This window comes from Vicia villosa, linkage group LG3 (assembly GCF_029867415.1).
Source record: "Vicia villosa cultivar HV-30 ecotype Madison, WI linkage group LG3, Vvil1.0, whole genome shotgun sequence".
Taxonomy (NCBI): domain Eukaryota; kingdom Viridiplantae; phylum Streptophyta; class Magnoliopsida; order Fabales; family Fabaceae; genus Vicia; species Vicia villosa.
The window spans coordinates 42,819,836-42,889,721 of record NC_081182.1 but is presented as its reverse complement, the minus strand read 5'-3'; the positions used below and the strand labels follow the sequence as shown (position 1 = coordinate 42,889,721).

At 33.5% G+C, this 69,886-nt stretch overlaps 5 protein-coding genes across 5 annotated transcripts; 2 read left to right on the top strand and 3 right to left on the bottom strand.

Annotated features, from left to right (window-relative positions):
- Positions 1-4,157: 4,157 nt before the first annotated feature.
- Positions 4,158-6,392, bottom strand: LOC131661161 (uncharacterized). The gene is made up of 3 exons (XM_058930593.1): positions 6,236-6,392; positions 5,574-5,810; positions 4,158-4,387 (listed from the first exon to the last, which is right to left on the bottom strand). Exons 1-3 carry the CDS (start codon positions 6,251-6,253, stop codon positions 4,340-4,342), a joined length of 303 nt encoding a protein of 100 aa, XP_058786576.1. The 5' UTR covers positions 6,254-6,392; the 3' UTR covers positions 4,158-4,339.
- Positions 6,393-30,780: 24,388 nt separating this feature from the next.
- LOC131661160 (ABC transporter F family member 5) lies at positions 30,781-36,794 on the top strand. The gene is made up of 9 exons (XM_058930592.1): positions 30,781-31,764; positions 32,267-32,608; positions 34,153-34,293; positions 34,385-34,564; positions 34,677-34,832; positions 35,407-35,508; positions 35,598-35,726; positions 36,188-36,292; positions 36,382-36,794. Exons 1-9 carry the CDS (start codon positions 30,907-30,909, stop codon positions 36,475-36,477), a joined length of 2,109 nt encoding a protein of 702 aa, XP_058786575.1. The 5' UTR covers positions 30,781-30,906; the 3' UTR covers positions 36,478-36,794.
- Positions 36,795-49,653: 12,859 nt separating this feature from the next.
- On the top strand, positions 49,654-51,954 carry LOC131655542 (uncharacterized). The gene is made up of 5 exons (XM_058925392.1): positions 49,654-49,972; positions 50,073-50,523; positions 50,606-50,843; positions 51,224-51,428; positions 51,650-51,954. Exons 1-5 carry the CDS (start codon positions 49,880-49,882, stop codon positions 51,767-51,769), a joined length of 1,107 nt encoding a protein of 368 aa, XP_058781375.1. The 5' UTR covers positions 49,654-49,879; the 3' UTR covers positions 51,770-51,954.
- A 7,536-nt stretch (positions 51,955-59,490) lies between these two features.
- On the bottom strand, positions 59,491-61,422 carry LOC131655541 (probable WRKY transcription factor 51). The gene is made up of 3 exons (XM_058925391.1): positions 61,021-61,422; positions 60,776-60,928; positions 59,491-60,262 (listed from the first exon to the last, which is right to left on the bottom strand). The coding sequence occupies exons 1-3, from the start codon at positions 61,290-61,292 to the stop codon at positions 60,046-60,048; spliced, it is 642 nt and encodes a 213-aa protein (XP_058781374.1). The 5' UTR covers positions 61,293-61,422; the 3' UTR covers positions 59,491-60,045.
- Positions 61,423-65,555: 4,133 nt separating this feature from the next.
- On the bottom strand, positions 65,556-67,216 carry LOC131657950 (glucan endo-1,3-beta-glucosidase 8). Its single transcript, XM_058927294.1, has 2 exons — positions 66,852-67,216; positions 65,556-66,657 (listed from the first exon to the last, which is right to left on the bottom strand). The coding sequence occupies exons 1-2, from the start codon at positions 67,214-67,216 to the stop codon at positions 65,556-65,558; spliced, it is 1,467 nt and encodes a 488-aa protein (XP_058783277.1).
- Positions 67,217-69,886: the final 2,670 nt, after the last annotated feature.

Below are 69,886 nucleotides of genomic sequence, written 5' to 3'. Positions count from 1 at the left end.
AGTTTTGGACATTCATTCTTGAAGTGTCCAGGCTCATTGCATTCATAGCACATGACCTTCTTCTTGTCAAATCTTCTGTCATCAGAAGATTCTCCACGTTCAAATTTCTTTGAACTTCTGACGCCTCTGAACTTCCTTTGTTTGTTCTTCCAGAGTTGATTTAGTCTTCTGGAGATCAAGGACAGTTCATCTTCTTCTTCAGATTCTGATTCTTCAGGATCTTCTTCTCTAGCCTGAAAAGCGTTAGTGCATTTCTTGATATTGGATTTTAATGCAATAGACTTACCTTTCTTTTGAGGCTCATTTGCGTCCAGCTCTATTTCATGGCTTCTCAAGGCACTGATAAGCTCTTCCAGAGAAACTTCATTCAGATTCTTTGCAATCTTGAATGCAGTCACCATAGGACCCCATCTTCTGGGTAAGCTTCTGATGATCTTCTTTACGTGATCAGCCTTGGTGTATCCCTTGTCAAGAACTCTCAATCCAGCAGTAAGAGTTTGAAATCTTGAAAACATCTTTTCAATGTCTTCATCATCCTCCATCTTGAAGGCTTCATACTTCTGGATTAAAGCGAGAGCTTTAGTCTCCTTGACTTGAGCATTTCCTTCATGAGTCATTTTCAAAGACTCATATATGTCATAGGCCGTTTCCCTGTTAGATATCTTCTCATACTCAGCATGAGAGATAGCATTCAGCAAAACAGTTCTGCATTTATGATGATTCCTGAAAAGCTTCTTCTGATCATCATTCATTTCTTGCCTTGTCAGCTTTACGCCACTGGCATTTACTGGATGTTTGTAACCATCCATCAGAAGATCCCATAGATCCCCATCTAGACCAAGAAAGTAACTTTCCAGTTTATCTTTCCAGTATTCAAAGTTTTCACCATCAAATACCGGCGGTCTAGTATAACCATTGTTACCGTTGTGTTGCTCAGCAGAGCCAGATGTAGATGCAGGTGTAGACTTTGCAGTTTCATCAACCATCTTTTACTGAAGCGTTTTTCTCTTCCTGAATCTTTTCTAAACACGGTTAAGTGCTTGCACCTTAGAACCGGCGCTCTGATGCCAATTGAAGGATAGAAAAACACTTAGAAAGGGGGGGTTTGAATAAGTGTAGCTTTAAAAACTTGACAGATAAAAATAAATTGCACAGTTATTTTTATCCTGGTTCGTTGTTAACTAAACTACTCCAGTCCACCCCCGCAGAGATGATTTACCTCAACTGAGGATTTAATCCACTAATCGCACGGATTACAATGGTTCTCCACTTAGTCAGCAACTAAGTCTTCCAGAGTCTTCTGATCACACACTGATCACTCCAGGAACAACTGCTTAGATACCCTCTAAGACTTTCTAGAGTATTCTGATCCACACGATCACTCTAGTTACAACCTGCTTAGATAACCTCTAAGACTTCCTAGAGTATACTGATCCACACGATCACTCTAGTTCCTTACAACTTAATGTAATCAATTCTAAGAGTATTACAATTGCTTCTTAAAAGCTATAATCACAAACTGTGATATTTCTCTTAACGTTTAAGCTTAATCTCACTAATATATTACAACAGCAATGTAGTGAGCTTTGATGAAGATGAAGATTCTGAGCTTTGAGTAGAACAGAGTTTCAGCAAGTTAATAGGAGTTGTTTTTGTTCAGAATCGTTAACCTTGCTTCTCATCAGAACTTCATATTTATAGGCGTTGGAGAAGATGACCGTTGAGTGCATTTAATGCTTTGCGTGTTCCGTACAGCATCGCATTTAATGTTATACGCTTTTGTCAACTACCTCGAGCCTTGTTCACGCTGTGTCTACTGACGTAGCCTTTAATAGCTTTTAACGTTCCTTTTGTCAGTCAGCGTAGCCTGCCACTTGTACTTCCTTCTGATCTGATGTTTGTGAATACAACGTTTGAATATCATCAGAGTCAAACAGCTTGGTGCAAAGCATCTTCTGATCTTCTGACCTTGAAGTGCTTCTGTGCGTGATACCATCAGAACTTCAGTGCTTCTGATCTCATGTTCTTCTGATGCTTCCATAGACCCATGTTCTGATTCTGCTTCGACCATCTTCTGATGTCTTGCCAGACCATGTTCTGATGTTGCATGCTGAACCCTTTGAGACAAAGCTTCTGAGCGCTGAATTATGCATACTCTTTATATATTTCCTGAAAAGGAAATTGCATTGGATTAGAGTACCATATTATCTTAAGCAAAATTCATATTATTGTTATCATCAAAACTAAGATAATTGATCAGAACAAATCTTGTTCTAACAATTTTAAGTAATTTTATAGGGACTAAAAACATATTTAACCCAAAATAAAAATATAGTGTATTAAAATACAATGATCACTGTCAACCATTTACATAATGTAAATGAGTTGAAGACCAAGTTGGGTAAGGAGTTTGATATGAAGGATCTTGTGTTGCAAAAAAGATTTTTGGGATAGAAATTCACAGGGACAGGGGTTAATTAATTATGGTTGTCTCAAAAACTATTTGGAAGGTGTTTTTATCATATTTGATGTGAGAAAAGCAAAACCTGTGAGTACTGCATTGACGAATCATTTTAAGCTCTCTTTGGAACAATTTTCAAAGACAGACTCAAAGATTAAAGGTATGTCTAAGACTCCTTATGCCAGTTCAGTTGGTTGTTTGATGTATGCTTTGGTTTTCACTAGACCGAATTTGACACAAGCCGTTAGTCAAGTGTGCATATTCATGCCCAAGCAAGGGAAACAACATTGAGAAGCAGTCAAGTGGATTCCAAGGTACTTGAAGGGTAGAACGAATCATGGTATCATATTCAACATAGAGCAGGGTGTTTCATCAGTTGTGCAATATATGGATTCTAAATATGCAGTGATCTGGATAATAGGAGATCTACAACACGACATGTATTTACTCTTGCGGACGAACCTATATGTTAGAAATCACCAGTTCAATTTGTAGTAGCTATGTCTACCACTGAGGCAGAATACATGACACTTCCTGAAGGTGCCAATGAAGCATTATGGCTTACAAGGTTAGTGAAAAAGTTTGGTGTTGGGTAAGGTGGAGTTCAGTTGCATTATGATAGTTAGAGTGTTATCTATTTGGGAAACAATCAGGTGAATCATGGTAGGACCAAGCATGTTGATGTGAGATTTCACAAGATCAGAGAGTTGTGGGGGTCCAAACAAATATTACTTCAGAAGGTTCACACTTCAGAGAATACAATTGATATGTTGACTAAGTCAATCACCAGTGACAAGTTCAAACATTGTTTGGACTTGTTACATGTTTCTCAATGTTAAACATGAGGTACCTGCCTAATTTCCAGGATGAGTCGTTATGCATGAAATCTTCATAAGGATTTGATATTCGCTAAGGTGGAGGTTGTTGAGTATGACTCATATTGTTGAGATAATTATGTTATGGATAGAGATAATTGTTTGTTAAGTGAAACTAGAGATTATGATTTTAGATAAAACTAAACTCATATATATATATATATATATATATATATATATATATATATTGTAAACAAAGAGAACTATTGTTAATCTATAGTCACAGAGATATAAACACCATTAACCGAACTGCGTAAACAAATTTTTTGTGTGTTTCTCTCTATAATGATATGTATCCCCGTTCCTATTGATATTTTTTTTAATTTGTAACAGAAAAATGTGAATCTTTTTCTTATAAATCATTAATATGAAAGTATATATTTTTTTGGTAAACAACTATTGTTGTCCAAATAGAAGATTGCCGTATTAATTAAGGGAAATTAATAGTCAATTATTACAAATTAAAAATTCCTATTAATTTAAATTATTTATTCCTTATCCTATTATACATGGCCCCAAACTTAAAACAAAAAATATGGTTAAATTTTATCAAGTAGTCAATTTTTTTATCTTGTCACTAACACCCCGTTTCTGTTGAGTGAAAGATCTGTGTCATCATGTACTAAACACGCAATCAGTTAAATCCATTCCAATAATTTTCCCATAAATAAAATAAAATATCCTGAAATAGACACTCAGTCAATTTGATTCATCCTCACAATTTCAAAATACCAGAATATATGACACCTCCAAAATGGCAAGTGGAGAGTTGGGTCAAAGGAATATTTTTTCTAAAAAACAAAGGTAAATAAATACTCAAGTCAAACGCAAAAGCATATAGTAATTGTTATGATCAATCATCTTTAGAAGACACAAGAAAGGCTGTAATAGTTTTTCTAAAAAAAACTAGGCAAAAATAATATGACCAAGAAAGAAAAGAAAAAAGCATAATTCTAATAATAAACAATATTTAGAAGACTAAATAAATGTGGAACCCTTAATCTCAGGCTTTTATGCAACAGTTGAAGTAGCTCAAGAAGCTCCTCCTTGTCTGTAAAGAAGAGAAAAAAAACAATATTTTAGGCATCACAAATATCCAATAGAATAAGTTATATGTCATATATGTATCAGAACTAAATTCCAATAAAAATTCTAAAATATTATAATCCAATCTATTGTCTGATTTATGGCTCTTTCTCACCAATGAAATAAAGTGATCACCCCAATATTCCAATATCCAATGCATGTGCAGCAACTAAAATATTTATGAACTCCAACCAAACCACCGCCCTTTCTTATAAAAGAGAGAATGAATCTAATACTATAATGCAGAGTATAAGCTTTTACTTTTCTTTGAAAATTTATTTTAGGGATATTCTTAAAAAAGAAAAACACTAGTTTCAAATGCCAGCTATGGCCAAAGAGGTGTATGACAGCTGATAACTTATTTGACAAAAGCAAATGACAACTACCTGAACAAATCATGTTATTCTCACTACTTTCTCCTCCTCAAACCATGATCTAAAGAATATCCCAAAAAAACATTATTTTACTAGAAGTATGGTAGCGGAACGGTTGGCTGGAGATATTTAAAAAAACGACATATTTAAGTGTTTTACTTGAAGAAAATGGAGTAATACTAGCACTACTTAATTTAGACAACTCCCAATAACTAGACCGCAGAAGAATTTGGCGACAAAGTCATTGGTTTTCTGAATGCAAACATTGGAAGAACCACAAATAACATTCAAACTAGTCATTCTCAAGGGAAGGACTAATTTCTACTACCAAGGTTGAACATGTTTGACATTAACAATTCTCAAGGAGTATAGGAGGAAATATTTGCATGTTCAAGGTCTTGTATCATTGGCCAAAACAGTTACAGAATAATACTAATACACATACAAAACTCATTGGTTTAAGAAAGAATGACTTCAATTTAAAAAAGGAACACAAGAAGTGAAAAAAAAAAAAGATTGATTTGAATTTGAATAATTTCTTAAGAAAGAGTTTGAAGAATTCTCACAGTGGAAATCACACCACAGTTTAACTATACTAGCTAGTATTGAGTAAGAGATTCATGTTATCATGTTTCATGAGATACTTTCCTATAAAAAAAATCTACTATAAAAATCATTCATCAACAACAGCTAATAAACATAAACAATTTTGACCACCATTGATTGATTTTAACTAACAAAATAACAAAGAATAACAAAGATGAGTAAAAATCTTACAGCTGAAGAGTTAGTTTTGTGATAGTGAGGATGCTGAATCTCACTGTCATCTGTTTTTACATCTTTCTGAGCAGAAGTCGCAAACTCCTCCTCATTCCCAAGACTCGCTCTCGACGCATTGGTCTTGTTCTGTTTACGCATTTCTCGGATTTTAGAAAAATCCATGGAGTAATCTGGCAATGGACCCTTCTGATCCCATTCTCCAAACTGTGGTACTGATAGCCAAGGGGTATTTTTCTGCATTCAATTTCAAAACATTTATAATAAGTTACAAATCCTCATAACAAAACTTACTACTACTACTATTCCCCACTATAAAACCAAATCAAAATATGTTATTAATTGCAATAATTGTGTTCTTCAAAATAAATCAATTTCAACTTAAAAAATATTATTTTCTAATACATAATTAATATTTTCAGCTTCGATTCACTATTCATACCAGAAAAGAAAAAATTGACAGGAACAAGAAATCGTAACTAAGATTTTAACAGAAATTCAACTTATTAATTTTAGGTTAAAAATCAATAAGAAAGCTCTGTTCTATGTAATTTCTCTGAATTCATAGAAATTGAAACATGAATTCGAAGAAAAGAAAAGTAAAATCATGCAATTCAGTAGGAAAAAAGCAAAGGAAGTGAGATAGAGTGAGAGAAAGTTACCTCCTTATTTTGCTCCATGATAGCTTTTTCAGATTTTTTGAGAAGAAAGAAAGGTTGATGGTTAGTATAGAATTATGTAGACACAGGTGTTTCAGCGTGTTTCAGCGTGTATGAATCTTCTTCTTTATATATAAGGGGAAAATAATTTCCCTTAAAATTAATTTCATTGATTAATTAAAAAATATCGCTTTTTAACGCGTAAAAGCAGATATTATTCCTATTTGCCAAACCCAATACATGCAATTATTATTTTTAGAAGATTTTAATAATAAATAAATAAATTTTATTTATTTATTCATGAAAAGGAAATATTGTTATTGGCTTAATTTAATGCGTGTGTTGTGGTACCCGTCTCTATTCTTGGGTTTGGGTTTTGTAGCTGTCACCATATTTCCATATTTGCCCCTCACATGCCAGCTAGTAGTGCTCAAATTTATTTCTAAACAGTCAATTACGGCAATAAATTCTAGTAAAAAAAACAAAAAATAATAATTAATAGTTTTTTTAAGAAAGTAGAATAGTATATTTAATATTAAGGTCTTGCTAACCAGTGTCCTTAGGGCAATGGTTAAGCATTCTAAAAAAATATATATTTTATTAAAAATTTTAATATTTTAATTTTCAAAGCATTAAATACATATATTATCGAAATAAATTTATTATTTTTAAAGCCTTAATCATTACTCTGAAGACACTTATTAGCATTTTTCTTAATATAAATAAATAAAGAGCAAAGTAACGATAAACTCGTGACTAGACAATGACAGATAAAAAGGATTGTACTAGTACTACTAGTCATGAAAAGGGCAATTCTTTTTGTAAAGGGAAGGACAACCTGTAAGTAACATTATATGGAAAAAGATATCTTATAGAAAATAAACAAATAGTTTTGTTATTTTGATCATTTGCAATTTATTCTACTATATATTTATGATAAATATGAATATAATAATATTAAATAAGGATTATTTTGTAAAAATATTATATATTATTTTTCTTAAGCTCAAACATGTAAATTGTCTTTGTAAATATCAAGAATTTAGATGTTAATTTCTATAAAGTTATTCTTTTATCCTTTACAAATATATTACATTTTGTTTTGGTCTTTATATACTTTGGATTTGGAACTTATTAGGATTTAGAAACTTTTGATTTTAACTACTTATTGCAAGCGGATCAAAGTATTCTAAATTCTGGAAAGCTTTCTTTTATGATGAATTACATATTTGTTGGCTTTTTTTCTTTCCAACTGTTTAGTGACTGAGATTTTAACTTTAAGATAGTCTGGTGTCTTTTATGTTACTAACTGAAATTTTACTATTTGTTGGTTTCTTTAATTATAATTGATAATTTAGAGTTGTTCATGGATTATCCGATCATAATCGAAAATTTAGAGTTGACTCACGAATCCGACCATTTAAATCTAATTGATAAATTAATTATTTAAATTTTTCATTTAAAATTATATTTGATTCAAACCACAATTCGCATAATTTTAAGTTGGATATTAGCTTTTGATTTTTTAACCGTTGGATTCATTTATATGAAATTAATTATTTATTGACTTTTTTAAGTTATTTTAAATGAAAAGCATAAGGTTGATATGTGAATACAATCCACTTTTTTCTCCTAATTTTTCATCTAACAACAATAATATTACTAGATTAACATTTAAAAAATAATTTTATGTAATTTATATCATTTTTAATCTATTGATTTAGAGAAATTTTCACCCGCCTCTTAGATCTTTCACGCACCACTAATTTGTCAAAATTATTTCTCTAGATGTATCTTTGAAAGTACATTTTTTTTTAAAAAAATTGGTTTTTTCGTAGGTGCATTTACGTAAGCGTTCATGAAATCTTCCGTAACTACATCTACAAAAAAGTTTGAAAATAGAGTGTTTCGTGGATATACCTACGGAACATTCTGTTATATTTTCAAATCAACCATATTTCACTCCTAACCTCCAATTTTTTTTAAACAAAAATGAAACATCAAATTATAGTAAATCAAAGTAATTGGAAAACCTCAATTGCACTACTTTGATTTAGTATAATGTGATGTTCCATTTTTGTTATAAAAATTGAGTTTTTGAGTGAAATGTAATCTGTAACACCCTTCTAAATACCCCGAATAACATAGCGCATAATCAGAGTTAAACATGAATTCAAGGGCGTCACAATTTAAAACAATTACATTCCAGGTGTAATCATGCTCTACTGAGAAAACAACATATAATTAATTCAAACTCATGTTTTATCACAGCAGAAAAATCAATAATATTTGGATACTCTATGAAACATCATTCATAAGGATCTAAGCCTTTTTATTCCAACAAAAGAGAATTATCCAAACCAAATAATAAAGGAATAAAAGAGTATGATAACTCCAAAAACATGTGTTCCCAATGTTACAAGTATTCAGAGCATGACACCAACACCTAATTATTAGACTAAAACGATAACTTCCTTAAAAGCCATCCTCACCAAACATCTAAGCCACTTAGCTTCAATCTGAAAAATAAGAGTAAGGGTGAGACTATATCATAAATTAAATAGCATTATAAATCGTCAGATATAGAATTCATAAGCAATTATCCACCCTACTTAGCATACTCAGATTAATCAATTCATGTCAATCAAAAGCACAAGTCAAGAGTATGCACCAATAACACAACACAATCATAACACCAAATTTCATCATGACATGTCACAATTTATACAAAGACTATGCAGACTCTTATGCATGTGGTACCATACATGGGCTAAACCCATCTGACTGATCTATTCATCACCGAGATACAGCCCAACCGGCACAAATTCCACACAATAGGAATTATGCCCACCATTTGATCCTCAACATCACCGGGATCCATCATCAAAATGCGTATGAATGAATGCACACATATGACATACTTACCGCATCACCGATTCGATGAACAACATCGTCTCACATAACTCAACATAGTTATCACCAACGAGTATGTACATGTATCATGCATCATTCAAAACAAATCAATCATCATCATACGATTAAAACAATCACCACATGATCACGTTATACACGCATTATCAACATTATAATCATGTTGTCACAACATCACCACTGGATCAAAATGAACAATGTCAATCACCAATAACTCACCAAAAGTATCATCGAATGATATATTCGGTTTCAACACCATCTACAATTATACCATATATAATTCACACCACATATAACGTCAAAATCACAGTTATATCATTACAACATCACCACATTGTCACATTAACCAATTCATGCACACAATGTACAAAACACGCCATAAACGAAATAAATCGAGATTTTCAAAATAAAATCAAGTTATTGTTTTATTTATTTATTTTATATGGTAGAATATTTAATTTAAGAAACAACGTCCAAAACGGCGTCTAAAACGGACTTACGGTTTGAAAATTAGAAGTTTTTAAAGTTAAGTAAAATTTAAGAAAATCTGTGGAACCAGGTTCCTCCCTGTGTGGGAACGGGTTCCTGAAACCCAGAATTTCCTTGCTTCGGATTTTTACTATGGGAACCCGGTTCCTCCCACCTGGGAACCGGTTCCTGACGCTGGTGTAGCAGAAAACTCCAATTTTATGACTTTTCTTCATTCCTACCTTCACTATCAACACCAAATACGAACCCACACATTATAGTGACCAATTTTCATCAGTTTTCATGATTCTAACACAACAACAATGCAATATAACTATCATCCATCAATCATAACAAACCAATCGCATCATATTCATCAAATTGGGCATGTCAGTGTCAGAATCTCATAAACCCTAACATCCTAAATAGAGGTTCAAATTCTTAATCTATTCTACCATCACCAAAACTATATTAATAGTTAATAAAGAATAGTCACCCCTTACCTTGATGGAGATTCTTGAATTGATCCTTGAACTTTGGGGTTTTTTCCTCCTTTCTTTGCTCTTCTCACTTTTACGATCAAAATCTTTTCTCTCAACTCTTCTCTTGTTCCTTTCTTTTCTATTTTCCCAATAATAAAATAATAATAGAATTAGGACTAAGTGTAGAGCTTTTTACTCCATACACCCCCTAATTACCCTTCACACCCCAAAAGTCCAATATTCTCTTATTTCCTTGTTTTATGAAAACATAACATAATTTAGTAATGGGCTCAACAACTTAACACCCCCTCAATACTAAATACCACACTTGGCCCAAAGACCAATATTCCATAATTCCTCCAATTAGTTCAACGAAAATACTAAATAATTCTAAATAATAATTTAATTTCCGATTAAATTGAAATTAGAAAATATGGGGCGTTACAACTCCCCCCCACTAAAAGAGTTTTCTTCCTCGAAAACATACTTCAAGTGAAAAGTTTCGGATAGGAGTCCTTCGTCTTACTATCTTTACTCATTCGCTTGAAATCCTCCCTTACCATTCATGGTACTAATTTATCACTTAGCAATACTTACACGCACTAAAAAAGAAACAAATTCCTGAGCTACTACATCTATTAAAACATTCCAGCCATCAGAACGAGTACACACAAGTAGTTATAATCACACTCATCAGCCTCAATATACCATTTCTTACAAAATAGCTTAAACTGAGTCCCACTCTTCTCTAAGAATTAAATCAACTTCTTCCTTCATAGAGTATAATTCCTCGTTATATCTGGAAATCTACAATAACACTTTACAACAGCACAAAATTATTATAGCATCATATAGTATCATCTCATCGTCCTAACTTTGACGAATACATACTCGTTAACTACGTACAACCATAATAACATATTCATCATCTCCGCAATTATTCAAAAGGGTTCTAATTCTCCGGTACAACATCCTTACATCCACTAGATCCTAAATCTAACATATAAATCAACACATGTTCTCTACGTAGGCTCCCGACATATTAATTCTTGCCCATGAGTAGTACTCATAACACCACTCCACATCACACTTTCGCTGTGCGACTCCGATTACCCGTCTTAAGTCACCGTCCAATACGTTGCACTCTTTCATATTCACTTCTTCATAAGTTCACACAACATGGTGAGTGATTATTCTCACGGCTTAGTATTCATCACATTTTATACCATTAAGGTAACAAACAATCTCATCCCATCTATATGATTCCGTCTACTATCAACAAGAGATTAAGGGTGATCAAGTCCTCAATTTGTCAATAGATAGCCGACAACCATATTTAAGCATAAACTGTCGTCACTACATAATAGTGTCCTTTCTGAGTTTGCACTCAACTCATTAACATCGTCATAGTCCAATAATTCACTATGATGTCCTTCTTCTAGAATATTCTTTCGAAGCTCAAAAACATCAGGAACACAAACCCGATCACCAAACCTCATCATACCATTCTCGTCAATTCTGAATTCACTGCCATTACCTTGGTAATTCAAAGTCAACTTATTGATCAACTCAACATCAGCTTTCTGACCTTCTCAAATCTCGTCAAGAATACCACTAGTCAGCCTTAGCATACCCAATCTAACACTATTAGGAGTACCTTCACATACCAAACTCAAATCTCTAAATTGTTCAATTAAATCCAACTCTTTCACCATTAACATCGACATATTTAAAGACTTCCTACTCAACGCATTAGCACTACATTTTTCTTACCAGGATGGTAATTCAAACCAAAATCATAATCTTTAAAAAAAACTCTAACCATCTCCGTTGCCTCATATTAAGTCCTTTCTGATCAAAGAGGTACTTCAGACTCTTATGATCACTAAACACTTCGAATCTCGAACCATACAAATAATGTCGCCATAACTTCAATACAAAGACCACCGCTGCCAACTCCAAATCATGAGTCGGATAACTCCTTTCATGCACTTTGAGTTGTCTCGACGCATAAGCTACTACTTCCTGATTTTGCATCAATACACCACCCAAACCCATCAATGACTCAACACAATATACCACAAACGGTTCTGCCGGATTTGGAAAAATCGAGATATGAGCACTATTCAACCTCTTCTTCAACTCTTGGGATCCTTCCTCACATCAATAGGTGTCAAAAATCCTCTACAATTCTTCTTTTATACATGTCGTTGCTTTGGCATATCAAATACGACTTCAACCATTCTAAAGTTTATTTCACCTTTACTACTAATTCACTCCTCACTAAAATCCATTGGCACTCAAATCATCTTTACTACCGAACATCTCATCAACTTATTCATCAACAACATGTTCTACTCAACTTCGTTTCAAACGATCGCGGTAGTAGGCATTCCTATTAAACAAGTTTCACATTTCCTTGACCGACTTCAGAACCTCTCCTCATAGGATCACTCTACTGTATTTATAAATCTCCCATAAGGTAGAACATAATCTCTCCTCTTCTTAGGTTCAAACGGCACATTAATCCGACACTCGGAACTCAAAATATGAATTTTCCAACATCATCCGAAATGCAACATCGACATCATGCAGCGACACTCTATACGATATCTCCAAAACTCCTCAAATGGTACATTTAATTCCTAAAATTTCTTCTCAACAAACCTTTTAATTATTCCTTCAATCCGTTCAACTCTGACACAAACATCCCGTGCAATACCAACAAACAAGTCTAGTTCTAAGAACAAGTGTAACCACAACTTCACCTCTTTCCAATATCATCTTGTCACAATTAAATATGTTACAGCTGCTACAACCATTTTTATAACAAAGTTCATCTCGTTAGATTTCCGATGTTTCAAACGGAACTCAAATTGGATGTTCAGAACTCCAGTTATGAATTTTCAAAGTTTCATAACGATTCAGCAATTTTCTTGCGTTTTGCTTACGGAAATTCCGCTCCAAAACTCATACTCTTCAAATCAATCACATACTTAACATCTCCTTATCATATCTCTTCGCTTCCAAACTTATGATAATTTGAACAACACATTCCGTCGTCGAAGTTCGATTTCTGAAACATCACGACAGCATTCCTCTTTGCAAACTTGCAACTGAATCTCTTCCGAGAAGCAAGGCTTCTCCCCCACTTGGCTCAACCGACTCCTGCAACAAAACAGAAAAGTACCAACAGTGATTCACTCAGATGTCGCGTACCAAGGGATAATACGTCAATAGTATTCAACTGCCGCGCAGCTCAACTGACTCGACAATTGGCCGGACGGACCGACCTGCTCTGATACCACTATTGTAACACCCTTCTAAATACTCCGAATAACATAGAGCATAATCAGAGTTAAACATGAATTCAAGGGTGTCACAATTTAAAACAATTATACATTCCAAGTGTAGTCATGCTCTACTGAGAAAATAACATATAATTATTCAAACTCATGTTTTATCACAGCGGAAAAATCAATAATATTTGGATACTCCATGAAACATCATTCATAAGGATCTAAGCCTTTTTATTCCAACAAAAGAGAATTGTCTAAACCAAATAATAAAGGAATAAAAGAGTATGATAACTCCAAAAACATGTGTTCCCAGTGTTACAAGTATTCAGAGCATGACACCAACACCTAATTATTAGACTAAAACGATAACTTCCTTAAAAGCCATCCTCACCAAACATCTAAGCCACTTAGCTTCAATCTGAAAAATAAGAGTAAGGGTGAGACTACATCATAAATTAAATACCATTATAAATCGTCAGATATAGAATTCATAAGCAATTATCCAACCTACTTAGCATACTCAGATTAATCAATTCATGCCAATCATAAGCACAAGTCAAGAATGTGCACCAATAACACAACACAATCATAACACCGGATTTCATCCTGACATGTAAAAATTTATACAAAGACTATGCAGACTCTTATGCATGTGGTACCATACATGGGCTAAACTCATCTGACTGATATATTCATCACCGAGATACAGCCCAACCGGCACAAATTCCACACAATAGGAATTATGCCCACCATTTAATCCTCAACATCACCAGGATCCCTTACCAAAATGCGTATGAATGAATGCACACATATGACATACTTACCACATCACCGATTCGATGAACAACATCGTCTCGCATAACTCAACATAGTTATCACCAACAAGTATGTACATGTATCATGCATCATTCAAAACAAATCAATCATCATCATACGATCAAAACAATCACCACATGATCACGTTATACACGCATTATCAACATTATAATCATATTGTCACAACATCACCACTGGATCAAAATGAACAATGTCAATCACCAATAACTCACCAAAAGTAACACCGAATGATATATTCGGTTTCAACACCATCTACAATTATACGATATATAATTCACACCACATATAATGTCAAAATCACAGTTATATCATTACAACATCACCACATTGTCACATTAACTAATTCATGCACACAATGTACAAAACACGCCATAAACGAAATAAATCGAGCTTTTCAAAATAAAATCAAGTTATCGTTGTTTTCTTTATTTTATATGGTAGAGTATTTAATTTAAGAAACAACGTCCAAAACGGCTTCTAAAACGGACTTACGGTTAGAAAATTAGAAGTTTTTAAAGTTAAGTAAGATTTAAGGAAATCTGTGGAACCCGGTTCCTCCCCGTGTGGGAACGGATTCCTGAAACCCAGAATTTCCTTGCTTCGGATTTTTATTATGGGAACCCGGTTCCTCCCACCTGAAAACCGGTTCCTGACGCTGTTGTAGCAGAAAAACTCCAATTTTATGACTTTTCTTCATTCCTACCTTCACTATCAACACCAAATACGAACTCACACATTATAGTGTCAAATTTTCATCAGTTTTCATGATTCTAACACAACAACAATGCAATATAACTATCATGCATCAATCATAACAAACCAATCGCATCACATTCATCAAATTGGGCATGTCAGTGTCAGAATCTCATAAACTCTAACATCCTAAATAGAGGTTCAGACTCTTAATCTATTCTACCATCATCAAAACTATAATACTAGTTAATAAAGAATAGCCACCCCTTACCTTGATGGAGATTCTTGAATTGATCCTTGAACTTTGGGGTTTTTCCTTCTTCCTTTGCTCTTCTCACTTTTACGATCAAAATCTTTTCTCCCAACTCTTCTCTTGTTCCTTTCTTTTCTATTTTCCCAATAATAAAATAATAATAGAATTAGGACTAAGTGTAGAGCTTTTTACTCCATACACCCCCTAATTACCCTTCACACCCCAAAAGTCCAATATTCTCTTATTTCCTTGTTTTATGAAAACATAACATAATTTAGTAATGGGCTCAACAACTTAACACCCCCTCAATACTAAATACCACACTTGGCCAAAGACCAATATTCCATAATTCCTCTAATTAGTTCAACGAAAATACTAAATAATTCTAAATAATAATTTAATTTCTGATTAAATTAAAATTAGAAAATATGGGGCGTTACATAATTGATTTAAAATATAATAGAATATTTCGTAAGTACATATACGGAACACTTTATTTTCAAACTTTTCTGTAGATTTAGTTACGGAAGATTTCATGAACTTAAGATTTTCTCAATTAATTAGAAAAATCCCAAGGTTCACTATGTTTTAACGCTTCCGTAGATGCATCTACGGAAAAAAAATCAATTTTTTAAAAATACGAAAGCAGGGGGACATAAATGAAATTTCGTCAAGTGACTAAGAGAGATTAAGGGGTTTATTTAAAAATTCTCTAGATTTAATAAAAGTGATGTGATTTGTGAAATTTGTTAATATTATTAAGTGTTATATACATGGATTAGTTGAATTTGATAATATATTATGAGTTTTATCTCATTTAAGTTTTAGAAATATTTACACAATACAAGTATTGTATTGAATTGTGTTACTGTTTTTTTTTTTTTAGAATTAAGAAAAAAGTTTAATTTTTTTATTTATTTTATGTAACATCTGCGAATCTAATTCAATCCAATTCAGTCAGTAAATGAGCAGATTTGCTTGATACGATTGTGACAGTGAAATTACAGGTTCAGATACTCAGAAACAAAATAATGTTATTTTGAGTTCATATTTGATTTTAGTCATCCTTTCTCGTGATTTGAATCAAACACTCAGAAGTAAATTCTGATTTTTTTTCACATTCAATTAGATTTGAGTCAATCAGTTTTCTGATTCGAATCATACTTTTAAATTTTCAAATTTCAACAAAAGTGAAGTGTTGATTAGAATTGAGACTTAACATGATTTGAATAATGATAACATGTGTTTATTGATCCAAACCTCTAATTAATTAACTAGAAACATATTGCATTGACTTTAAGTAAATGGTTCGAGTTGTGCATGCGTGAAAATGATTTAGCACTTTGTTAGCATGAGTCATTAGTGAGTCATTAGAATCACCAATATTAATTGTAATTATTTGTTGTCAAATCAAGCCATAGTAAATCCCTTATTTTTAGCATGTGTCTTGTTGTATAGATTGGTACATCTCCTAATCTTTCTCCTCCTAGTATCTATATATACTCTGTAAATGGAGGAACAATTGAAATATACTACATCGATTTGCAAGGATATTGGCACGGGATAGAGTTTCGATGTCCTAACCCCATGGAGTGCCCAAAAGATATACATAAACCCAATTCTCTATTACAAGAGGAAAGATTATATATATTTCTTGATGGTTTGGATGACAGACTTGATAACATTCATAGTGACATTCTCCAACTGAAGGTTTTCCCCACAGTCGAGCAAGCTTATGCACATGTTCAAAGGGAGGAAACTCGTTAGACTGTGATGGCATTTGGGGTTGAGAAAATAACAAGCGGTGTTGTTATGGCCACTAAAGGCTCAAAATTTGGCCAACTACCAACACTGGTGACTGGGAAACATAACTGATCTTTGAAATCAAAAGGTCTGTCTAATGGAGGAAAGTGCACACATTGTGGAAATTCTAGACACACACGTGATAGTTGTTTCAAGCCTAATGGGTATCCATAGTGGTGGCATGAGTTGTAAGCTAAGAAGAAAAGAGACATCACAACACTTAAGGATGGTACTGATAAAGCGGTTGTAGTCATTGCCAAGTCTCAACTCTCACTTATTCCTATGACGGCTTCCTTCACCATAATTAAACCAGGTAACTTTTGTGAACTCTCATGTATTCCTATGTTGGACATTTTTTCAACTTGAAAAGCAGAAGAACAAAAATGAATTCGACTATCAAATCAAATCCACCATTCCACCGCTAAGTCAAGTGAAAGGGCAAGAAAAGACGCGAGGACGTTGTCCCCGGCCAAAGCCCTTACTCAAACGGCAAACAAAAATGCACGAGCATTTTCCTCGAGTAGTCAGGTACCTTCCTAAAAGGCAACCCTTAAAACCATCACGGGGAACGATCTCCCCGACGACTGGATTATAGACTCGCATGAAAACTCATCAGAAACTTCATACAAAGCCACCAGAAACTTCATAGGAATCCAGGAAGTCGCATGCGAATACAGAAACGCCTAAATATCACCATCGACTAGCTCACTCGAACGGCTAAAGGAACGGAAAACCTAACTCGTCTGGCCTCTCACACCAGCGTTGGCATCCGAAGCGGCCCAGCCACCGCCAAACGCCAACAACCACCATCTATCATAGCTAAAATATGTCTTAATCACATTCATTATAGGCAAAATCATAACCTAAACTATCATATAATGGATAAAAGAGTAGGGACTTACGTGGTCGGTACTGGAAATGTGGTTGGTTGAACCTTGAAGGGCGGGCGACGACGGCAGAAGAACGAAAAGAAAATTGAGAACGCACGAAACGTTCAGAGAAAAATGAGAGCGAAAGGTTCCAACAGTCCCCCCCAATGCCTCCTATTTAAAGGCAAAATCCCAGGGCACGTGCGCAAGCACGCATGCAGCCTAGAGGAGCATAGGGGTCATCATTAAACTCTAGCCCCTATGCCAGTCATCATTGCGCATTAAATATAGCACACGACTCGAGGTAGGCATGGAACGTCGCCTCTGCAGACTCCACTCACATGGGTACGCGTGGTCGGTTGGCTCCCCTGGCCTAACAAAAACCATTGTTGCCATTGAATTACAGTTCTGCCCGCGCTAACAACTAGTTTCACTCTGCCCGGGCAACCCATCCAAGATTACGAGCACGACTTGTCCGTCTATGCTTTCACGCAAAAATTCCTGGCATTCACCTATTTTAGACCTAGATTTGGATGCCCAGCCCAAAAATAAGGACCAATGACCATGCACTGAGGACATTATAAATACTTTCGCATTTGAGAGGGTCAGGTATTCAAAATCTTATCCTAAACACTCTCACGTATCTCTCGACACTCTAACTGACTTTAGCATCAAAGTATCTTGCAGGTACATCCCCTCCTCTTTGATTTCAACATTAAAGTCGAAGTTCCTGTCCCACTTCACATTGTGATCACTCACTAAGATCAAAAACTATAAAAATTATAATGAGACGGTGACCATCTATAATATCTTATTCTAATCACATTTGTTTTTTTATTATATATTGTATACCAAAATCAAACTTGAAATAGCAAAGTCCAACCTCACTTGCAAAAACTCCATTGCAAATTGTTTCTTGCTAGATTGTAAATGACACGTGGGATGAAGAAGGTGATGCAAGTCACCCAAAATCAACACTCTCGTGGCACAAAATGAGTGAGCCTAATAGCGTCAGTCTGCACCACACAAAACTCCACACTCTACCACGATTGTTATCTGTTAAGTTAATTTTTTATATTTTAGATTTTTTCGTGGCTAGAATAAAATCAAAATTTTTAAAAATTAATAATAATAATAATAATAATAATATAATAATAATAATAATAAAATAATAATAATAATAATAATAGTAATAATAATAGTAGTAATACTAATAATAATAATAATAATAATAATAATAGTAGTAATACTAATAGTAGTTATAATAATAGTAGTAATAATAGTAGTTATAATAATAATAATAATAATAATAATAATAATAATAATAATAACAACAATAATAATAATAATAATAATAATAACAACAATATAACAATAATAATAATAACAACAATATAATAATAATAATAATAATAATATAACAATAATAATAATAATAATAATAACAATATAACAATAATAATAATAATAATAACAATATAATAATAATAATAATAATAATAATAATAATAATAATAATAATAATAATAATAATAATAATCTATAACAATATATAAAGGGAATACATCCTTTTGGGCTGACCTATTTTACTTCCTAAAATACCCTCTATTTTTTTTTTTAATATATAAAATAAATACAATTTAAAAATAATAGTGTTGTCAATAACTTCCACCAGTTATTCATGGGAAAGGTTTATAAGTTAATAACTCCCATCCTTTATAACTACAATATCATTTACTTTGAATAACAAATACATTTTCACTCATTTCTAAATGATTGATTGGCCACAAAAATTGACAGTGAGTAACATTCAAGAGTTTCTACACAACAATTGTGAAACATTCATTCAATAACATGGCGGGGATATATGTACAGTGTAAATATTTTTTCTATTTAATTGTCTATTTTTTTAATATGATGTATTTTTTATTCATCATTGTTTGACTTAAATATTACAATGGAGTTTCCAACTAAGATGTCCAATTGAACAGATATGGTATAGAAATTAAAATTGGCTTAATTCATAACTGTCTATAGTTATTTCGTTTGCATCATGTTCTTCTTCTAGGATTATATTGTATTAAGTTTCCAGTATTTATGTGTTTAGGAATTTAGGAATTGTGGAGATTTTGTATAAAAAAAGTATTGTTGTACCGTGACTATGATGATTGAAAGAGGGATTTAAGTAAGTTTGTGAATGGAGGGAGGGAGGGAGGGAGAGAGAGAGTACATGGTAGTAATTGGTTGAAGAATTTAATTGGAATATATTGACGGTGTAAATTAATTTTACAGCGTCGGTTAATCACAACCGTTAATTTATTGAAAGTGTTTGACTTTTTTATAATTTTTTAAAAATATATAATTGAGCGATTGTGATGCATTGATAGTGTAAAAAATTTTACACTGACAGTGCATAGCAATTAAACTCTTGGTTGAACGCATAAAATTATTTTACACTGTGCATATTATTTTTTCTTTTAATTATATCAGTTTTGTTTCACATTTACTAGATACTAAATCCAAATACATATCACAAATTTTATTACATAAATGATTGAAATTAAAATTAAACAAAAAATATACTGTATATTTTTCACACATGTACACACTAAAAAGCGAGCAAACAAGAGAGACATGTTAACTCAATATAATTCTATTTCATACGTTAACAATAAAATTTAAATCGAATGTTTCATATGATTGTGTGTTATGGCTCTATTTTTAATAATGTGATGTACAATAAAATTCTCATAAAAGATATACACGTAATTATTTTTCTCTGCTGTGTCTATTAAAAAAGCGGATAAACGGGCACGGGAGTGCCCGTTTAGACGCTAGTAATAATAATAATAATAATAATAATAATAATAATAATAATAATAATAATAATAATAATAATAATAATAATAATAATAATAATAATAATAATAATAATAATAATAATAATAATAATAATAATAATAATAATAATAATAATAATAATAATAATAATAATAATAATAATAATAATAATAATAATAATAATAATAATAATAATAATAATAATAATAATAATAATAATAATAATAATAATAATAATAATAATAATAATAATAATAATAATAATAATAATAATAATAATAATAATAATAATAATAATAATAATAATAATAATAATAATAATAATAATAATAATAATAATAATAATAATAATAATAATAATAATAATAATAATAATAATAATAATAATAATAATAATAATAATAATAATAATAATAATAATAATAATAATAATAATAATAATAATAATAATAATAATAATAATAATAATAATAATAATAATAATAATAATAATAATAATAATAATAATAATAATAATAATAATAATAATAATAATAATAATAATAATAATAATAATAATAATAATAATAATAATAATAATAATAATAATAATAATAATAATAATAATAATAATAATAATAATAATAATAATAATAATAATAATAATAATAATAATAATAATAATAATAATAATAATAATAATAATAATAATAATAATAATAATAATAATAATAATAATAATAATAATAATAATAATAATAATAATAATAATAATAATAATAATAATAATAATAATAATAATAATAATAATAATAATAATAATAATAATAATAATAATAATAATAATAATAATAATAATAATAATAATAATAATAATAATAATAATAATAATAATAATAATAATAATAATAATAACCACCGTTCGCTCAAGTTTCCATAACGATTTCATATAGCATCAAACTAATTATTTAAAAATTACAAATTAAGACTACTTTTTTTTTAGTTTAAGTAAAAATATTTTGTTAATGTAAAATAATATATTTATTTTATTTCTTATTAGGCATTCGCTCTATCTAATAATCATTGGAAAATGCTTATTAGTAAGAAAGTGGAAAAATAAGAAATGCAAGAATAGATTCCAACCATCCATTATCACCACAACCCCATGATCCCTATTAAAAAGAAAGTTAAATTTAAAATTAATTTAAAATTTACCACTAAAATAGTGACACATACTCATTCTTGCATTTCTTCTTCAAATTGCTTCGTACTAAATAGCACTGCTCATAATCATTTGAGCTATCATTTTCACCCTCATAATTTTACGAAGAAATTAATTATTAATTTTTATATTAAAATTATTGAAAATAATATTATCTAAACTTAAAATGAGTTTTTAATCTTAAATTTTTGCTCTTTCATCGCTTTATTACCATTTCTAAATATAAATTATAAGATATAAATTTTCGCGATTTTAAAAGTGATAAAAAAAATCAAATATTAGTATTAATATAATAATTATAATTAAGCGATAATGTAATACTTATATCTTTACATTTTAAAATATATAAATTTAATTTTAAGCATAAAAAACCTAGAATGAATATATATATATATATATATATATATATATATATATATATATATATATATATATATATATATATATATATATATATATATATATATAGAGGACTTATCATATGAGAATGATATTTTTATATGAGAATATGAAAATGAATCTGAATCATTATATTTTAAAATAAATGGTTTAGATTATGTGTTAATCTTTTTGGAAATTTCTTTATCCACCTCCCTATGGAGCTGACCCCAGCGAAAACCACAATTTGCCCCTGCTTCGGAGATGTATCTCCGAAGTAATTTTTTTAAAGATTTTTTCAGACTTCGGAAATGCATCTCCGAAAACACCAAAAAATTGGTGTTTTTCGGAGATGCATTTCCGAAATGCATGAAAATTCAAAAAATACGTTGGTTTTAACAGTCATGTATTATTTCGGAAGTGCATTTCCGAAATAAAGTGTTCATATACCATTTTCCCTCCTTCACTATTTCATCATATTCTCCAAAACAAACCCAAAACCTCTCCAAAACTTCCATCAATATCAATCTATTTTTCGTCTCAAAATCAAGTTTCAAACCGTTGATCACGTTAAAGGGAGCATAGAAAGCTACAATCTGAGGTAAACATCTCTCATTTCATCCCCTATTTCACTACATTGATTGTGAATTCTGTAAAAAAAACTGCGATGGTTCGGAAGTTCATTTCTGAAACAAGTTACCTAACAAATTTCGGAAATGTACTTTCGAAATTATGCCTGGCAGTAAAAAAAATAGTTTTGGCCGATTTTGCTAATTTTTGCATATGTTAGGTATGGTGCATCCGGACAACATTGTCGACGATGACGTAGTAGTTCCGGAAGATGTCAACGTTAATAACGATCCGGTTAACGATGTTAAATCCATGATCGATGCGGTAGATGTACGACAACAATTTACAATCGATCGGAGCTTCGCTTGTCGTGAACAATTGCTTGATTGAGTTCGTAGCGAAGCTAGTAAACTTGGATTTGGCATTGTTATTTTAAGGTCCGACAATGGAAATATTAGACGGAAAGCTTTTGTCGTTTTGAATTGCGAGAGGGGTGGGAGATATGTACCAACAAACCGATTGTTAAAACACGAAGACACGGGATCGAGAAAGTGTGGGTGTCTGTTTAAGTTGCGCGTGACTCGGAGGGTTGATGATTTGTGGCATTTAAGCGTCATTTGAGGAATTCATAATCATGCATTGGATGCCAAGCTACATGGGAATCCAATGGCGTGTCGGTTGTTCCGCGAAGAGAAGAATGTTATTTCGGATTTATCGATAGTCAAAGTGGCGCCGAGAAACATACTTGTGGATTTGAAGCGAAAAAAACCGGATAGCGTTTCAAATATCAGGCAAGTATACAATGAACGACACAATCTTAAAGTCTTGAAAATGGGCCCTCGGTCGGAAATGCAACAACTTTTGAAACTATTAGGCGATAACTAATACGTGTCAAGCTTCCGAACGTGCGAGGAAAAAGTTACGGTGCGTGACATTTTTTGGACTCATCCCGAAAGTATCAAATTGTTCCACACATTTCCAACCGTTCTTGTGATGGATTCGACGTACAAGACCAACAAGTATAGACTTCCGCTTCTAGAGATTGTCGGTGTGACGTCGATGGACAAGACATTTTCAGTCGGATTTGCTTTTTTGGAATGTGAAAAAGAAGATAACTTTACACGAGCTTTGGGAATATGCAAGTCTTTGTTGGTTGATCAAAAGGTTATGCCAAGTGTCATTGTTACCGACCGAGACAATGCTTTGATGAATGCGGTCGATACCGTCTTCCCGACATCGACCGCATTACTTTGCCGGTATCACATAACGTGTAACGTGAGAAGTAAGCTCAAACCCGCGGTTGGAACAAAAGATAGGCCGGATGAAAACGGTAAAGTCATCAAAGTCGGTGTTGTGGTGGATAGGATTATGACTGCATGGAGGGAGACTTTAGATGCACACTCCGAAGAGTTGTATACCGAGAAATTGGTACACTTTAGGTCTTTGTGCGTTTCTATTAAGACTATTTGTCATTATGTCGAATCCACTATCCTTGACAAAGTAAAGGAAAAAGTTGTTTGTGCTTGGACGAATCGAGTAAGACATCTTGGTTGCACTACGGCTAACCGAGTTGAATCCGCACATGCGGTGTTGAAGAGATGGTTGGGTGATAGCAAGGGAGATTTGTGTAGAGGATGGGACACCGTGAACCAAATGCTCGAAAATCAACACAATGAAATTCAAACATCTTTCGGTCGGAGCAAGACGATTATGGAACACCGGTTTAAGGGCCAAAATCTATTCTCGCAATTGATTTACAACATATCCCGTTCGGGATTGAATTTTATGTTTCATGAAGCTAAGCGGGCGGAGACAACGGGTCCGGATAATTCTAAATGCGGGTGCACAATTAGAAAAACATACGGGCTTCCATGTGCTTGTATACTTTCTAAAAAGATGAAGTTGAATTCACCGATATGCATGGATGAAGTAATCGACCATTGGAAGAAGCTCCGTTTTGATGATTTCGAGCCGCCGAAAGAAAATGATTCCAAAATCACCATCTCCGACGAGTTGGAAGTGATAATGGATAAGTTTTCTAAAGCGGATGACACAATGAAAATGCACATAAAAGAACAATTGCGAAAAATTGCATTTCCAAAGACCACCGATTTGAAACCGCCATCTCAACCGGTTAAAACGAAAGGTGCTCCGAAAAAGCCGAAAAATACCCAAGAAGACACATCAACCAAACGATCTCCTTCCTACTTTGAACATGTTGATGCATTGATCCCGGATTCACTAACACCAAAGTCCAAGTGTAGTGGTAACAAAGGAACGCGTATTTCGAAGCCGCCTCGCACACCTCCGATCAAAAAATCTCCCATGATCTACATTGATGAGATGCCTCTTTTTATGCACAAATATATTGATAGAATAGTTGATGTTGGAGGCGACTACAATTGTGGATATCGGGCCGTTGCGGTTTTGCTCGGAAAAGGAGAAGAAAATCACACTTTAATTCGACGGGAACTTATTTCGGAGTTGACTTCGCATCGGGACATCTATGTCCGACTCTATGAAAATCAAGAAAACTTTGAGAAACTTCATGATTCACTTGTTCCATCACTAAGCGGTATCGCCCCGGTTTCGAAGTGGATGTCATTCCCCGACATGGGCCATCTAATAGCAAGTGCGTACGATCGGGTGTGTGTCGATTTGACGAGATTTGGTCTATGTGAGACATTCTTTCCACTTCATAGCCGACCGCCATCGAACGCGTCGAGCCGCATCATATGTATCAGGTATCCAAGATCGTGCCACTTCGTGCAAGTTTTTTTGAAACAGGGGTGTCCTATACCGGCTACTTCTTGTCAGTGGACGGCGCATCATACAAATGAGGCGGAGACTTGGCCGGATTCTTTCGTTGAAAGAATGGCGGAGTTTGAAGAAATGATGAAGCAAGAGCGTGAGGAAAATAGAGAGCGGTCAAAGAACATACCGATTTTAGATTTAAGCGCCACCGATTGGTTCGGCGAATTTTAGTTTTAACCGGACTGTTTTTTTTGTAATGACCAGTGCATGTCATTTTTTATATGTATTGTCGTTTACCATGTAAAATCAAACTGATTCAATACATATATAATATAAGTATGTTTAATGTTGTCATTGTTTATGTTGTGCCTATTTTGTATGCATTTCTTATTGTTATCTCAAAACAGAATGCAATGCACAAAATGTGATTTTTCACCTCTGTTTCTGCATAATTCGGAAGTTCATTTCCGAAATATACATGTTTTTAGACTAATTTTGGAAGTTCATTTCTGAAACATCCACTGAATGTAAGATAAGGTTTGTTGGGCCATTATTACTCCAATAAGTCTATAAATACAACACACTCTTTTTCATCCTCTTCACACCACAAAACACCAATGACACAAACCTACCCCCACCTAGCATTCGTCTACTTCACCAGTGGCTACCCGATGCCGTCCTAATTCCGCTTCTCGCGCGACACACCGTTTGCAGAATTGATAACGTCGCTCAACACGCTATTGCAATATCCGGAAAATCGGAAGATTGTCAAGCTTGAGTACCGCTCGCCTTCGCTTAACGACGAGGGAGACGTTGAGTTCACCCCATTTGAAGTCAAGAACGACGAGGATCTAGAGGTTTTGTGGTCAACTTTCGACCGATTTTCTTCAAAGGATCCGATCAAGTTGGATGCGAAACTTCAAAGATCGGGGGCCGACGTTATCAAAATGTTGACTCATCCTCACCTACCCATGTTTAACAATATGTAATTTTAATTTTATGTAATGTGATCTTTGTAATCTTCATCCTTTAAATAAATCGAATCGTTGTTGTTTGTTATTTTTCTTCTGTATCAGACCTTATTTCGGAAGTACATTTCCGAATTCTTCCAAGGGGGGTGAATTCGGAGATGCACTTCCAAATTCACCTATTTTCTGGAAAAAAACATTATTTCGGATGTACATTTCCTAAATCAGTTTTTTTCATAAAAAAAAACATGTTTTCGGAAGTACATTTCCGAAACCACCTTTTTTCTCATAAAATAAGTGACTTCGGAAATGCATTTCCGAAGTTAGGAGCATTTTGGGTTTTTCGCCAGAGGTGACCAAGAAGATAGGGAGGTGGATAAAGAAATTTTCATCTTTTTTTTTCTTTCATCCATTATTAATGAATGAGAGAGAAAATACAATGACACATAATCTCCACCATTTATTTTAAAATTTAACGGTTCAGATTCATTTTCACATTCTCATATAACTTACTCATTCTTATAAGATATGCTATATATATATATATATATATATATATATATATATATATATATATATATATATATATATATATATATATATATATATATATATATATATATATATATATATATATATATATATATATATATATATATATATATACACACACACACACGTATATTAGGATGTTAACGAATACTATTCTTAAATTTCATTTTGCAAAAAACTTTAATGATTATAAAAGAGAGACTTTTATTTTATTTTTATATAATCAAAATTGTTATTTGATACTTTAATCCAAAATTTTGAATTACAGATATTATTTTGTTTAATCAATTATATTTTTGACTTTTTTAATGACGTCTCATATATTAAAAATATAGTATTATAATAATCCATCAAAATAAAGAAAATCTAAAACAGACATTTCTATCTTATTTTGTACAAAATCCTACTTAATATTGATAGGAGTGAACTCAAAAATGGCGAGGAAAGAACAAGAGAGCCCTATATTTTGTCAACAAATCGGCGCAAGAATTTTCCTTTCTATAAATGTGAAAAATGAAAAGATTTATATGCGTAAAGATTTCTAAGATGCATCTCATAGTGGTCGCTCTTAGTCTTCTCTAGGAATTTATAAGGCTCGTTTATATACAGCTTAAGCTTTTATATCCTCCTTTGGGAAGGATGCACTTCCCACAATAGCAATATCAACCTTTGATGTACTATGCAATATCAATAAGTGAGTAGGTGTGTTCCTACTAACCAAAATAGTAAAGGCAAACTTCTCTAGAACCTTTTAGTGGTCGAAATATTGGTAACACCAACCGAAATAGGGGTAACCTAGGAAGTCCTCCTCATTTGCTGCAGTATTTTCTCACATTGCATCTTATCGACATAAAAAGATCCTTTAGTTTTCTCACCAAAATGTCCATCATGGCATCTTTTGAGCTGATTTCCAGCAGCTGACATGTCTATATGAGTTGCTTCAATTATTTCTTTGACATTGTGTCAAGAGGGTGACATCCTTGATGTAACCTAGAGCTCCATAGAAGGACACCAACTGCCTTTTTAAGAAGATATCTTCTTGAGTCAAATCGTCCACCCTATAGACATAGGATCCTGATTATGCCAAGAAGTGGCTTTGCCGCAAGAACTTGGAGAATATTTTCGAGCATTGGTAAGGCGGCCCATGATTTATTGAGCATATTGTAACATGATCTTTTTAATGGATAAGGGTAACCAAGAAAAACCAATCTTTGAAATACTTCACACTCTCATAATAAATATTTAACATCTTGGCGCATTGCTAGAGAGATATCAAGTTTCAACCCTTCGATGAAGCAATCGAACTACACTAAGCTTAGAAAAGGTGGAAGAAGAGCATTTTAGTTCGTACACTCCCCTTGTATTCACCAGTATTGGAATAGTTCAACATAAGACCAACTCACCAGATGCAGTTGCAAATGGGTGATTAAAAACACCAACCTTAAATGTATTAAAAGGGAGAGAAAAGCCTATTAAAAATAATAGATACTCATGAATACTTGCCACACAACCTCTTATCTTTCTCAAGAATAAGCACTTATTGATCTCATGAGGGACCTAACTCGATGAAATATCAATCTAAAAGCCTTTTCGTGGCGAAGGTAAAGGCAGTGTCCAACGTTTCCGGATTCACCCACACTGAAGAATTATCCCTATTTTCATTGCAGAGCATAGTAAATGGAATTTCCATTTTGAAGAATATTGTTAACACATTAAACAAAAATATGAATAAACATTGCTCTAATCAAATATATAAAAGACAAGTTTGAATATCTTAAAAATTATAAACCTACTCTCCAAAACCCCTAGCAGATAAGAAATAAAAAACAAGAAGAAAGATGTAGACTTTACATTAAAAGAACAATGATGGTCGCCTATGTGCCTCATATTTCACCAAACATGAAATTAGAGATGAGCCTAATATGAAAATCAACGAAGAATGTCCCACAAGAAAGAGTGAGGTTGACAATACGAAGAAGAAGGGATTTCATGGTTTGCTAATAGCAAAAAAAGGAAAATAATGTTTTCAGGAACTCTTTTATGTATGCCTCAACCATGGGGAAGTGTATGATCCACTATGTTGGGAAGGTCAAGACACACTACCAACAGTAAAGATTTCATCGAATATTGTTCAAAGCACTCGAGTACCCAAAGAACGAGGATGCATTATTGTTCACTAACATAGGGACATACGTCGAAGACTTTTGCAAAATGTTACCTATTGCAAGAAAGACATTTAATGTGCATATTCCCAATGATAATGACATTCCTTCAAAGCTCTTCATCTCCTTAGGCCAGTGAGCTAGTCTGGAGCATATATAGTAAACATCATATTACAAAGTAGAGGGAAATAGTTGGAGGATAATTGTTCTGGGCCACTCACAAGGCCCAAGATGGATGACCCAATGACAAAGCAAACACGAGGAACATTCGTTCTCCTATTCTCACCCAGGGTAGGCAACTTTGCTTCTCGAGGCATCATCCACCGTCTATATAAATCAGACAATTATTTTCACTACACATTGCACTCCTCATAGACAGTTTTAAGCACTTCAAATATATAAGAAAGAAAGAAAGCCATTCACAAGTATTCAAATCCCCTTGATTCATAAATTACTCATTATTCTCTCATTGACTTACACGTTAACATGTTAACCTTGCAAGACAATCTCCTCTCCACCGTAATAAAAGCTCAAGTCCACCCTATTGAATTAGTGTCTCATCGTTTCACTTATCATTTGTAGTTCAAAACAAACAATGATTATTAAAGCATTTGACTTAAAATGCAAGCATCCACTAACACCAAAATTTCTGCAATTAAATTTGATTAGGCATAATCATGGTTAGATCAAGTGCAATACAGATGAACTTCTAAAGAAAACCCGAGGGCCTCAACATGTGGTGACATATTCATAGATTATTTAGACACTTTTTTTGAATTTTTTTTCTTCGGGCTGAGGTAGGAATAACCATTTCTTTTCAAGCGAAACTCCATGGCATTTTGTTAGTCACCCAACTTGCAAACACAAGAGAATAAAACTACCCATGATTAGAGAGTGATTCAACCATTGCAATTCAAACCTTCAACAATGAAAAGTTAGTTCATTGAAAGTTATTGACTAACTCGAAAAATAACATGCACATTATTTGTTCAAATAGGTTAAAAATTTCTCATATATATTTGAGAAGAGAATACGAATGCAAAAATATTGAGGATCTTTTGTGGATCATGACATATATTAAACTAATTTAACACATTGTGTTAAGATAATTATTTTAAAGGTCATGCTACCGAGTGTTCCATGGACACTCTTTAAGCATTCTAAATAAATTTTTTTTTTTTTTAAATAAATCATTTGTTTCCATTTCAAATGCAATGAATACAAATAATTTTTAAAAAATAAACTTTGTTATTCGTTTGATAAGTTAGTTATTTCTATTTCTAATGTATTAAATAAAAATATTATTTATTTTTTCAAAATTAGTGTTCTAACTAAGCCACTCCTTAGCATTTCTTTTATTTTAAATGTCATTTTTGATGGAGTTAACTGTTCTTTTTGATTTCGTCATCTTCTTTTGCACTTAAATAAGAAAAGTAGTAATAAATAAATAAATAAAATAAAGGAAAAACTCCCCTATATTCTATTGGCCGCAAAACTATGCAACATTTTGTGGGGTAGGAGAACTATCGTATCATCTTTTCATTCTCACTCCCCCCATTTCCTATCTTCTCTACCTCTACTTCTTCTTCTGATCATCTATCTATCTATCAACAATGGAATTAGCCTCCAAGCTTCATCATCTCGACCTCACCGGAGCATTTATCTTCGATTCCCGACGCTTACCACGCACCCTAACTCACACTCATCTCACCTCTAAGCCCAACACCATCAACACCAACACTAATTTAGTTTATCCCAATCGATTCTTCCCCTCCAAAAAACCTAATTACACTTCACGTTTATCCGCCGTAGCCGCTGTCGACGATACTCCAGTAGCGGAGGATGATATCGAGTCTCTATTTTCCGAACCTGCGGTTAATGAACGACGCGGAAATAAGCAATCAAGTAGCGGTGCTTCAACCGTTTCATCCGGTGTGAAACTAGAAAACATCAGGAAAACCTATAAGGGGGTTACGGTGTTGAAGGAAGTTAATTGGGAGGTGAAAAAGGGAGAGAAGGTTGGTTTGGTTGGTGTTAACGGTGCGGGGAAGACGACGCAGATGAGGATTATTGCTGGTCTTGAAGAACCGGATTCGGGGAATGTGATAAAGGCGAAACCGAATATGAAAATTGCGTTTTTGAGTCAGGAGTTTGAGGTGTCGCAGAGTAGGACTGTGAGGGAGGAGTTTATGAGTGCTTTTAAAGAGGAAATGGAGGTTGCTACTAAGTTGGAGAAAGTGCAGAAGGCGCTTGAGGGGTCTGTTAATGATTTGGAGTTGATGGGGAGGCTTTTGGATGAGTTTGATTTGCTTCAGAGACGAGCACAGTCTGTGAATTTGGATGTTGTTGATTCGAAGGTAAGTAAGTTGATGCCTGAGCTTGGTTTTGGTGCAGAGGATTCTGATAGGTTGGTTGCTTCTTTTAGTGGTGGATGGCAAATGAGGATGTGTCTAGGCAAGATTTTACTTCAGGTATATTATACAACATGCTGCTATTGTGTAGTATAGTTTGTACAGGGTTATGAAACACAGACACCGAACATGACACTGATACTAATTTGAGAAAATCTAAATAATTGAATGTAGTTACATGTGTCCATGTCGCATCGGTATTGGGGACTGGACATGCTTTCAGTCAAAAGTGTAAGTGCTACATATGTGTAGGAGGATGTTGTAAATTGCATTGTTGTTGAGAGATGGTGATTCTAGGGTGTTCTCTTATAGAGGGCCTTTGGATTTTACTAAAAAAATGAATGATTATGGTTAGCAATTAGGAAGATAATCTTTACTACTCATTTATTTTTAAATGATAAACCTATAAAGGGAGCTGCACCTTTTGTTAACCATATGCTCTAATGCTCATATCACAAATGTTACTTTGCAATGTGCATATTGATAAATCTTTGATGTTGATCATGTGCATTTGAATGTGAAAGTGTTGCGGAAAAGAATGACAGTTTGGTTTCATTTACAGGAACCAGATTTATTATTGTTAGATGAGCCTACAAATCACCTTGATCTTGATACCATTGAGTGGCTTGAAGAATATCTTAACATGCAGGATGTGCCAATGGTTATCATTTCCCACGACAGGGCTTTTCTCGATCAACTATGTACTAAAATTGTGGAAACTGACATGGGTGTATCCAGGACATTTGAGGGAAATTATTCTCAGTATATACTTTCAAAGGCAACTTGGATTGAAACACAGTATGCTGCATGGGAGAAGCAGCAAAAAGAAATTGAACAGACAAGAGAGTTGATAAGTAGGTTAGGTGCAGGAGCAAGTTCTGGCCGTGCTTCTACCGCTGAGAAGGTATATGTGATCAACTATTTGATTTAGATGTAACATTGCTTGTACAATTTTTTTCAAAAAATACATTGCTTGTACAGAAGGTTAAAGAGTCAAAAGTACTCATTAAATTGGTCAAGAACAAATTCTCTCAAAATCACAAGTGTCAAGATTCATGAATCTAATTATCTAGCGCTATGACACCCATATAGTGATGCTTCAAAGACAGAATAGAATCAGTGTACCAGATACCAATTCACACCCGATACGCATCCCAAAAGTATCCTATTAACTTATTTATTTATCGTTTAAAAATTCTCAATACTTTTCTCGTACATCAATTTGTTTTAATGACAAAATACATAGCTGTCACCCAATGCCGAATGACCATGACAGCAGCAATTTTTATTTACTACCCCGCTGCAAAAGAAAAAAATTTGCTGCTCATTCCATACCGCCCAACACATCAAAGTGACACCTCTCTTTACCAGCCAGTGTTTGTTATTGTGCACATTACTGGGTCCAGTTTTGCTCTGGTTGACACATCTGTGTTTTGAGTTGCTGCGGTGTTTTGTGCATCTGCTTCATTATTTTGGTTCAAGCATTTTCTTTGTTCCTGTGTTCTTATTTTGCTTCCCAAGCTTCTCCTTCTTTATAGCGTCACTCTTATGTCTATCTGCAAAGCTGCTCTGGTTGCCGAGTTGTGTGGTTGTGGCTCATTTTTTGCTTTGTTTCTGCCGTTGTTCTCGCTTGATTCTTGTTGCTGTATAAGGTTCACCCGTTTCATTGCTCTGATTTGCAAATTTTCTGAACTCTTATGTTCTTATTTCACTGCCCTAAGCTCAACTCTTATCCTACCATTCTTTAAAACATCTCTACAAATATTGTGCATTCTTGTTATATATGTTTATATAACTTTCTCTTGATGTCTTAAGGCTGTGCCACACCTTGGTTTTATAAAAATGTCTTGTACCCTCATATCCGTATCGTATCATATCCGTATGGCATGAAGTATCAAGGTTTCTTGCTCTATCACAACCCTCATAAAAAAGATAATTGAACTTCAAGCGTTGACAATGCACAAGCCCACCCTACTTGGTGTGGAAATTCAAATTTTTAGTTAAAAAATAGGAGTAGCATGTGTCAAACTATCAGTATACTATTAGCCACTTTGTCATTGAAGATTTATTACCAGGTCAAGTCCCTAATAAAAGCTTTGGATGGAAGTTCATGAACGGTTTTATATCTGACAAGGTTTAGATGACCTTAAATAATACTCCCTCTTTTATTTATTATAAGCAAAATTTACTTTTTATGTTCATTGAATAATTGGTGTATGGGGTCCGGACATAGTTTAGATACACCAGTTATTCAATGAATCTAAAAAGTCAAATTTTGCTTATAATAAGGAATGGAGGGTTAAATGATTTAAAGGTAAGGTAGCTGTGTTAACTACTGAAATAGTTGCAAATTGCAATGTATCCTTCCTTCCCCATTGCAAATAGGAACATTTTGTTGTTCTTATATTATTTGCTTAAAAGAATTTCCTTTTGTATGCGTGATAACAGAAATTGGAAAAACTTCTGGGAGAGGAACTAGTAGAGAAGCCCTTTGAACGGAAACAAATGAGAATCAGGTTCCCAGTTCGTGGAAGCAGTGGAAGATCTGTTGTATCAGTCAGGAACTTGGATTTTGGCTTTGAGGATAAAGTGAGTTAGCATGGTATTTTTATATAAAAGTAGTGTTAAAATGTTTGGTTGAATGTTAAAGACATCATCTGATCAAGTTTTTATGTGACAGATACTTTTCAACAAGGCAAATCTTACAATTGAAAGGGGAGAAAAAATTGCTATTCTTGGTCCAAATGGATGTGGCAAGAGTACTTTACTAAAATTGATTATGGGCTTAGAGAAGCCAATCAGCGGTGAAGTTATACTTGGGGAGCATAATGTATTACCCAACTATTTTGAGCAAAATCAGGTTCGCCACTTCAACTTAGGAAATGCTGACTGGTGCAATCGGTTCCAATTCTTCATTTCAAAACTTTTATGTGGCCTGTATATTTTTAGTGCTGACTTGATTTAGTTTATAGGCTGAAGCACTTGATCTGGAAAAGACAGTGCTTGAGACAGTAGAGGAAGCTGCAGAGGACTGGAGGAGTGATGATATTAAAGGACTTCTTGGGCGTTGTAATTTTAAATCTGATATGCTTGACCGTAAAGTTTCTCTATTGAGTGGTGGCGAGAAGGTAATTTTAGATTTGTGTTTTCTTTTCCAGCTGACATTCAGTTAGCGTCTGTGAACAGATATAACATTCAAATTCAAACTTTTTTATATTTTGAATGTATTTTTTCAACATCAAGTTTTTTGTAATTAGTTTTAATGAAGAATTGCTTCTTTACCTGCCGATTAGATGAAATTGCTGATAAATGCAAAAAAATGAAAAATTTGTTTTGCTTTCCTTTTGAGTTGTGGTTGTTGTTTGAGCAGTATCTTTAAAATGACCGTTTAGAAAATTCAAGAAACAAGAAGAATTAAAATAGCTATTGTGATGTAGAATCCAACCCCGAACATTGAGATGGTTGATTCTTTTTCTCCCTCTCTTTTGGTATATGTATTTGCTGATTTTGGGAGATATTCATATACCAGCATTCTTTGGGCATTTCATGTATAAATTTTATTAGTATGCATAAATTTTATTAATTTCATTAGGTGCAATTTATTAATTTCGTCAGGTGCAATTGCAATATTCTAACCTTTCTCACTAAATATGCATATGTTGCAAAACTATTTGGGGCTTATATTGTCTTACGTTTTATTAGGCACGGCTGGCTTTTTGCAAATTCATGGTAAAACCATCAACTCTCCTTGTTTTGGATGAACCTACCAATCACTTGGATATACCTTCTAAAGAAATGCTTGAGGTTTGTCTCATTTTTTCTTATATTTCTCTGTATTTAAATGCTTACTATCATCCATCAGCTTAATTGATGATTTATTATTCTTCTATCAGGAGGCAATAAACGAGTACGAGGGAACTATTATCACCGTATCTCATGATCGGTATTTTATTAAGCAGATAGTTAATAGAGTGATTGAAGTTAAAGATGGCAATTTACAGGATTATGCTGGAGATTACAATGTAAGTCAATCGATCCTCCCCCTCTCCTCCGCTGCCTATTCTACTGCCCATTGAATGTGTGTATATTCACACGAGGTCTAAGTGATGCTAAATACACCTGTGACGATCAAAATGATATAATAGGATTTGATTTGAGAGGGTCAAATATAGTTTTTTTTACTAAAACTAAGGAGCAAACTGTTGCTATAAAGCTCTCACCGGCGGGAAGGAAGGATCTATTGTGTATTTATTGTAGCTAATCTTGTCTCGTATTTTAGATGTTCTTAATCTGAATTTCACTGGATATCTGTTCCATTTTCCATCAAGGCCGTACCATGATTAAGCAATTAGGGTGTAATTTTCCAAACCTATTTTTTATTGAATGGTTATGTTCTAGGGAAATAATCTTATCCAATTTTGTATATAATGAATACTGCATGATCTTATAGGCTTCTTACAAGTTTGAATCTGAAAATTTGCAGTATTATTTGGAGAAGAATCTTGATGCTAGGGAAAGAGAGCTTGAACGCCAGGCAGAGCTTGAGGACAAAGCTCCTAAATTGAAAGCCAAATCTAAGATGTCCAAGGTACTATTGAATGAGGCGGTGAATAGTACTATTGAATAACTTCTATGGTAGATTATAAATTCCATTTATTTATTCATTTGCAAAATCAGGCTGAGAAAGAAGCAAGGAAGAAGCAAAAGATGCAGGCCTTCCAGGCAGCAAAACAGAAGTCTAAAGGTGCAAAAAATTCAAAGAGATGGAATTGAGCCATCCATTCCATCACACTATATAAGAAGAGCACAACTTATTCACCACGCGGGGAGGATAGAAGGTGAAGTAGTGTATTGAGTTAGCTACTGCCTTTGTATATATATATCATGTCTTAATGGACTAACTTTGAATATAATTGACTAGAATATAGCAAAGCTTGTTTATAGCCATTTGTAATCTGGGTTTAAGTTGCAGTCTCAACAACAATTTGGTTTCGGTTTACTAAAAAGAAACAGATTCAGTGTATCTGTACACCATGTCATCATGGTATTTTTAGCAATTAAACCTTTAGCATCCTCTGTACCTTCTGCTATTTATTTGGCTCATGACATGAGTAATAAACGAAAGCAACTGTTTGGCATGCCATTTTTTGAGCTTATAGCATATAGGTTATAGCTTATAAGCTCATATATAACAATAAAATACTTGTTTGGTAACTGTCTTTTCATCACAAACTTATAATTTATTTTATTAGCTTATAGTTTATTTTTCAGACGCTATTTCAAATAGCGTTTTAACTTATAGCTTATCATTTTCTCTTCCATTTTTACCCTTATTATTTAACTAAAATTCACTTTTATCCTCTATAATTTATTTTAATTTAAATTAAATAATTACGTATTCAATATCTTTTATGTCATTTTAAATAATCAATTAGTTGAACTGTTAATTTTACCAAACACTTCATTTAACTTATCAACTATAAATAAGTCACCAGTAATAAGCTATAAGTCATCAGTCATCAGTCATAAGCTATTACCTATCAACTAGCTTATCACTCAATCGCTATTTTTACCAAACAAAGCCTTAAGCATTACGATTCAACCCCATCGGTAAAATAAAACACGATTATTCTAGATTTGGATCCTCTAACTTTCAATTATTTATTTTTCTCTATCTCTTTCATAATTTACTTTCTCTCACATCCTTTTTCATCTAAAATAAACATCATCTTCTTTCTTGTATTATTCATTTTTGGCCTAAAATCACTATACCTTTTCCTCCAAAAAGTTGAGAATCTTTATTCGATTATTCTAGGTTGAAAAGCTTTTTTTCACTGGTTCCCAAGTTTGGAGTTTTTTAGGATAAACTCCAATAGATAATCCCAAGTATTGTATGAAGGATAGAAAAACACTTAGAAAGGGGGGGATTGAATAAGTGTGACTTTAAATCTTGGACGATAAAAATAAATGCACAAATATTTTTATCCTGGTTCGCTGTTAACGAAGCTACTCCAGTCCACCCCCGCAGAGATGATTTACCTCAACTGAGGATTTAATCCACTAATCGCACGGATTACAATGGTTTTCCACTTAGCCGCAACTAAGTCTTCCAGAGTCTTCTGATCACAACCTGATCACTCCAGGAACAACTGCTTAGTTCACTCCTAAGACTTTTTCTAGAGTCTACTGATCAACACGATCACTCTAGGCTTAGTTCACTCCTAAGACTTTCTGCTCAGCCAACTGCTAAGACTTCCTCTAGAGTATTCTGATCAACCTGATCACTCTAGTTACAAACTGCTCAGCCAACTGCCAAGACTTCCTAGAGTATACTGATCAACCGATCACTCTAGTTCCTTACAACTTAATGTAATCAATTCAAGAGTTTACAAATGCTTCTTAAAAGCGATAATCACAACTGTGATATTTCTCTTACAGTTTAAGCTTAATCTCACTAAGATATTACAACAGCAATGTAGTGAGCTTTGATGAAGATGAAGATTCTGAGTTTTGATTTGTACAGCGTTTCAGCAAGTTTGATATAAGTTGATTTTGTGCAGAATCGTTAACCTTGCTTCTCATCAGAACTTCATATTTATAGGCGTTGAGAAGATGACCGTTGAATGCATTTAATGCTTTGCGTGTTCCGTACAGCTTTGCATTTAATGTTATACGCTTTTGTCAACTACCTCGAGCCTTGTTCACGCTGTGTCTACTGACGTAGCCTTTAGTAGCTTTAACGTTCCTTTTGTCAGTCAGCGTAGTCTGCCACGTGTACTTCCTTCTGATCTGATGTTTGTGAATACGACGTTTGAATATCATCAGAGTCAAACAGCTTGGTGCACAGCATCTTCTGATCTTCTGACCTTGAAGTGCTTCTGAGCGTGATACCATCTTCTGATTTTCAGTGCTTCTGATCTCATGTTCTTCTGATGCTTCCATAGACCCATGTTCTGATTCTGCTTCGACCATCTTCTGATGTCTTGCCAGACCATGTTCTGATGTTGCACGCTGAACCATTTGAGACACATCTTCTGAGCGCTGAATTATGCGTACTCTTTATATATATTTCCTGAAAGGGAAATTGCATTGGATTAGAGTACCATATTATCTTAAGCAAAATTCATATTATTGTTATCATCAAAACTAAGATAATTGATAAGAACAAATCTTGTTCTAACAATCTCCCCCTTTTTGATGATGACAAAAACATATATAAATGATATGAATTTGCGATCAGAAAGAGTAGACGGCAAAAGACAAATTACACAGCTATAGCATAAGCATATGAATATGTCTCCCCTGAGATTAACAATCTCCCCCTGAGATAAATAATCTCCCCCTGAAATAAATACTCGAAGAACTTTGATAAAAGACTTCCCTGATTATTTCGGTAGAGACGATCATATAAGCTTCTGCCTTCAGAGAATTCATAGCTTCTGACTTCTGCTTCCATTGGACAGCTTCAGAACTTGAATTTCTTTGATCTTCAGAACATTCACAGCTTCTGACTTCTGCTTCCATTCAGGACAGCTTCAGAACTTGAATTACTGGATCTTTTAGAACATTCACATCTTCTGATTTCTGCTTCCCTCGGATAGCTTCAGAACTTTGAATGTCTACCAACATCACTTCATGCTAGATTTGTATCAGAACATTGTTGAATGTACCAGAGCATCATCTGAGCATCTCTACATCCTGTAATGTTACAGAACAAAAACTAACCGACAAAAGTCAGCATGAACGAGTTAGAACATAAAATGTATATTCAAATACATGATATGTATCAGAGCCAAATGTATCAGAGCATTTAGGCTAAAAACATGTATCAGAGCAAATAATGTATCAGAGCCATAACATTATATGTATCAGGGCAAATAGAATTTTGTCATAACAGGATAGACAATGATATTCAAATTCTATTATCAGTGCTTCTGATTCATTCTTCTTTCTTGCTTCTGATCTCTGAAGCTTGACAGCACTCAGCTTGCTTCAGTTTCCATGGTTTTGCTTCTAGTGTTTGCTTTGAAGATTCACTTCACTTCTCTGTACCTGCAAAACACTTAAACCATATAGAACTTGCAGTTCTTGTTAGTGAATGTGTGGGAGCCTTTACCCAGCAACTGATAGATTTAATCAAATCAATTTATCATTTATCTTTCTCCCCCTTTTTGTCATAACATCAAAAAGAATATATAAAAAAAAAAAATTCAGATGTATAAAACGACAAAAGAAAACATTTACTGGAATGTAAAACACAAAGAAACTTTTTCATTGATCAGCAAAAGATATTACAAAAGGTTCCTATGTTTAACAAGCAGAAAAACATTCCTAGCAAATACAAAAAAGGATTTCCAAAAAGGAAATCACTACAAAAATTAAAAACAGAACCCTAGCTAGACACGCTCTGTGTCAACCCATCAAGAATCCCGGAGGACTTCTTGTCTTCCAGACTGAAACCTCCACTGTAGGAGAGATCCCAGAACCAAGGAGGAAGTGAGGGACAGTTCACAGACAGAGAGCTAATGTTGCAAACGGGGCTTTCCCTTAACATAGAAGTTAAGAATATCATTCTTAACCTCCTCCCATAACTCAAGAAAGTCTTCTGTCTTTGGGTGAAAGTTGATAACAACATCAAAGAAGAGTCTGACTTGAGCGGTATTAGAAGAGCCATCCCGAGATGCACAGAGATCTGTCGCCTTTGAGTCATGGAGCTTCAACAGGCTTATGGTGAACGCTAGGTTTTGAGAGAAGAAATGAAAACCGAGAGAGAGAGAGAGAGAGAGAGAGAGAGAGAACTTTTAAGAGGAAAACAAAAAGATAGGAAACCAAAAAAAAACCATTTTGAAGAGTATTTAAAAGAAAATAAAGTGAAACGAATGATGACTAGCATTTAATGTTACGTGACGTGAGGAGAGATAATAAAAACAAATGAAGTGACTGGCACAGTTACCTATGGTCGGCGTCCCTTCAACTGCACGCGCGCTTATCCATGAATAGTAACGACATGTTTACCATCCCGAGATAAAACGTAACAGCTGTTTTGCTTTAAAAGAGGTTCTGAATCAACTTAGACAATGAAACGTTAGTAATAACCGAATCATAATTTCTAAAAGATTTCAATCAGAACTTCTGAAAAAAAAATTGTTCCACATTCATTTCAGAAGATACTCATACATGAGAACTTCTCATCTTCTCATTCTGGGCATAAATCCATACTGATGTTCTTCAGAATGAACTTAAACCTATCTTCAGCCAGGGGTTTTGTAAAGATATCAGCCCATTGATGGTCTGTATCAACAAAGTTTAAAGAAATAACACCCTTCTGAACATAGTCCCTTATGAAATGATGTTTTATCTCAATATGTTTAGCTTTTGAATGAAGAATAGGATTCTTAGATAAACATATAGCAGAAGTATTATCACAGAATATAGGAATGTTACTCTCAAATATCTGATAATCTTCTAACTGACTCTTCATCCAGAGCATCTGTGTGCTACAACCAGCAGCAGCGACATATTCTGCTTCTGTTGTTGATAGAGCAATAGTTGCTTGCTTCTTGCTGTACCAGGAGATCAAATGACTTCCAAGAAATTGGCAACTTCCTGAAGTACTTTTTCTTTCAATTCTGTCTCCAGCATAGTCAGCATCGCAGAATCCTACTAAGTTGTATTCTTTAGATTTTCTGTAAACTAAACCAACATTAGTAGTACCTTTCAGATACCTTAGAATCCTCTTAACAGCAGTTAAATGAGATTCTCTAGGATCTGATTGGAATCTAGCACACAAACAAACACTGAACAGAATGTCAGGTCTAGAAGCAGTCAGATATAGAAGAGATCCAATCATACCTCTGTATAGCTTCTGATCTACCTTCTTACTTACCTCATCCTTACCTAGGATGCATGTTGGATGCATAGGAGTTTTGGCTTCTTTGCAGTCTAGAAGATTAAACTTCTTCAGAAGTTCCTTCACATACTTGGTTTGGTGAACATACGTTCCTTTTGATGTTTGATTTATTTGTATTCCAAGGAAATACTTGAGTTCTCCCATCATGCTCATTTCAAACTCAGCCTGCATAGACTTAGCAAACTCCTTTCCAAGTGTAGCATTAGATGTTCCAAAAATAATATCATCTACATATATTTGACAAATTAAAATATCCTTTTCAAAGGTTTTACAAAAGAGAGTAGTGTCCACTTTTCCTCTAGTGAAACCATTATCCAGAAGGAAAGAACTTAAGCGTTCGTACCAAGCTCTGGGAGCCTGTTTCAATCCATACAATGATTTCTTAAGTTTAAAAACATGATTAGGAGACATAGAGTCTTCAAAACCAGGAGGTTGATGGACATAAACTTCTTCATCTATATAACCATTTAAGAAGGCACTCTTAACATCCATCTGATAGAGAGTGATGTTATGTTGAGTGGCAAAAGAAATTAATAGACGAATAGATTCTAACCTGGCCACTGGTGCAAAGGTTTCTGTGTAGTCAATCCCTTCTTGCTGACTATAACCCTGAGCCACCAGTCTGGCTTTGTTCCTTACCACTTCGCCTTTCTCACTGAGCTTGTTTCTGAAGACCCATTTTGTACCGATTATATTGAATCCATCTGGTCTAGGAACAAGATCCCAAACATCATTCCTTGTAAACTGATTTAGTTCTTCTTGCATAGCAATTATCCAGTCTGGATCTTCTAGAGCATGATCAACAGAAGTTGGCTCGATCAAAGATACAAGACCTAATTGACAGTCTGCATTGTTTCTAAGAAATGCTCTTGTTCTGATTGGATCATCCTTCTTTCCAAGAATGACATCTTCTGAATGACCAGAGATGAGTCTGGATGATCTTCTGACAGATGGTTCTTCAGAAATACTTAGATCCTCCAGAGAAGCTGATACTTGATCTTCAAATTCTTTGCTTCTGAGAAGCTCTGCTTCTGATGCGTTGCTTCTTGGCTCAACAACTTCTGATATGTCAATATCACAACCTGCAAAATTATCAACTTGCTTTGGTTTTTCAGAACCAAGCTTATCATCAAACCTGATATTGATTGATTCTTCTACAACCAATGTTTCAGTATTGTATACTCTGTAGCCTTTTGAGCGTTCAGAATATCCAAGAAGGAAACACTTTTGAGCTTTGGAATCAAACTTACCAAGATGATCTTTAGTGTTCAGAATAAAGCACACACATCCAAACGGATGGAAATATGAAATGTTGGGCTTTTTATTCTTCCACAATTCATAGGGAGTCTTATTAAGAATAGGTCTGATAGAGATTCTATTCTGAATATAACATGCAGTGTTTATTGCTTCTGCCCAGAAATGCTTAGCCATATTGGTTTCATTGATCATGGTTCTGGCCATTTCTTGAAGAGTCCTATTCTTTCGTTCTACAACCCCATTTTGCTGTGGAGTTCTAGGACAAGAGAAATCATGGGCAATACCATTTTCTTTGAAGAATTCTTCAAAGGGTCTGTTCTCAAATTCACCACCATGATCACTTCTGACCTTTATGATTTTACACTCTTTTTCAGATTGAATCTGAATGCAGAAATCAAAGAACACTGAATGAGTCTCATCCTTGTGTTTCAAGAATTTTACCCATGTCCAGCGGCTATAATCATCTACGATGACTAATCCATATTTCTTTCCTCTGACAGATGCTGTTTTGACTGGGCCAAACAGATCAATGTGCAAGAGTTCTAATGGCCTTGAGGTAGAAACAACATTCTTAGACTTGAATGCAGGTTTGGAGAACTTGCCCTTCTGACATGCTTCACAAAGAGCATCTGATTGGAATTTCAAATTAGGGAGTCCTCTGACAAGATTCAGTTTGTTAATCTGAGAGATCTTTCTCAAACTAGCATGACCTAATCTTCTGTGCCAGACCCACTGCTCTTCAGAAACAGACATAAGACAAGTCACCTTCTGACTCATAAGATCTTGCAGATCTGTCTTATAAATGTTGTTCTTCCTCTTGCCTGTAAATAGGATTGAGCCATCCTTCTGATTTACAGCCTTGCAAGACTTTTGATTGAAGATTATATCATAACCATTGTCACTTAATTGACTGATAGATAAGAGGTTATGAGTTAATCCTTCTACAAGAAGTACATTAGAAATGGAAGGAGAGTTACCAGACTTTATAGTTCCAGAGCCAATTATCTTGCCCTTCTGATCTCCTCCGAACTTGACTTCTCCTCCAGACTTAAGCACCAGGTCTTGGAACATAGACCTTCTTCCTGTCATGTGTCGCGAGCATCCAGAGTCCAGGTACCATGACATGTTGTGCTTTGTCCTTCTTGCAGCCAAGGATATCTGCAATAGGAATAATCTTATCCTTAGGTACCCACATTTTCTTGGGTCCTTTCTTGTTAGATTTTCTCAAGTTCTGATTGAACTTGGGTTTGACATTATAATCAATAAGAGGAACAGCATGATAATTCTTAATGTGAGTTTCATGATATTTCCTAGGTTGTGTCACATGCTTCTTAGTGTGTGTTATGTGAAAACTTTGTGCATGTGAGGTGTGCCTAATATCATGAGAGTGGCCATACTTGAACTGATCATACAATGGCTTGTATATAATTTTCATTTCATCAACAGGTTCAAGTTTGTATGGGGTTTCACCCTCATAACCAATGCCAACTCTTTTGTTTCCAAACACAGCATATATCATAGAAGCTAGCTGACTTCTGCCAATACTTCTAGATAAGAACTTTCTGAAACTTAAATCATATTCTTTCAGAATATGGTTCAGACTAGGAGTGGATTTTTCTGAATCAGAAGGAGATCCAACATTATTGGATAATTTTAAAAGTTTTTCTTTTAATTCAGAATTCTCCAACTCAAGCTTCTTTGTTTCAAATTCAAATTGCTTTTTCAGCTTTTTGTATTTGAGACTAATCTGAGACTTGAGTTCCAGAAGTTCAGTTAGACCGGAAACTAACTCATCTCTAGTAAGTTCAGAAAATACCTCTTCAGAATCTGATTCTGATGTAGATTCTGATCCGTCATCTTCTGTCGCCATCAGCGCACAGTTGGCCTGCTCATCTTCTGAATCATCTTCTGACTCATCCCAGGTTGCCATAAGACCTTTCTTCTTATGAAACTTTTTCTTGGGACTTTCCTTCTGGAGATTCGGACATTCATTCTTGTAGTGTCCAGGCTCATTGCATTCATAGCACATGACCTTCTTCTTGTCAAATCTTCTTTCATCAGAAGATTCTCCACGTTCAAATTTCCTTGAACTTCTGAAGCCTCTGAACTTCCTTTGCTTGGTCTTCCAGAGTTGATTTAGCCTTCTGGAAATCATGGACAGTTCATCTTCTTCTTCAGATTCTGATTCTTCAGGATCTTCTTCTCTGGCCTGAAAAGCGTTAGTGCATTTCTTGATATTTGATTTTAATGCAATAGACTTACCTTTCTTTTGAGGCTCATTTGCGTCCAGCTCTATTTCATGACTTCTCAAGGCGCTGATAAGCTCTTCCAGAGAAACTTCATTCAGATTCTTTGCAATCTTGAATGCAGTCACCATAGGACCCCATCTTCTGGGTAAGCTTCTGATGATCTTCTTCACATGATCAGCCTTGGTGTATCCTTTGTCAAGAACTCTCAATCCAGCAGTAAGAGTTTGAAATCTCGAAAACATCTTTTCAATGTCTTCATCATCCTCCATCTTGAAGGCTTCATACTTCTGGATTAAGGCAAGAGCTTTTGTCTCCTTGACTTGAGCATTTCCTTCATGAGTCATTTTCAAGGACTCATATATGTCATAGGCCGTTTCCCTGTTAGATATCTTCTCATACTCAGCGTGAGAGATAGCATTCAGCAAAACAGTTCTACATTTATGATGATTCCTGAAAAGCTTCTTTTGATCATCATTCATTTCTTGCCTTGACAGCTTTACGCCTCTGGCATTTACAGGATGTTTGTAACCATCCATCAGAAGATCCCATAGATCACCATCTAGACCCAGAAAGTAACTTTCCAGTTTATCTTTCCAGTATTCAAAGTTTTCACCATCAAATACCGGCGGTCTAGTATAACCATTGTTACCGTTGTATTGCTCAGCAGAGCCAGATGTAGATGCAGGTGTAGGTATAGTCCTTTCACTTTCATCAACCATCTTTTAAATGAAGCGTTTTTCTCTTCCTGAATCTTTTCTAAACACGGTTAAGTGCTTGCACCTTAGAACCGGCGCTCTGATGCCAATTGAAGGATAGAAAAACACTTAGAAAGGGGGGGATTGAATAAGTGTGACTTTAAATCTTGGACGATAAAAATAAATGCACAAATATTTTTATCCTGGTTCGCTGTTAACGAAGCTACTCCAGTCCACCCCCGCAGAGATGATTTACCTCAACTGAGGATTTAATCCACTAATCGCACGGATTACAATGGTTTTCCACTTAGCCGCAACTAAGTCTTCCAGAGTCTTCTGATCACAACCTGATCACTCCAGGAACAACTGCTTAGTTCACTCCTAAGACTTTTTCTAGAGTCTACTGATCAACACGATCACTCTAGGCTTAGTTCACTCCTAAGACTTTCTGCTCAGCCAACTGCTAAGACTTCCTCTAGAGTATTCTGATCAACCTGATCACTCTAGTTACAAACTGCTCAGCCAACTGCCAAGACTTCCTAGAGTATACTGATCAACCGATCACTCTAGTTCCTTACAACTTAATGTAATCAATTCAAGAGTTTACAAATGCTTCTTAAAAGCGATAATCACAACTGTGATATTTCTCTTACAGTTTAAGCTTAATCTCACTAAGATATTACAACAGCAATGTAGTGAGCTTTGATGAAGATGAAGATTCTGAGTTTTGATTTGTACAGCGTTTCAGCAAGTTTGATATAAGTTGATTTTGTGCAGAATCGTTAACCTTGCTTCTCATCAGAACTTCATATTTATAGGCGTTGAGAAGATGACCGTTGAATGCATTTAATGCTTTGCGTGTTCCGTACAGCTTTGCATTTAATGTTATACGCTTTTGTCAACTACCTCGAGCCTTGTTCACGCTGTGTCTACTGACGTAGCCTTTAGTAGCTTTAACGTTCCTTTTGTCAGTCAGCGTAGTCTGCCACGTGTACTTCCTTCTGATCTGATGTTTGTGAATACGACGTTTGAATATCATCAGAGTCAAACAGCTTGGTGCACAGCATCTTCTGATCTTCTGACCTTGAAGTGCTTCTGAGCGTGATACCATCTTCTGATTTTCAGTGCTTCTGATCTCATGTTCTTCTGATGCTTCCATAGACCCATGTTCTGATTCTGCTTCGACCATCTTCTGATGTCTTGCCAGACCATGTTCTGATGTTGCACGCTGAACCATTTGAGACACATCTTCTGAGCGCTGAATTATGCGTACTCTTTATATATATTTCCTGAAAGGGAAATTGCATTGGATTAGAGTACCATATTATCTTAAGCAAAATTCATATTATTGTTATCATCAAAACTAAGATAATTGATAAGAACAAATCTTGTTCTAACATTGTAGACCAATTCAAACACTTCGATGGATTGGTTGCCTTGATAGTCATAATCCTAATGTCTGGCTCTTTTTATCCAAGATCAATTTATCGTTTGCAAATTGAAGGTAAGAAATTTATAGTTTTCATTTTGACCAAATCTATAATTTGAGAAATTTTTATGCAACTACCTGTAGCAATAAGAAGGGAGGTAATGAGTCGCCTTATCGTAACACTTTTCTTTTTTAAAATCTTTCCGTCAAGTGAATTTTATATATTTTTAAATCAACTTTAAAATGGATGATGTAGAAGAATGTCTTAAAACTTGAAGTGCTAAAGAGAAGATTTTTTTTTGACTTTGGCTGAAACCAAAGTGTCATAAAAGCTATTGGGAAGTGAGCATAAGACGTCGAAACGACGATAGGTAGTGGTGTTGAAGTCGCAAGGGCGAACTTTCGTCAAAGATGGAGCCTGATCACTGGCAGCATTGGTCGGATAGGTGACAGTCGAGCGGGGCTCGACAATGGTTGGCTGGGTCCGGAGGGTTGCAGTCTTAAGGCATCATGTTTTGTCTGAGCGGTTCACAAATATTATACTTGGTCATTTCGATTCACATATACATTCATTAATGAGTTGTGTTTGGTCCTATTGAACAAGCGATTCCAAACAGAAGAGCTGAGTAGGGGTGAATTATGATATTTGTGTTTCAAAAACTTTTTAGAAAACAATTGATTTTAGGATGGTTGATTTTAAGAAGAGGGTGAAAACAAAAATTGAGTAGGGGTACTGAATTATGATATTTGTGTTTCAAAAACTTTTTAGAAAACAATTGATTTTAGGATGGTTGATTTTAAGAAGAGGGTGAAAACAAAGATTAACCGGTAGAATAGATAAAAAACAAAAAGTAAAGAGACAAAGTTTAGAGATATCGCACCAACAAATTATCATGGTTCAACCTTAAACCACACTACCTACTTTAGTTCACAAACAAATTATCATGGTTCAACCTTAAACCACACTACCTACTTTAGTTCCCAATTGTTTCTTCTTGAGATTTCCATTATCAACAATTTAAGTTTTTATACGAGTTTAACTTAACAACCTTACACAAGCTTTTTACAAATTTATTTGCAACCTTCAAGTCTATTACAAAAATACAAGAGGACTAAGCTCTTGAATAAACAAATTTAACACAGTAATAGAAAAACATAACTCTCAGATGAAGTTTTTTAATCTTTTAACTCTAAGACAATTTCTTGCGAACAAAAGTGATAATAGAAAGAGGGCGCGTGAAATAGGCAACAATCCACGAGTTTGGATGCTATCCAATTGATTAGAAATGACAAGCTAATCGATTATACTAAGCTATAAAAGGAAACCATAATATACTAAGTATCTTAATCGATTATAAAGCTTCCTAATCGAATAAGAGCCGAACTTGTTCCTTGATTGATTAGATGGAAGTTCTAATTGATAAAACAATGAGTTTAGTTTTCCTAATTAATCAAAATTACTTATGAATCGATTAAACACTTGCCATGATTGTTTTTTAGAAGAATTTAGAAAAAGATGAATAGTTTAAACCATATTTAGTGTGTGTGCGCATCGCCTTAGTACTATAAGACTTATTCTTGCTTAATTTGCATATAATTGATCAAATACAAGATAAAAACAATAAGCGCAGAATCACACAAGCTTTCACATCTTCAATTCCTTTTGTTTGATTGATTAACTATTTTTTAGCTCTTCTTAGAGAAACTTGGATACTTTGCTTTGAGATTGCTTCTTGAATGATACTTGTAATTTATCTTTTTCTTGCTAAAACCTTTAGATGACTTTACTCTGTAAATCTCATAGAACCACATTCTTTTTATTTTGTTGATGATAACACATCTCTCAATGAGGTGGTCAACATAAAAAATATAAATGAAAGAAATAAAACAGATAATTTTTCTTAAAAGATAAAGAAAATATACTGAAACTACACTTTTTACCTTTATCATTATCAAAAAATGGGAAAGAAAAAGATACTAACATATAAACAAATGGAGAAAGATTATTTGACTTTATTGCGAGAATTGTACTCTATCTTTCTCTCTATCTCTCTCTAAAAATGCATCTCTCATCTTATTTCCCTTTTTTTTATCTCTTTTTTACTTCTCTCATGAAAATTCACTAAGATTAAGAGAAATTAGAGATTTTAAAATTAGAGAATCTCCTTCCATAGACAAAAATTTAAAAACTAAAGCTAAAATAATAAGGGCTTATATGAATGAGATTTAATTTTAAATTTCATAAAAATCTGTTTTAAAATTAAATAAAAAATAAAATCAACTTCATTATTTCTAAATTTTAAATTAATTTTTAAAATAAAAAATAGAAAAACTATTCGCACCAAAAATATTTCTATCTCACCTCCTGTATATACGAAACTACCCTCACTATCATTTAAAATTACAATACACTACCTCCAACCTAAAACCTCTGCGCTTGTTGAGTTCCGCTTATCTCCCCTGTCCCGCGGCCGCCATTCTCTCCATCTACATCTCCACCCCTCATCCCTCCGTCTCCTCCTCCATACAACTCCCTTTGTCGGCATTCATTTGTTAACGCACCACCGTGTCTGCTCTCAACTGTAACCGTCGCGTTACAAAACAACATATAGCTTTGTCCTTAGCAACACTAATAATGGCTAAAGTTTGGCTAGGAATGCCAGGACCATGGGCCAACGATCATCGCGAACCATCCGATCCTTTTACAACCAAAATCGGAGGCCTCCCGGTAATTCATCTCTTCAATTTTCTCATTCAAACTCTAATTCTATGACTATATCGGTAATAACTGTAACTAATTCTCTTTTCTATTCTAACAATGATAACAGGATTGGCCTATTCCAATAGACACCATCAATTCGGATTTGCTTCGATGTGCTACATGTGACAATAATCTATCACTTGTTGCACAAGTTTATGCTCCTGTATCTCATCATCAGCATCGCGTTCTTTTCATCTTCGGTTGCGTTTCGCCCAAATGCGCAACCTCTTGGCGAGTTCTTCGGCTTCAGAAAATTGAAATTGCTGACATTGATACCTCTCAAGATAAACAACAAACCGAAGTTGAAGGTCTCAATTCGGAAGACGATGAAGACGGAAGTGAAGATGATATGAGTTTTGAAGAACTGGCCAATGCACTCATTCAAGCTGGAAATTTGGCTTCTTCCAATTCTAAATCTAAGAGCAAGAATCAGCGGAAAAAGAGCCAGCAGCACAATTTCTCTACAACACCTTCACTTCATAATCATAATGACAGTGATAATGATAATGATATTCCAGGTACAGAAAATATGATTTTGGATAATGTTGATTAACTTTTTGGGCGTAATCAATTGTGTGCTAAAATTGGTTATTTTTTCAGCGGTGCCTTGCTTTTATATATACACACAGGAAGAGAAATCTACTGGGGATCTTAGTTCTGTATGTTCTAGCTATTCATCACTTTCTATTAAGGGAAATGGAAATTCTGCTGAGGATGATTTACAAGGTGAAGAGACATGGGAAAAGGAAAAGTATGAATATGATAAAGCTTTGACTGCTGATAGAACTTACCTCAAGTTCAAGAAACGGCTGGATGCTTATCCTGAGCAGTGTTTCAGGTACGTAACCAGTTATGCTTAGACATGAACTTACCATAGAGCTAAATGCATCTTACCTGTCGTTTACTCGATTTATAATTTGTTTACTCGATTTATAATTTCTTTCTAATCATATTATGAAATGAACATGTAATATAGTTATATATGAATCCATGCGAGTTGAGAAAGCTCGAGAGAATTTGGTTTCTCCTTCCGGCTCTCTATATGGATCCCTTTAGTTGAGTGGAGAATCATACTGGCTGAGGTTCTCTTGATACTTACATCAATCATGCATTCGTGCTATCAATTATGTTTTTCCATAGCTTCTCATCTTTCTTTTTCTCTGTTGTGCATCCTCCCCTCATTGTATAACATTCTTTTCTTATTACTCCTTTGTGCAGATACTCGTATGGTGGCAAACCCATCTTAGCTGTAGCCGGTGAAATAAACGCTGGAAGTTGCAGGCTTTGTGGAAGACCAAGGAAATTTGAGATGCAACTAATGTCCCCATTACTATACTTTTTACAGGAAGCACTTGATGATAACCAAAGGCAAATGGTTGAAAACTGGGATTGGATGACCTTGCTTGTATATACTTGTTCTGAGGTTAGTATTCTGCCGCGAAGAATTTATCTAAAATACCAAAATTATTTACATAACTAGTCTTTGCCCTTTCACAATAGAATCACTACTCTATTCACAATGTTTCCTCTATTCACTCTATATTTATACAAAATAATCCAAACTAAACAAAGCACTAACTCCCAACGAATTCTCCTATTATCTATATCCTTACATGTTATGCTCTTTTGTATTCATTTTCTCAGAGTTGTTTCGAAGAGATCAAACAAGTGAAGTCCAATTGCAATGGCTGGATCATAGCAGAGGAAGCTGTTGTAGCTCAATGTGAGGAGTCTATGCCCATTCAACCGGGCTATTTCTCATGATCATTGGTGTTGATGTAAAGAATTCAATACCTTTCATGCATAGTAAATGTGTGACATTCGAGAGCGTAATATTTAATTTTGAAAAAAATTGTAGGTAAATCAAAGAAAATGAATTGAGAAAAGTGCCTGTAGTATTGTGATAGTATTCTACAATAAAATTTTTATGAGGTAACTTTATTGCTTTATCTGCTGTCTCTCGAGGAATCTTGACCTTCTTTCCGACTACCGAACTCTGGTTTGAACTGTTTCCACTGCCTTCCCAGGTCTTTCGCACTCATGTCGGCGTCTGTAGTAGTTTAAATGATTGCTGAATTCAGTGTCTAATTCATTTAAGTTTGTAAATGCCAAGATTTTTCAGTCATTGGCATGTAGCTCTGTTTAGCACATATATAGTTCTCACTGTTGCAGATGTTGGAAGGCATTCTTCATGAAATATCAATCCATGACTATTTATGATTCGCAAAAAAAGTATTTACTCATTTGTTGCAATTCCCTAAAGTTTGTTGGAACAAAATACTGAACACAATTATTTTGTCAATTGGGTTTTTCAAAAATCATAATAGAAGAGCACATGTAGAAATTTGTTTTCCTGCAATAATCGATCTTGACCATGTGATTTAAATTAATGGATCATATTGTTTAGGGTAAATGCAACTTCCAATTCTTTAAATTTTACATTGGTAACATTCATTCTTTAAGCATTTTAAATATTAAATTGATCTTTTTATGTTTGTGGCAGATTACTACTTTAGCCTTTTAATAAAATTTGTCAGAAAATTAACATTTCATGACATGTTACTTCATCTTCGCGTCTACTATTTGAGTTGAATGCTCCATAAAAGCATTGTTGCAGAAAGAGGAAGAGGCTACGATTACACAAGTACTGTTTTGTGTCTGTGCTTCATCAAAAAGGTTAACCATGTAAATGAATATATTTTAACATTATTTTAATGAATATAATACCAAATGTAATTTGAATTTGTTTGGACGTATTTGAAGTCGACCGGAATATTGCTGTTGTATGTGAGAAGGCGGACTCACATGCTCGAGGTTTGCGCCTAGGGCGGACTTGAGGTCAAGTGAAACTAAAGCAATCATTGAGATTAATTACTTTAGATGACTTAGCCTATGTTTGGGATTCTTGCAAAAACCACGGTAGTAAGGGTGTGGACGTGCGGTAGCGGCAGGATACCGTGTTTGGTACGTGCGGTAGCGGCAGGATACCGTGTTACCAAACAGAGGTTTAACTTTTATTACTGCAATGAATTTAGATCTGCTGATTAACATTTTGGACATACTTTTTACAATGTCTTTTGGAAACAAGTGGAAACACCCGAGAAGCAGTCAACTTAAAGCTACGTACTTGCTTGTCGATAGCTTCTTGCCCGAGGAATGATAACCACGAAACTAAAGCTCATCATGCACGCTTAAATTATCAATGGCTGGAGTTGAAAAGTCACTGGGAACCATAGATTCAATGTTCTGTATAGATAGATTTTTAGATATGTCACCTGTGTAGGGAACCTTAATTAGGCAATACTAGAAGATATGTCGTTCGTGTAGGGACCTTCTTTTTTGGGTAAACGGATGTTGATATCAAGTTTTCTGGAAACAAGAATCCAAAATAGGTGTATCAAATGCATAGTGCATGCAATCAGTCTCATGACTTGCAAGAAGGCTTCTTAGTCATCAAAATTATTTTGTCACTTGAGAAAGACCATTGACCACACTTTTTAGTTTCTAGTCTAATAATGTTGGAAACTAGACTTCAATCCCATCGTACTAGTAGAATAGGCTTATCTACTCCAAATGAAAAATAAAGAATTTCAAGTTTTTTTTTATTTAATAAAAAACAAACTTAATTATTTAAATTTCAATTTTTCTTCTATAAGTTTATCAAGAAATTCATAAGCATATCTTTCTTTACATATACACCTATTCGTCTAAATATGTATAAAAAGACATTTCAAACAGAATCATGTCGATATTTAAAAGTTGAAGTTCTTTATAATAAAATGTGTGTTTTTCAAAGAAATCTAGATATGTCTTACGACAAATAAAAAAAATAGAATTATAAGGCGGTACATAAGGATGATGTGAGTCCCCAGGGGTCGATTTAGTGGTGAAGATTTAAATTTTGAGAGCGTGTTCCTCTCACGGTCTCAGATTCAAATCTGTTAGGTGCAAACAATTCTAGTGTTTGGTCAAGTGCATGCAATATTTTGCTCTAAGTTTAAACAGGTCCCTCCACAAGTGGACAGTGGGATTGCTACAAACAATCACAAGGATGATGTGATATACTATTGGATGCGTACAAGTGACTAGATCAAAAACATGCATAAGTGAGTTTATCTGAAGTTTTTCCACTTATGAGATTAATGATTGAAAGTTTTATCGTGGGACAAATAATTCTTAAAATCGTTTCGAATAAAATAGTCAAACATAAGAAAACGTGTTTAAGAAATCAACATGCTTTTATATTATTTATGATTGAAACTTTTGACTTATTAGTACCAGAGACTCATGAGTCTTTTACAAATGGTTCAAAAAGTCATGCATGCAATATTATGTTTTATATGTTCATGAATGTTGTTTTCAAGAGGATTGACTTTGTCATCTAAAATGGATTTGCAACAAAGCAATGTTGTGTCTCTTAGAACCATAAATATTATTTTTAAGATGATTGCTTTTGTGAACTAAAAATAGTTACCGAGGAAACTTGTTGTTAGCCTGCCATACCAAACCACAACATAACTCAATAAAAATAACAATATAACAAACAACAACCACAACAATAACACAAATCTTTTACTTTTCCCAACAAATATAACAACATAACTTAACAAAAACATCAACATTAACGCAAATCTTTTACTTGTATCAATAAAAATAACTACATAACTCAATAATAACAACAACACAACTAACAAAAGTACATCAACACAAACCTTGTACTTATCTCAACGAAAACAACAACTTAACTAAACAAAAACATCAACAATAGCACAAATATCTTACTTGTATAAACAAAAACAACAACATAACTCAACAAAAACAACAACATAACTAACAAAAACCATAACAATAACATAAACTTTTTACTTATCTCAACAAAAACTACAACATAAAACCTTTAATCTCATCATAAAAACAACAATAACTCTAAACCTTTTATTACCTCAACAAAAATAATAGTATAACTAACAAAAACATAAACTTTTTTACTTATGTACGTCAACAAAACCAACAACATAAAATCTTATCTTAACAACAACAATAATAACTCTAAACCTTTTATTACCTCAACAAAAACAACAATATACAACCTACAGGGTTTAGTGTGTCAACAATAAGAAAAATAACAAACCCTAAAGGACAGTAGTTTGAACAACAATAACATAAATCATAACACGAATGATATGGAAATGTTTCATGTACCGGAAATATGAAGAGGAAGTCAAAGAAATAAGTTTCGTGTTATAGTCTTGCAAGTTACGTGACACATTTCTTTGATCCATATGAGTTGGGGCAGACATGTTAGAGTTTTATGAGTGTGCGAGCATTTAGGGAAATTGGGATAAGGCATGATGTATTAGAGTTTATCTTATGGAGTTAGGAGCATTTCTTTTCAGAAGTGAAAAAGTACAACTTCTATAGGGAACACTCAAGTCCAACACGACCACCTTGTCCTAAAGAACTTTCAATGCCTCTGCATGAGACTCGGTCTCCTGTAGAAAGACTTTTAAATGTTTTTCCACCAGACGAGTATTATCCTCAATAGAATTAGATGCAACCTTATAATGCTTCTCCACATCTTGAAGAGAACCTTCCAGCTCGTTCACATGAGCAACTAAAGTTGAAGGAGAGCCATATGTTTCTGCCGCATTTTGTAAAGAGTTGGCAGGTTTTACTTCCTCTTGCATCGCAAGAAGCTCCTTCTAGAGATTAACGCACCTCAACTATGTAGCTTCGGCCTTCACTTTCCAAGTATCTCTTTCTTGGGACGGATTACTTGGGGCCAAAACGTCACCCCGTCCAACAGAGACAAGGGAAAAAGTATCAACCATTAACATACTATGGGCAAGCTCAGAAGCCAATTCCATATTCTCTCCCTCAGGAAGATTATGGACGAAGGATAAATACGAAGTCAAAACAATACCTCCTCAGGTATCTATATGAAGGGATTCACCTCCCCAAAAGCACGGTCCTCAGCAAAACGAGTCCATTTTTGAGAATGTTTAGTCGAAGGAGACATATATTCCTCCTCTTGTTCCCTCTTCGACGAGACAAAAAGGGAGGTCAATTTCTCCTTTGTCAAAATAGTTGCAACATCTGTAAGTTGATCCACCTTGAGCACATGAGCCAAACCTTCTAGAATCGGGGTAGGGGAAGGGGCCGGAGCCAGAGTAGTGGCTACCAAAGGAGTAGGGGCAAAAGAATATCTAATGTTAACTTGAACCTGGATAACTTAGGCATCTGCAAGGCGGAAGAACATATTTAGCTTGCTTACTTAGTTCATACTATATGTAAAATACAATCACACATGTCAAAAAGGTTTCTCGTTGATTGGGTGTCCATGGTAGCGAAGGGTGTCATAGAAAGAGCACTACTTTTCCCCTCGAGGCTAAGGTCCGAGGTGAAAAATTGGATAATGCGCTATATTTCACTGCAGTTGTAAGTTCCAACCGTGGTGAAAAGTCAGTCAACCCTCTTTTCCCCACGGTTGGAAGTTCCATCCATGGTGCAAAGTCAATCCGTACAACTTTTCCCCACAGTTGGGAGTTCCAACCATGGTGAAAAGTCAGTTGGTTGAATTTTTCATCTTTGCCACATGTTTTTACTGACAATATTGAGAACTTCCATCACAAAATAGAATATTAAATATTTCTAACAAAAGAATAAGAAGAAGAAGAAGAACAACAACAAAAATAAAAAAAATCAAGAGAATCGTTAAATATTAAATCTCAACAACAACAACAAAATCAAATCAATCGAGTAGATAGAAATTAAATCTCAATAACAACAAAACTTAATCAATAGAATCATTAAACATTAAATCTCAATAACAAAAAAAAACAAGATCAATATAATCATTAAACATTAAATCTCAGCAACAACAACATTAAATATTTTACATGACACAACAACAACTAACATTGCCAAATTGAATTGGAGAAGAGATGACGGAGTTGCGAAACTCGTTAATGAAAGAAAAGATGGTTTTGAGTTTTGTTTTTGGAAGAAATACTGTTTTTGAGTTTGGTTTAGTGGAGAAGTAGATTTCGTAAATGAAAGATGAAGTGTAGAAGCAGAAGATAAAGTTCGTCTAGGGCAAAAATGAATGAACATAAAGTGTTATTTATTTTGGAAAATCAAAACATGGTTACTTTTCACCACGGTTGGAATTTCCAACTCTGGGAAATGTAATTTACTTTTAATTTAAAATAAAAACAGGACAATTGAAATTCTCAACTGTGGGGAAATGTGGCTTTAATATAAATAAAAACAAAACAGTTGTTGATGTTTTTATTGGCTGATTGGCATCTATAATAGCAGCAATATGTAATAGAATGTATAAGTCTTGCAAATATAAAAATAACAAAACAAGCACAAAAGCAAGATGTTATATGGAATGTCATGACATCAATTCATGACATCGCGCCTGCAGAACTGAAACATGAAGATTCATTCTGATAGTCAACAAATACAGAATATTCTATGGAATATTATGTAATTCTATGTGGCTCAAATTTAAAGGTCAAAAGAATCAAGTCAGAATATTGAAGAATCAAATCAGAATATTGAAGATTCAACAGTTTCTAATTTAGGAGATATATTAGAAAACTTGTGATTGAAGACCTTTCTTTTAGCAGAAGATATCTGCTGATTTGTAACATCTAGTAATGCTGCGATTGTGAGCCCAAGTCCAATTGGGATTAGGTTATAAAAAGAAACCTTTGTAACCTAGTTTTGTAAGCAAACCGTGTATTGAAAAGATGTTGTCATTAGGGTTTGTAAAGGTAGACCACCCAGGTTGTGGGATGGGTGACATGTCCTTCTTGAAACCTGTAGGTAAGAGAAGTTTTTGTTCTCACTCGAAACCTGTAGGTAAGAGTTGAGTATTGTGTTCTTGATTGAAAGCTGTAAAGCTAGATCAAGTATTGTGTCTTGAAGAGTGTCTTAAATACTATTGTTAAGAAGATCAAAAGTTGTGATTGATTAAGGAAATTGAGGGGGGCCTCATACCTAGGAGTGTCTTAGGTAAAGTATATCACGAGTAGTTTTAAGTGATTAGATCGCAGACTGGAGGTTTGCTGAGGGTCTGTGAATTGATTCTATTATAGTGGACTTATTCCTGGCTTGGAAGCCTCTAGAGTAGGTTGGTTGAACCGAACTGGGTAAACAATTCACTGTGTTATTTATCTTCTACAATGTATTGGATGTTGTAACATCGTGTAAAACATCAGGATCAGGTTTAATAGCTTGTCTTATTACAGAACCAACGAAGTTTACAATCTGGTTATGTTGACTGAACTAACATGGTCCCAGTACTCATGGACTCCTTCCTCTTAAGGGGTATTCAAAAATTGGGGATCATTCTGTCATGCCTTAGCTAAGCTGATAACAGATCAGATGTCTTGACATCGTGAATGACATCCTGAGTCTGTCATACCAGAATTTCAACAGTCGGTATTAATATTCGAACCCATGACCAGTGCAATTTTTCTCCACGGTTGGAATTCCCATCCATGGAGAAACGTGGCTTAAAAATAATAAACAACAAAATTTCTAGTGAGCATGTCCCTTAGGGATTTTTTCTAACAGTTGAAAACTTGGCTGAGGGGAAAAGTGACTTAAAAATTAAAATGAAAGGAACGTGCGTAATGGAATAGATTTTATCTTAGTGAATTAGTTGGCCAAGGTGATAGTTTGTTACGAAATGAACATTTTTCTGTAGTGATTCCTTGATATTCAAGTATATACTTAGTAACAACAAACAAACTTAAAATCATATATTGGCTTATTTCAACATGGCCATGCATTTTACAATACTTGTTCAAAGGACTCGTAGATATTAGTGTTGTATATATAGGAGGAAAACATTTTATCTAGGGTTTAAAATTATCTTGTTGAAAACAACATTTAATGGTACTAAAGAGATCTATTTCTGATGTTTGAACAATAGTAGTTTCCGATCAAGATACATCGCTATTAATATGAGAATAATTTATGAAAGTTACAAACAATAATATATTATGTAGTATTCTTATGATCTATTTCTGATGTTTGAACAATAGTAGTTTCCGATCAAGATACATCGCTATCAATATGAGAATAATTTATGAAAGTTACAAACAATAATATATTATGTAGTATTCTTATGATGAATCAATTAAATATAAATATTATTTCTAATATTTATATTTATCTAAAGACCACATAATCATTTCTTGTAAGCTATACCCATCAATCTACTAAAATAATAATTTTTCATGTATTATTGTTGTCACAATTATCTTTAAAGCTTGATTATATTTACTTTACAAACAACGTCCTATTTAATGGTGTCTTACATTTAACTCATGCTTAATATTTTATTAACCAAATTAACTATTAGATAAACTTTATATTTTGAAAAAAATAATAAATTAATTTTTTTAATTATAAATAATTAACCTAATAGAAATTTTAAAGTTTAACGTAAATTCATTGGACTCTAAAACTTACATTTTGGGTAGGAGTAGGCATTAGAAATGATAAAAATGTTATCATTTGTGTGACTTGGAGAATAGAAGGCAATTGATGAAGCTATCAAAGTGGGGAAGCTCAAGCCCTAAACCTAACTGTACTGAAAGAAAAAATATTGATGGAGCATGTGTAATTGTTTCTCATTATTGTTGTTTAATTAAGATCAATTATTTTTCAATTAGATTGTCAAAGGCTAAAATATTATAGGTAGTAATCAAAACGAAGTACAAAGCCCTATAGAAAGAACAAATAAGAGACACCGGTACAAGAAAGAACCCAAGAGAACTAAGTGGTAAGAGAAAAATACCATAACCAAAAAATGAACCCGAACAAAAGTATAGCCAAAAACCATTTCCAAGAAGAGAATTGAACCTATTTCATTACATTCACTTCAGAAGAAATCTTTGCAAGAATACATCATTGCGAGATTTCCAAATCATCCAAACCTTCCCAGGCTTTATTAATAGGATCTACCGATACATATATACACATCCATATACTTATAGATATAACTAAGTATTAATCGATTAATTAGAAGATGACGAGTTCGTAGAAGGCTGCTGCTGCAGTTGCCATTCATTAGAATACACCAAAGACATTGCCGGCGGAGTGTAGTACGAAGTGCACGGACTCTCATGATTGTGGACACCATCATAACTTGTTAACACATAGCTTGTATCTTCCCTATCCCTTTCCACCCTCTTCTTCACACCACACCCTTCACCTGAACACTTATAGTAGTTCCTGCATGTTCACATAGATCTATCAGGTGTGTGTAGTACTAGTATACTAAATACTAATTCTGAAATTTATTAAATTATTATTCCAACTTTCTTTCCACACTTACATCATTATTTAACAAGTGGGAGCCTGATCTGACATATATATACACTCAAATTGAAACAACAAGTTGCTACACACTTTTCTCGATCGAAGGACAAACAAATGGCAACCACACAAGTAGGGTTTATTAATTCTACACCATTTGTTTGCTAATTAAACAAACATGCATACAGCTATATATGATTGTGATACAGTTTATAATTAATTATCACAAAATGAGTCCATATCCCCTCTCCATATCATGCAATAGTACATATCAGCCGCCACAAAAAAAACTATATGGTAATACATCTAATCAGACCCACCACGACCACTACTATATTGGATATGATTTTCAGTAAAGTACAAGTGCTCAACATAACTTAAAATAAAGCATATTGATTAATTAAGTATAATTAATTACTAATTAATTACCTTGGGTTGGAGTTATTTTTGACAAACTTCTTTCCATACTTCCTCCATTTGTATCCATCATCCATAATCTCAAACTGCGATCTCGTTCTAAACGTAACCCTTCGACTCACTTCTACTGTACTACTTTCACTAATCCCTCTATTTTTGCGTTTTCTGTCAAACCAAAGAGTCCACAATAGATATATTAATATTATACTTACATATATTTCAACAAGAAAATAGATAGAAGTATAAAAAGCACTTGCATGATCATGTTACTGTTGTTGTTGTTGTTGATAGAGGTTTCAATCTCATCACTAAATCCTTGATTAATGACATTAATATCATTGATGGAGCCTGCTTTATCCGATGATTCAGGAGTTTCTGTACTTTGTGACCAATTAGAGTCTTGATTAGCAACAAAATCATCGTCAAGGACAAGATAATCAGATAAGTTAATGAAATCAGAGGAAACAGGAGGAGGTATGTTATTATCAACTTCAGAAAATGGGTTAGGGTTTCCAAAATAAACGTCCATTGCAAGTAATTAGAAGCAGTTAAAGATAAGATAAGACGAAGCAAAATAATTTGTTGTTTTCTGAGTGATTTGTTAGTAGTAACATTTGGTTTTCATTGTGCAACCACTACAAATTTATATATATTTTTAAGAAAATAGATAATAATGAAAAAATAGTATGGTTTTTCTTATATATATACTTGTTTTTTTCAGTATAGTTTGAAACAAGAACGATGCTTCCAAACATTTTCGTGGATGATGCAACGAAGGCTCCTTGCGGCGACACGTGTCACTGTCTGATACGTGGAGGTGACGCCATTCTCATGACGTTCTACTAGGCCCCAGCTCCTCGTACGTTGAATCTGCAACGGCAAAAAGGCTATCGTTTTTTATACTTTTTAGCTTATTCGCGCTGCAAACTCGTATAATAATTTTGTTTTGATAAAGAAATCTAGTATATAGTTATATAGATAATAATTGAATTAAGATGTAAAAGTGAAGTTTAAAGTTTAAACAACATAGATTTTTTTTTATAAATTAATGTTTTAAAGTTTTGAGGTGAGATGTGATGTTAAATTAATTTTATGTGGTTGTTTTAATACAAGTGTTATGATTCTTTTAGATCTCTTTTTGACCAAATAATAATATTATAATCAATTCTTATTAAAAAGATAGACTCTTAGCCTTTGTTTCAAAGTTTGGAGGAGAGTCAAGATAAAAGTTTGAATAAGACCCAAGAGCACTTGGGTGAGATGGCAAGGATCTCTTCCAGCTTAACCAGAGGTCCTGGGTTCGATCCCGGCCCTGGGCATGCAGCAGTGTTAAATCTCTTGAGGGAGAGCTTTACCGCCTATATGGTCCTACCCGGCTCGAGGGATTAGTCTCTGCAGTTGCGCGCAGAGGATACCCCGGTTTATACCAAAAAAAAAAAAAAAAAAAAAGTTTGAATAAGAGAAAAAAAAAAAAAAAGAATCGAGTGAAAATAATGGATAGATTTAGGTGGAGATCGTAGTGAAAAGATTTATTTTTACTTAAAAACCAAAATTTTGTAATTGGGAGGATAAAAATTGTATTGGGAGAAAATTTTGAAGAGATTAGGACAACTTAAATATATGTTGTTATAATATTTCAAAAATTAAAAATATTTTAATAATAAATACTTTTTAATTATTTTATACAAAATAATTTCTTTAAAAAATATTAAAAATTACTCTACATTTTCAAAAAAAATATTTTTTTTTTGAAGTTCTCACTTCCCCTCCTCTCTAAACTCCAAACAAATCCTTAGTGTTGAAAATCTTGCTGACAATATGTGTGGTGGTTAAATGGTGGGTCACATTGTTATAGATATCAATGGTCGTGCAAGTGTGCATTGGTGATGAAATTGTTATTTGAGGAGAAATATACTAAGATGAATGAACTCATATTTAAAGGAGAGATTATTAGCATAAAACATTTGAGTTAGAAGTGTGACATTGAGAGCAACATATAAGTGAGAGTCCATAAACCTAATGTATAATATTTTGGATTAAAATGTGTATTGTTAAATTTTTATTTGGCTTGTCTTGATCCAATATAATGATCCTCTAAGATCCTCTCATGACACAAATACACATATCTCATATGTTACATCATTGTCTCTATTTCTTTCTTCTTCATTGCGTAGCTTGGATGTATGCGAGTCTATGAAATATTACCTATATATAGTAATTATTCCAACGTGGAATAGAAAATTAGTGATGTAAACGAAAGAAGTTCTCCCAATGTAGTGGACCGGAGGTGTACCTATAATAAGATTAACACTTAAACGTCAAAGTTATTAAAGTCAAAGATATGTAATTTTGCCAAAGTGAATGGATGAATACCTGTTATGGTGTGTGACAAAGCTTATTTATACAATGAGAGATTAAAATTGCTCTCGCTTGGCCTAACATGAAGTCGGGGTGGCCGTTTGATTAAATCTAATGGCTGGTAATGAGCAAGTAGTGTTAGATGACGACAACTTATCTAGAAGGGGGTGAATAGATCCCCAAGTTAAAATTTCCTTTTAAAACTGTTTTTGAAAAGATAAAAACTATGGCAAGCGGAAGATTTAGCCTAGATCAACTAAGTCATCTAAATCGAACAACTTATTGGAAACTCGGGTATGCGCGCAACCTTATGGAATGTATAATAATGATAAACAATTAAGACAACAAGTTATCAATCAAACGTTATAATGCTTTCACTAAGACAACCTGTTTCCAATGAAAGTAATGGAAAAAACTTAAAGTGACAAATTTTCGAACACTTAGCGTGTGATCGATTTTTCAGGTTTTCCTTTTAAGTTTGTTGATATAAAAAACCCTCTTACAATCAATTAATTGTAAGACAATCAACAAATCAATATTTCTTTTAGTAATCAAGGGAAAATCATTAAGAATCGATCACTCAATCAATGTATTTAACAATTTGCTAATGAAAATTTAAATGAGATAGATAGATAGAGAGAGGACACGAGGAGTTGTTTAGACAATTCATCAATCATCCTCGCTACGGCTACCAAAAATATTGCTTTGTTCCTTTTGTATGTTTGTGTTTTGTAGGTACCAAGCCAAAGTATCCATTAAAAAGGGCATTTTTCAACATTTTTACCAGTGCAAATCGATTTGCATAAGGGATCAATTGATTTGCACAGTTGCTTTTGCGCTAGATTTTGCCTTTTTTCACCAGTGCAAATTGATTTGCATAAGGAAGCAATTGATTGCATCAATGAGAAATTTGAAAAATGAAGGCAATTTTCAGCTTTTGAGGGTTTTGTCACCTTTTGCATGTGTGGGAAGAATCTTCTTGACCTCATAACTAATTCCAAACCTCATCATGATCAAATCCTATCATACACCCTCATTTGATGACACGTGCACCACTTGATCATTTCTTCGATCACTTTTTATTATTACCAACATTCCACATCATTACCACAATTAATTTCCTTCATAAACCTCATTTTAATCCAATTTCTTACCAATTCAATTCAAGTTAATCTCCAAGGGACAATTACCAATTTGCCACTATCCTCACTCTCAATTCTATAAATAGAGGCCTCATCTCCTTCATTTTACAAGCTTTTGAGAGCCAAAATCACTCTTGCAAATTCTCTTCCCAACCTTTCCCAAATCACTCAAAGCTCTTCTTCCACAAAAAGTTAGTGAGATTCATATTCAATCTTACTAATCTTTGAGCTAAACCTTCATCCAAACACTTTTTCTTCATCCATTTTTGGTAGATCAAGGCTTGTTGGTGTTTGTTCTTGAAGAATTTGATTTCAATTGATAATTTTTAGATCCACTTCCATCCTTTAAGATGTGATCCTTTGTTGATTATGTGTGCTACATCTTTGGTGTTACTTTGGTGCCATTTGCTGGTGATTTGAGCAGTGTAAATCAATTTACACCCTGTGTAAATCGATTGCTTACTGACAGAATACTGTTTTTTTTCCTCTTTTAACTTGTTTTTGATACTTCCTCTTCTCCTACTTCCTTCTTTTGATGTTTATTTTGAATTGCAAGCTTAGAGGTCTAATTCTTCTTCAAATTCAATGGACTTAGGATGTTGATGGGGTGAAAATCCTAATCCACAATATTAAGTGATTGAACTTGAAGATGGAAGGAACCTTTAATGTAATTCCATCTTTTTCTTCTCTTTTATTTTAGTCGATAAAAATCTTCGATATTATTGGAATTATTTTGAGTTCTTGATGAAGATGAGACTGTTATCTCTCTTTTTTTGTGCGACATCGCTTTCGGAAAACGGTCTACATATCGTTTCTCTCGCATGCATTAGCACTTAAATCGTTATTGACCGGCCTCGTTGTAGGATGACTTCTATATAAGTTACTTGGTGATTGCTTAACATAGATCTACATTCCTTGTCCTGAATCAGAAAAAGATTAAAAAAATGGTAGAGATTCACAATTGGAAGGGGAAATGAATTTTTTTATGATTGAAGATAGAAGATTCATAATGGTTCATGTGTGTAGTGGCAAAGAGAGAAATGCAGAAGAGGACTCAACATGATTAAAACTCCATTATTCTTCACTAAGAAATCTTCAAAATTTCACATTATTTTAATATCACCATTATTTTTTAATATTCGAAAAGGAATTACACTACACTAGTAAAAACCCAAAAGGAATTACACTGCACAAGTAAAAACCCACCAAAATTACAAAACACATTATATCTACATCGTTAATCAATCATGCCCCATGATATAAACCATCTACATACTTTTTCTTACATTCATTCATGACGTTATAAAAAATATGGACAATCCAATCAAAAAAGTTGTCACAATACTTAAAGTTATCACCATGTATCCACTACTCTCAATTTCTATAGGAAACAAGCAAGTTCCCTTTGATGGATCCTCTTTTACAATACTAGCCAATCCATCGAAAATACATGCATCGTGACTTTGGTCTCTTGTTTGAAAATATTGATTAAAAGCAAAAGATGCATTCCCAGCTAGGCTTAAGCTATCACAAGAACAACCATATCCTAAACTTGTACAATCAGCATTGGCACAAGCATAGTCTAATGCCCCCGGAACTAAACTCAAATTCTTAACTTCTGCGCTTAGGACACACCATTGATGTTCTTGGTATATAACGCCCTTTGCTTCTTGTGGCCATTTCTCTTGTCCGTTGCCTGAAAAGTCTATAGGAAACTTTGCCTTTCCGTCATAGCGAAAAATTCCCCAGTGACGCTCAAAATTACCTGGGTCAATACTCTTTAGATTCTCGTCGAAAAGAGCAAATAGATACACTTCCATAGACCCTGGGCGAATTGGAGTACCTTGTTTGTTAGCCAATTTTTTAAGAAACCCTTGATAAAATCGTTTTGCATAATTAGGATTAGCATTTTGGTTACCATCTGTTGGCCAACCGATTTCACCAACAACGATTTTCATGTCGTGGTAACCAGCTTTTTTTAATGCCCAAACAAGTGTGTCAAAATTTGCATCAAACACATTGGAGTATTGTGCATTATTGTCACTAATTGTTCTACTTTGAGAATCAAAAAATGCAAAATCTTTTGGAAAACTATCGCTTTGATATAGACTAAGGAAAGGGTATATGTTGACAAGAAACGGCGAATTTGTTTCGTGAAGAAATTGAAGTATTTGCTTCATAACATCGCGAATGTTGTCTCGAAAATCTCCATCGGACGGTTTGTTTGAACTAGACTCATAAACATCTGCATTCAAAGCTGTTGTCACCTTTACTTTTTCTCGAATTCCAGCTTTATCTATCGCCTTTTGAATATTTTGCATAGCCGGAAATGTTGTCTTAATATATGAACCATTATAACTTGTCAAGAACGGCTCATTTCCAACCGATATGTATCTACAACAAAAACAGTTCAATAGTAAGAATTTAATTTTATAATTTACAAAGGCATAAATTTAAATGGCCAGAAATCCCCAAGAGTTAGTCTAGTGGTGAAAGCTAAGATTTTGAGAGTGTGCTCTTCTCAAGGTCTGGATATCAAAATTTTTAAAAAATAATAATAATAATGTAATACACGCACATACACATACCTGATATTCACACCTCCATTATAAAAATGTTTGGTGACATTTTGTTTTACCCAATCTTCTGCATCCCGACTACTTTTCGCAAATTTACTCAATTGATCATTCGGAATTCCCACCATAACTTCAATTCCCGTACCCGCAAAAGCACTAACAACCCAAGAATCTGCATCAAAAAGTTTAACCTTATGGATTCCATTGTCCTTCAACATATTTGCAACAATGCGAGGATCCATAGGGTGTGATGCAAGAGCACCCCAATTGATACCAAGACCTTGTATGGACTCAGCCCCATGAACACATTTTAGGGTTCCATAAGCTACTAAAAGTATTAAAAAAAGTGCTTTTATGGAGAATTCAGCTCTAACCATGGCTTTGAGCCGAATTGCTTTTTTTTAATCTTAAAATATATTGAAGGTGACAATGGTGAAACTGAATATAAGAGGTTTTATATGAATAAAATGTAAGTGTTTATAACAAAAATAACTTGTTACAACTAGAAGTGCAACAAAATTTCAATCAAATATGTTTTTTGCTGAGATGTTTTCAGTTATAAAGTCTAAATTAAGTGTTATTCCAAAAGTTTAGTTGTGTAATTCATTGTTGATTTTCTAATTGTAGTTTTATTCATAATATTTTACAGGAAGTGAATGGTTAAATAAAGAAAGAACCAAATACATGTATTTTACTAAATATAATTGGTTTTTTCTAAGTTACCTCTGCAAAAAGATTGATAAATTACCCATACAAGTATAATCCACTATCTTTATTATAATGATACATTCAATAAATTTAAAATTAGTTTAAATTATTTAACTATTTTAAAATTACAATTTTAAAATAAAATAATCAATTTTTTTTTTATAAAACAATCTAAAATTACGGTTTAATAAAAAATATTTCAAAAAAACTATTTTTCACAAAAATAATTTTATGAAAAAAATCAAAAAATATGTTATTTAATATTTTTAATTTTAAAAAAATTAATTTTTTGGGAAATATTTTATTCCCAAAAAATTATAGTTTTCACAATTTTTTTTGAAAAAAAAATTCTTTAAAAAAAAAAAAAAAGACCCTAAATATTTTTTATTTAAGAAATACTTTTACTTAAATGAAATTAATTAGGACATAGTCCTAATTTTTTTTTTGTTTTAAACCACCGGTTTAGTCCGGTTCGGGGGCGAGTTCTGGCATCAAGTAGTCCTAATTTGATTCTACGTATTTGCCCAAAAAATATCTTTATTATATTATGAATTATTTTACAATATATGAATAATTAAATAATTTTATTTGAGTTAAAATATTGTTTTTCGGAAAAGTATATACCACCACTATTCCATTGATCAAAATCTTATAATTAACATATTTTTTTAATGTGATCTCAGGTATACTTTCCCATGCAATATTTAAAATAAGATTGGTCAGTCGAATCGGGAATCGTTCAGATAATTGGTCTGGTTAAATTGTTGAATTTGATATGTCATTGAACAGACGTGAATCGATTAAAATCGATATAAACTGCTAAAACCGGAGGTTTTCCTGAGCCGGCGGTTTAAGTAATTTTTTAATTGTTATTTAAAAAAATAAAAACGACATTGTTTTAATTATTTTAATAAAAGTTTAAATACAAAATAAATAAAAAATGAAATAAAAAATGTTATAAATATGGTTGATTTTGTTCAGATGGTTTTGATATTGAAGGAGATCACAACATTGAAACAATTTTTTCTTTCTTGAAATTAAATTTAGTAGATAATGGAGGTATTTTGTTAAAAATTATTCAACTATATTAAATTTTGTTTGCAATTATACTTTGTAATTTTGTACTATTTTATTATGTGCTAAACCTATGTTTAAAATTTGAATTAAAATTATGAACTTGTGAATTTATTTATGATATATGGTATTTTTAAAAAATTTAAGTACTATTTATATTTTTTAGAGACTGAACCATCGGTTCGATAGGTTTTATATCTATATAATTTTGTTATAACAACCGGTCTATTGAACCGAGTTATCCGGTTGAATCCGATTTAGTTATGTGATTCAACCAATGACCCAACGATTCGACCAATAAACTAATGACCTAATACCCTCACTAGTTTGATGTCCGATCCAATTTTAACACTGAGAGGATGTCTCACCAGAGGATGATAGTTTTAATCAAATGAGTAAAATTTGTATATAATTACTTATGAGTACATAAATTTCTTGAAAATCTCTCATTCCATCCCTTGGAAGTTCACACGCACCATGTGCATTTTCAAAAATACCTCATATTTTTGAAGGTGTATTTCGAGAAACACTTTTTAATTTAACGTTGAATTGTTCCGTAAGTGCATTTATAGAATTTTTTTTAACGTTGTTTAGACGGTTCTGTAGATGCACTTACGAAACAATTCAAAGCTAAATTAAAAAAATGTTTTCAGAGATACACCTCTGAAAGCAGGGGCAAAAATGAAATTTCGCAAGGTGCCTAAAAGTATTATGGAGTGAATTGAGATATTATCGAAATTTTTTATAATTAATTATTTATTTTAAAATTTAATAGCATTAAAAGTAGTGAAAAATCTATTAAATAATAATTAACAATTCAAGATAGTATAAAAACTACTCCATCCGTTTTTTATTATAATTCGTTTTGGAAAAAAAATTTGTAATTAAATATAAGTCGCTTTACATGAATAATTAATGCTATTTTTCCTATTATATCCTTAAATATTTATTATTCTCTATCCTTTCAATTATATAAATTTATCTTCCACATGTCATTAATGAAGGATAATTTTGTAAAAACTTTCATAATTTCTCATTTTCATATAATAATTATTATTTTTCTTAATTTGTGTGAAAAGTTTAAAACGACTTATAATAAAAAATGGAGAGAGTAATTAATAGCATTAAAAAGTAATAAAATTTATTGGATGTCGGTATGAGTAAAAATCTAAAAACACATGCCGACATCCAAGAGTAAAATGACTCTCTAATTAACTTGAAGGATATCTAATCATAATTGATTTTAATTCTTAAGAATATTTTCA

Coding starts and splice junctions, on each gene's coding strand:
- LOC131661161 (XM_058930593.1), bottom strand. Junction 4,388..5,573: donor ACAAAACTAACTCTTCAGCT/GTAAGATTTTTA, acceptor TCTTCTTTACAG/ACAAGGAGGAGCTTCTTGAG.
- LOC131661160 (XM_058930592.1), top strand. CDS start 30,907: ATGGAATTAGCCTCCAAGCTTCATCATCTCGACCTCACCGGAGCATTT. Junction 31,765..32,266: donor TAGGCAAGATTTTACTTCAG/GTATATTATACA, acceptor TTTCATTTACAG/GAACCAGATTTATTATTGTT. Junction 34,833..35,406: donor TATTGAGTGGTGGCGAGAAG/GTAATTTTAGAT, acceptor ACGTTTTATTAG/GCACGGCTGGCTTTTTGCAA.
- LOC131655542 (XM_058925392.1), top strand. CDS start 49,880: ATGGCTAAAGTTTGGCTAGGAATGCCAGGACCATGGGCCAACGATCAT. Junction 50,844..51,223: donor TATCCTGAGCAGTGTTTCAG/GTACGTAACCAG, acceptor TCCTTTGTGCAG/ATACTCGTATGGTGGCAAAC. Junction 51,429..51,649: donor TTGTATATACTTGTTCTGAG/GTTAGTATTCTG, acceptor TCATTTTCTCAG/AGTTGTTTCGAAGAGATCAA.
- LOC131655541 (XM_058925391.1), bottom strand. CDS start 61,292: ATGGACGTTTATTTTGGAAACCCTAACCCATTTTCTGAAGTTGATAAT. Junction 60,929..61,020: donor AACAACAGTAACATGATCAT/GCAAGTGCTTTT, acceptor TTGGTTTGACAG/AAAACGCAAAAATAGAGGGA. Junction 60,263..60,775: donor AAAAATAACTCCAACCCAAG/GTAATTAATTAG, acceptor GTGAACATGCAG/GAACTACTATAAGTGTTCAG.
- LOC131657950 (XM_058927294.1), bottom strand. CDS start 67,216: ATGGTTAGAGCTGAATTCTCCATAAAAGCACTTTTTTTAATACTTTTA. Junction 66,658..66,851: donor AATGGAGGTGTGAATATCAG/GTATGTGTATGT, acceptor TTTTTGTTGTAG/ATACATATCGGTTGGAAATG.